Genomic DNA, 72,089 nt, shown 5'->3' on the forward strand with positions numbered 1-72,089 from the left:
TAAACCACGATCCACCACCTTAAATCCAAAAACTCATTTAAAGTGTGCTAATTATTGATTAATTATGATGCCAAAGGATCAATCTTCAATATAAAACTGATATTTGCTCCTTCTTGTAAATACGTTTCAAGCAATAAAGTGTCGAAACTGAAAACATTTCGACTATCCCAACTCTCGCTCAAATAGCTTACTATATTAATTACTGCTTCCGACATATTAACCACATTTCCGTGTTGATTTTAAACTCTCCAAAAAATAATAATTAGAATTTCATTTTCCGCTCGCTCGCAACTAAAAGTAATTACTGGAGAGCATCGCTACGTCGACAATTTGAAAATGAATCGATTGAATTCATCCGAAATGAATTTTCCATTTTAATTTATATCATTTTCTTGCGGAATGCTGGCTTTGTTACCATAAAGCCTGTCACGTCACACCGTCAAATATTAACTCAGCAATTCAATAAATTCAATTTTCGCATTCCATTCACCGACGAAAGAATTTAATATTTTCTTACTAAAGTGTTTTCTTAACATTTACCCTTTTTATCATCATATATACTTGGTACAAATGAACCGTTTATGCAGCTCCATAAATGTACAAATGTGTATATATTCGCAGCAGCAGCACTTCTACCTACATACAAAGATTTCCTACACATAACGAGAAATTATTCGAGATATCGCCCGGGCACAAAATAATTTATTACAGCTAGAAGGAAAAGCGAAAAAACACGATGTTAGAGTAGATAAAATGCGCAATTTCTTTTATAATTTAAATTTTTATTAAATATTCATTAACTGCAGTCGTAAAGTTAAAAAAGCGAATTTCTACACAAAATGAAACGTTCTTTTGTGAATTATATATACTATACGTTCACATTGAATACTTAAAATCGGATGTAAGCTCGGTATATTCGCCAGTACAACAGTCTGGGTAAATCCTTGTTAGCGAGTTTAATTAAGAAGGAAGCTAAATTAAAAGAAGAAGAAAAAAACGAACGGGTTCTTTATGACACACAGCGGTGAATTTTTCTTCTTTTTTTATTGTATATTCTTTCGTATGCAAATATGTTAATGATTACGACAGAAGTCAAGAGGCTGTGAGAATAAATTACTTAACGTTAAAAGTTTTGCAGTTGTTTTGAATAAAAATTCTTTAGCATCATTTACATCAAATTTATTTTTACTATAAGTCCTATTATTGGTAATACGCTCTGTGCATATTAAGTCTACCCTCTCCCGCTCCCCTATATCTGACATCGAAAACTTTTGTGTAAACCGTAAGATTAAGTGTGGTGGTGGTGTGTCTATATAGAATAAAAGTTCTTTATTTTGAAAAGCTCTCGACTCTAAATTACTTTCATGAGTTTTGACGCATAGCTAACAAATAAATTAGTCTAAAAGCTTTTTCGAATTTTATGTTTTATGTTCAACTGAAGAGAACCGTCAATAATTAAAAAGATTTTTTTCCCCTCTCTTTGATAGAAATAACTGACAAAAGTACATTACATGGAAAATACATGTTTGGCAACGTTTTTCTTTTTGTTACGCAACTGTAAGAGTTACAGTTTTAATTTTGCTATGACAGTGTGTTGGATTTCATCGAAACTAGACTCCGATTTTTGGGTGGGTCAGGTCCCTCAACTGGATCATGTTTTCAAAGATTTGAAACTATTTGTTATGACATTCAACTAAATTTGTTTGATCAACTAGCACTGTAACCCGGGCTTCGCGCGGGATACTGTGACACTCTCCACTGAATGTGGCGGAGACGTTTGTTTGCTACTTGTTTACGATTCGTGAGTCTGTTCATTTTAAGCCCCGTTCACTTTAAGCCTTATGAAGAAGCAGTGTTTCTCAAACTTATTTTACACTATAATTCGATTTTTTAAGAGAGTTTGTTTGGTAGAGAGAGTATTGACACTTCTAATCAAACTGATACTACCAGTCCTACTGGCACATCAAACCACACTGACACTCCCAACTGGCGTTTCTAATAATGCTGACACTCCTAACCACACTGACACTTCTAACCACACTGACACAATATCTTAAAAGCATTTCCGCTGTATAAATGACAATTAAAAGTGAACGTGGTCAGTCAATTTCTACTGCTGAGATTGTACATAAGTGCGGCATGGAACGACGTACTAGTTTACCATGAAAACTCATGTCGAAAGTGCGGTCGAAATTCAAAATGGAAAGAACGTAGCGTCATTTTCACACAATGAAGCGTTGAAATGTATTTTTCAGTTTACTTTTACATCGAATCGTTCACTTAAAATTCAAATTTTAGGCACACTTACGGCGTGAAGCGCCATCCTTGCTCTCATAGCTGAATGAAAACCATCATGAATTATCATGAAAACTACAACTGCGCCATATTCAGCTAAAATAAATTGTGGTGGAAACGTCAACAGGATCCATGTCCTATTTCGTGCGGTCTAGGAATTGGTGGAAGAACCGCAATAATGTTCAAATTGTTTAACTCTTTTATACGAAAGGAAAGGAGATTTAGGTCAATTCTGAAGCTTTTATCTACAGATTAACATCCTTGCTTCCATACGGTACGATAGTCATAAACAATGACCTAAAAGGCCAAGACACCACAATTTTGAAAATATCTTCAACAAAAATCATGTTCCAACATTACTACAAAACAATACGCAATCAATGTGCGTACAGAGAGCATATGCAATTTATGAGTGTTTTTCACGTAAAACCAATTCACCGAATCGAGTGACGCCGACGTCTTTACGCTGTGTTCATACCTTTTACGTAAATGCTTAACATAATTCTATTTGAAAATCCACATTAAACCCAATTCCTGTCGGAATTGCTATACTAACACTTAAAAAATCCCTATAACAGTGACCTCCTCAATTATCTTTAATTTGCTTCATATACTAGACACACCACCAGTTTCATACGACTACCCTAATATAATGTACACTTTTTTATTCAGAACTTGTCTTTGTTGAATATAATAAGGGTATATCGAGCTCGGTGTGTATGGTTAAGGAGAAGAATGACGAAAAAAAGGGACGTGAATATAAAAATAATATCACCCCGTACCGAAAAAAGAGACATATTAACCCAAAGTGTATGGTGGTGGCGAGAAAAACGACGATAATGGGTGTGCGAATTTTTTATTAGTTTGATGTTGTACAATATCAAGAGCCATCTGGAATATTCAAGTTTGTTTAATGTAATTTTTAGAAAGCTCTCTATGTTGAGTAATGAGTATATTACAAACCTATACATCAAAGGACGCGTCGTATTAAAAGGAAAAAAAAGAAAAAAAAATCTGAACAGAAAAAGTGTTGAAAAAGAAAATTTGATGAAAAATGATTTTTTTTTCTTCTGTAAAGTAAGCATAGTAATGCACGGATATTGTGTACAATAGCGCAAGGGTAGGCAGTTTTTCTATATTATATTTGTCTATTGATTTTATGGTCGCTCTTTGCCTCTCTGAACTATAACAATGTTTTTGTATCCGGCGCTAAGGGTTGGGAACGTGTAAAAAGCATAAAATGGTAATGTTACGTCTTCCGCGTCAATACGTTTCGGATACTTTTTGAACTTTGTAATAAAAATTTATTTTCGTTTAAATAATTTATGAGTCATTTGTTTTTATTTTGTTTGCTTTTAAGGACCCCTTTATGAAGCAGAAGCTGTAACCAAAATCAATCGTAACGATCGTAACATTGATCACAGTTATCCCAACCGTAAATTGATAGGCTACGATAGTCTACGAAAAAAATTGGCAATTTTTATTTTCGGACTACAATGTGCACCGGAACCTTTGATGGTCCATGTATACACAGTATAAAATGACTCCTTAATTTTATAGACTGTAATGACGGGGAAATCTTCTTTTGTTCGAACTTGCGGGAAGTGTCAAGTCAAATGAAGAAATTCTTTTGTGTAGGTGTATCGACCAGGAAACGATGTGGCAAGCCAAGCAACCTCGTAGACTCTGAACCATAATATTGGGACTCTACAGGGAAACGAAACGCAGAATAATTCATCGTGGAAAGTTAAGAACATGCATTAAACAATGATACGGTCTCTCACCTAATATTGTTTCTTCTCATTTTGCATTGGGTGATGAGAAATTCTAATGCTCAATCAAATGGCATCAAGTGTAGTATCATATCCCAGTTGGACGATTTTGATTTTGCTGACAATATTTGTATGTTAAAACGGAAAACAAGTTGGTTTAAAACTGTAGTCCGAAAAGCCAAAGTTACTTCGTGTATAAACGTCAGGAAACTTTACTCTTTCCGTCGATGGCACGCAAATAACGGAAGTTGATAGCTTCAAATACATAATAAGCACAATTCACGCCGTAAGTGTGCCAAAAAATTGAATTTTAAGTGAACGATTCGATGAAAAAGTGAACCGAAAAATACATTTCACCGCTTCATTGTATGAAAATGACGCTACGTTAGAAAGACCTCCGCACTTTCCATTTTGAATTTCGACCGCACTTACGACGTGAATATCAAAGATGGTGGTACTGATGCAGACGTTCAATCCCGAAGCGTGACATATACGTAGACCACGTAGACCCAGCGACGACATAGCGAAGGCTGCGCTAGATTGTAACAGAAATATATGATATCCAAAAATTGCGTGTGGGTGCACAACAATTTTAAATACTAATTCAACCGCACTCATTTTCATATTATTTTGACATGAATAATGAATGCGTTCAAGATAAATCGACTGGATTGACAGACAATGCTGTGAAACATAATGTAGATTATCTGGAAGCAAAATTGACTACTTCGGGTGAGATTTTCAACTCTTTCTTGTCAGTGTTGGTATACCTATTTATGCGTACGTGCAACGACTAAAATCGTGATCAATAATACCACTATTTCGCAACGACAATCGGCAATCAATATTGATTATACCAGTTGGTGAGTCGTCGAATTTCACATAATTCCTATTTACTTATTCCGGATACATTTTGCGAAGCAGCAAGTATTATGTCAAAATGTGTTAAAAATGTACTTGAAATTAATCATTCCTTGAATTAGACCATTGAATATAAATACTTCTAGCAGAACACATACTCCGTATTATTGCGAAAGCGTAAATGCTACCACCAGGATAATGTATATAGTGTAACGTTCCGTTCTTCTCACGTCGTTGAAATAGGAAATAATCGGTTCAGGTACCTACAGCAAAGATTTTATGTGCTATGGGAATATAAAGTTAAATGTATTAGCATTTATCGAACGTCAATGAGGTTGTTATAGACGTGGATCATTAAATTGATTTCACTCAGTAAATCGTTTCGTAAAAAGGGTGCAGGAGGAAGGAATATGTTGGCAGTTGGCCTCATCATTCCTCTAGCCAAACAATTTAAAATTCCATATTGTAACATACTGGTTTACTGAACAAGAAGTATCGGCAAAGTGTGTATTCAAGTGTATTGGAAGTAATAATCTATAATGTTTGCTTCTCTGAAGAAATATTTATTTCGCATTACCACACACTGCGGTAATATGTGGGATGGCAGAGCCAATCCTTTGCAATCGATTGCCTTATGTTACCTGGAATTCAGAGATATAGGTGGCTCAGTCGCCTCGGAAAATAAGAAAGATGAAGCTATAAGAACTAGGCCCTAAAGAGCTAGGACCTAAAGTTGATGGAATAATATGGAATTAGGAACTGACCTCTAATAACCACAAGAATGACATAAATCGAAAAAAAAATCGATAAAAATACGTGAAAGCTAAAGGTTCTAAGGCTGGGAAGACCATGGAACATCAGAAAGGTACTTAACACACTGATGGAATATGTATCGTGCAGTTAGTTATCACCATTTAAAACAGTTCTATCAAAACACTTTTTGCGTTAATTGAAAATATTTTACTGCAAAAATAGGGTTTATAATGACGAGTTGAGCAAATTTGGGTGTTGATGGACATCTACAACATCCTAGGCTAGTTTACTGACTCAGATTGAATTCTAAAATGTTGTTGACAGGCTAAATATTAATTTTTCCCGGAAAAAGTTTAGTTCTAAAGTTTTTCATGCTCAATCCCAATAGATAAAGAAAAAGTTGAACTAAAGTCTTATTACTAATTACAACAATGCAAAAGCTATTGTGTCTTTCTTCACATCTTAAAGGTTATGCTAATAAATTAGTCAATCTCTCAAAATCATCAAAAAACGACAAATAAATTTCGAAACCATTTTTCGTAAGTGTGTTCGAAAGACGAAAGTTTATTTTGGCGTGCTATTGTGGGAATACGATAACTCATGCTCGAGAAAAATAAGTTATTTTCGAATTGTGTGTTTATAATTTCGGAAAGAAATGTATTCCAACGAATCTATTTTTAGCGGTTCATCTGAAACGAAATGAAAAAAAAAATGTTTACGAACTGAGCTACATTCGAGATTAATTAATACCTTTACGCCATTGAAATTTATACTTGAATTTGCTTTAGTTGTTTTTCGGCTGGTCATGAGTGTAAAACTGTTCATAATTGGGTTTACAATTTTACCACGGCGCGTGTACGTAACTGTTCCACCCGGAAACAACTGTCATCGACAAAGAAAGGTGTTTTAGGGAGGCTTAAGATTGGTCTCCACTTACAAAAACCACTCCGTTTTGCCTCCGTTTACCTAGACCACGCCCGTTTTCTATTGTTTAAAGAGTTAACGGAGAGAAACCGGAGTGCTTTTTTCGTAAGTGGAGATCAGGAGTATTCCTAGTTTTCATTGACAGTTGCAGCAATTACGATTTGTGATATAAAATTCATTTGGCATTTGCGACATTGTCGCCATGAAAAATAGGATAAAAACGTGTTTTCAATAGCACAATTGCCGTGCTGAAAAGATCAACAACTTGATTTTACATGCTTTACGTTTGACTATCTGTGGTTTGTGTTCAGTTTCTTTTGACATTTTTTCGAGCTTTTCATACTATGACAAAATTGTTCGTTGTTAATAGGCCTTTATGTTGGAAAAAAGACTAGGAATTACCTTCATGGGTTAAAATTAGAAGAAATAACGAAAAAAGTTTTCTCATTTTGTGGATCATCTTCAGGTTACTTTACTGTCAGACGTAACGTACTTTTGTTTCGTTGAATGTTTCGTTCATTCATTCACTTTTATGGCATTTCTTAACTTCCTTTTTCGGATGGCATTTTAAAAATTTGCGTCACAAAGTGAAAGAATTATGAATTTAGTTCTTCCACATCTTCCACAGGTGACGCAATCTCTTTTTGATAGAATTTTTTCTTTACCAAATATATTTTTGATAAAATGTTTGCTTTGTAAGTACATATGGGGACTTGCGCCACATTTCCGTTATTAATGGGTTTGACTGATAAGGCCCATTTGCCAGTAGGTTTAAGTTAAAATCAAATACCATTACAATTAATTCCATTTGGGATGTTTCTAAAACCACGAAAGCGTAAATAAGGGGTTTCTGTTCCATTTTAATTACAAGAAATGAAGAAAACAAAAAAAAACGGAAGTCATTCACAATGTCCCTAACCTTATCATTTGTCTCTATATTACACTTTTGATGTTATGTTAGATTAAATCAACGTCCGATATCTATTTAATCTATGTGGCATTTCCTTTCCTGTTATATGAATTACACAGTCTACGACAATACACATCGCACAGCCCAGTATTATGTCTATCTATAACTAACGCATAAGAATTCACAAAACATACCCTTCCATTTATAGAATTTATCGCCTACAAGATGCCTACATAGCATACCGCATTATGTACGTTTCTCTATACAAAAGGGACACTCGAAGAAATAACCATAATAAATCTAGGATTGTCATTGCTTTGTAATAATTTGTATGCTGAACTAAAGAAAATGAGAAAATAGTTTCAGGAACATTATCATAGTCCGAAAATGGTTAGAGAAAAACCGGAAGATAAAGTGATTCCCTTGATGTATGTATTATACGGATAGTTTCAGATCTATGTATGTAGTAGTGTTCGTAATGCTGACTGCAGTGATCCAGTTTGAATTAATGGTTGTGACGACATTCCGATCCATTCAGTGAATGTGCTCTTAGATAATTTTTTAACTATTTGATATATACAGTTTTGTTCGAAGAAACGCCGAAATTTTTTTATATGTTGGCATCTAATGGTCTGAAAAGCAATAAAAATATTTCGAAAACTTTTTTATTATTCAGAAAAATGAAAACTGCGCCGCTGTTGTTTGTTGATTTGTTGTGACAACACACTCCAAGAAAAGGCAAAGGAACAGATTTTATTAAGTGCCATTTGGCCTCTTATTTTGTATGGAACGTTCGTAGCGCAGTGTCTCAAAATTTATTTATTTTTCAGTTGACAGTTGTCGTTACACTCGATATACGGGATGTACTGAATATACTCGAGTATAGGTTCGCAATCGTGAATACCCTTATCAAATGTATTCAAAGACTCGAATTTATACTCGGGTATATTGAGTATATACCGAGTACCGTCCAAAAACCCCTTACAGTGGAAGTGTGACGCAAGTCCACTTACAAAAAAAAACTGAGATCGGTGAGAGTGACGCTTACAGCTTCGATACGTAAAAATAAAGCTCTACGAGAAAAGTGTTACGCAGTCGTTGTAGTACAATTTTTTAAAATGGATGATATCGCTAGAGTTGACGCTTTCAGCTTCGTTACGCAAAAATTAAATTGTACACCCAATTAGTTGAAACAAGCTGACTTAGTTTTTCTCATCATCTGCCAAATAATTTTTACCAAAACAAATTTGACTGAAAACAACGAAAATTCTACCAAAAAAATCTGCGTCACACTTTCCTCGTATAGATTTTGTTGTGATATCACTCGTTTTGGAAGTTTTAAGTCAACAATTTGACGAAAATCGAAAATTTGATGAAATTTCAAAAAGCACAACGAAATTTCACAGAACTTGCTAAAATTTCACAAATTTTAACGAAATTCGAAAATTTGACGAAATTCCAACCCTGAAAGTGACCAAATATTTCCAGCTGACCAACATACCCTGAAAGTGACCAAATTTTTAGACCCGTACGAAGTACTGGGGTCTTATAGGTTTACGCATACGTTTGTAACACGTCGAATTGGACTCACTGAGTAACGGAAACCTATTGTGGTTGTCTAGAGATGCCAAATCAGTGAAAAAAAAATTGTCCGTCTGTCCGTCTGTCTGCACGATAACTTGAGTAAAACGCATCCGATTTTGAAAATTCTTTTTTTTCCCGTTTGGTAATGTCAAAAGACAGGCTAAGTTCGAAGATGAGTGATTTCAAATCGACCCCTCCCGAGCTGTGGCCCAATAAGTGCTTTACGGTTTTTCGAAGATATCTCCGGACATTTAAACGTTACACTTGTAAGTGATACTTCAAATAAAAGGTATTTACAATACCGATCGACAAAAAAGTTTATGGAAATCGGATGACCGACTCGTGAGTTAGACCCCTTGGTGTGAAACAGGCACAGGGCGGCAAGCAGTTTTTGCTTGTAGGTCGGCCACATTTGAACATATTTCGTCTGTTTTAGCTTTATTAGATAGGTATTGACCGTACCAATCAGGGAAAAAAGTTTTTGAAATTATGTTCTCCGGAGCGTGAGCTAGGTCTCTTGGAGTGAGCTCTTATCTGGCTACTCGGCCTTACAGTGAACGTGGAGTATTTTGTCAATATCTCGAGTAAATTTTGACCGAATTTCATGATTTTTTTTTGTTTGAAAGGTATTAACGAATGTAAAGCGTCGGTACTATTTCCGGTCTCCTAACAAAATGGCTGCCGGCGGCCATATTGGATTTTATTAAAAGTGAAATATCTTGGGAAAAATGGTACTTCGAGAGTTTCTGTTCACATGGAAATAATTTGTTATGTGTGTGGGGTGTTTCAGGCATTCCATATATGGACATCTATATAAATCTATATTCACCTATATTGAGCTATATACAGGCATATAGAGCTATATAATAGCATATTCATCTGTGAAATGTTTATTTATAGGAAAATATAGGTAAATATAGCGGTATATAGCTATTTAAATAGGAATTTATGAAATTTGACTTCGTACGGGGCTGTCTATATTGCCTCCGGCAATTTATTTGTATATGATAACAAGGCAAAGAGTGGATAATGCAAGTGATTTTAAAACGCGAATAGCTTTTCAGAAGAGAATGAAGTAATAGAAATGAAGAGTTTCACAGTAAAGTCTTTTGATACAAATAGGTGTTTCGTACGGGTCGGCGTTAGCTATGTTTCTAATTACATACAGTGTAGTTAATAAGGACCATTTTTACGAGAACGTTTACACTCGTATAAAATCTGGGTTATCCTTGTAAGAGTTAATTTTTCTAATTGTAAAGTAGGTAAAATTTTATCAGTGGGTTCCTTGCGTCACAAGTGGCATTCAATATTGTTAAAAACAGCATTAAGCTCCGTTGCATATGACACATTTGACGTTGTATCGAAATTTCATAATGTAAATTCATGTACGTTGTAACATATTAGTGCACAAAAGCAACAATATATAATCAATCTGCTGATTAATCTGCAGTGTTGCTCTCAACGTTTTTTTTTCGGATGAATTAATTAAAAGTTTAATTAACAATCACAAAATACTAGACCACATTCCATGTACTGGCAAACAAAAATTTTGCCTTCAAAAACTATTTTCTGTTGATTTTAACAGCAATATCCAATTTAAACAAATAAAACAAACAAAAGCTCTTTGATAACATTTGCACTTTAACATACCCTCAAATATCCCCATATATTTGCGAGCAACGTTAACTGTATCAACAGCTCTCTAGAGGTTATTCTTGATGAGTTCCCTAAGGGTAAAATATATTCTGGTTGGAAATGTTATTTATGTGTCAACTCTCCGAAAAAAAAACTTTTTTTATGTTCGCAGATACCCGTTTAATTGTGTGCATAGTCGAAATTGTGGTGGTGTTGTCGGTGGTAATAATTATGGTTATAGATTACGGTCTTTTTTTCTGTATAAAATATTGTTTCGGAAAGATATTGTGTAATGCGAACGAAAATCAGATATCATTTAACGTCATTCTCATTTTTTCCGTTTTGATGATAATTTTTTCAGAAACAGAAAAGAAGGAACTGCATAAATAAACAGGGAAATCACGTTCAATTTAGGGGTTGATATTAGGGACGTCTGGTGTTTTTAGTGGTTGTGTGAAAAGTGTACAAGAAAAATAATTTTTCTATTTAAATAAAAGAACGATACACTAATTTAACCCAAGCTTTAAAACAAAGAATTTCATTGACACCTTTCTTGGTCAGGCAAAACAAGAGGAGATTGACACGGCAGGCGCGTTAGCAATAGACTCGCATGTTCCTAAACTACATTTTTCGCAATATTTCCACACATTTCGTAGTTGAATGTAATTGCTATTACAATCGCCACAATCGTAGTAGTCCTTATTATATAAACGAAATTTATGGTAAAATTGTGAAATCATATAATAGTCAACTGTCAAATGTCGAACAATGTAGGAGCTAGCGGATCATACATTTTAATCAGTCAATTCGTGATTCTCGTCGAGTTAACAGCTGTTAAAACCGTTAAAACATTCTCTCTCAACTATCAAATATTGCTAGTGTGAAAATGGTAGTTGGGCAGAGTGAATTCGATCGGGACTAAAAATCTGAATGGAGTGATGTGTGTTGTTGCGCGAAACGCTGTGACCTATAAAATTTTCAGTTCTCATCGAAAAGGCTCACCCTCTATCAATTTACCAGACTCAAGTGATAATTGTAGGTAGATGGGCAGAGTCAATTAGATCGGGACCAAAAGTTTGGATAGTTTGAGTGTGTCGCTTTAACAGTCCTTTCATATTTTTCTAAAGTTACGGCACTCGGACAGACAGACGGACGGACATGGCTCAATCGTTTTAATTATCATACTGATGATAATTGCCCACTACTATATAGGCCGTTTTCGATTATTTCACTTACTTACACGATGGTGGGCAAAACCAAAAGACTCACGATTTACTTCACGTATGGTGCGAGTCTAATTACGCCACCTGAAAGGACCTGTTCCAGGTACTGTTTTAAAATTAAAGAGACGAATGACATTCTCCCGTGGTGAGAAAATAGAATTTTTCTCCCTCGAACTGTCACTTTGTTTATGTTTTCAAAATTTTCAAAGTTTCGTGGAGAAGAACGGTCAATCAAACCTCGAGCATATAAAAAAAATTGTGTTCACATCTGGGAGAGAATAGGAAATTTCATTTCGAGGGTGTTAAGAGACATTTCCTACTTTTTCCCCAAGTTCAACACAACGTTTTTCACAACAAAGTCTTCCGAAGTTTCAGCTAAGATAATAAAATGACTGTTTTCTCGTGGCGAGAATCTCGTCAGTGTTGTTAATAGTAATTTAGGTAACAAGCTGAGAAATTGAGTTGTTTCTGTCAGTAGATTTCCGTTAGCCGTGTGACAAAAACAACCCAATTTCTCAACATGCAACCTCTGTTGCATACAACATTTTCAGCAACCTGCTCCGTTTTCACCAACTCGGTCAAAAACACACCTTTTTGTTCCCAGTGACATAATATACTGTTATAGTCTGAGTAGGACGATATAAAATCAAAAATTACAGCTTTAAAACAAGCAATTCCATCTACACCGTTCTTGATCCATCTGTTTATCCATAGTCGGATAGAGTTCGAGCACCGAATTATTATTTTTTAGTATGAAAAGTTACACAACCGTAAAAGTTGGTAAATAAGACGAACAACCAGACACGCCATAAATTTATTAGCAAACTTTTTGAAACAAAGAATTCAACTTCCACAAATAATAAAATTTTCTGCTGGTCCAAGCATGACTTGACTTAGAGTTTCACATTGAAAAACTTAGCACATGCAAAATGCAACTTTTAATTTCAACAACAAATCGCTTCTCAAAGGAAAACTTTCCTAATAACGCATGAATTCCATTCAATTCGGTCGATAAGCTTTACTCACCGATATCTTTGGGATGTTGAAGTTTTCGGAACACAAAAAAAACTAAACTTTTCCGTTTTTATCATGAAAAAAAAAGTTAAAAGAAAGTAATTTTAAATCAATTACTTGGCTGCGCGATGTTATCCAAGAATTTCACTCAAACTGTACAGTCTCCAGTTTTTCAATGGTTTTAGAATTGTAAAATATAACTTTTCCCTAAACTAATTAAATATTTTTTTCGGCTCTAAAGAAATTCGTGTAACTCAAGAATTAAATCACTTTCAGAAGTTGCTTTCAACGTACTACACATAAAGTTTCGTTTCGAGTTTTCTATTGAAACTAATAACATCTTTAAAACGAAAGAGGTTTTTTCATCTTCGATTCGTTTTTACTTCTTTGCCATGAAAAAATTATTTGAGTTCCACTGGAAATGGTAAAAAGTATTTTCGCCTTTTCTGTAGAGACACGTTTGAGTTTCCAGTATGAAAGGTGAAGCTTCGTTCGAGTCATGTTTCAACATTAGAAGGTGCTTGAAAGGAAGTGAAATGTGAGAGTTTGTGTATATTATCGTAATATAACAAGTTGATTGAAATCAAAGAAAACAGAATAAATAACTTTCACGTTTTTGCGTTCAGTGTAAGAAATAAAACATTATTCGTTAAATGAAGTTTCGCTGTGAATAGCGGCCCACACCCTATGACCATGGGTATTTTTAAAAGTTTGTGGGTGAAGGGATATTCAAATTGAAGCTTGCATGATCACCTTCAGTGAATGTTGGCAGCAGCAAATTTCTTTTATCGTCTATACACGTTAAGCGTCAAAAGTGACATGAAAAATTTGATCGAAAGAGATTCTCAATGTTTCGTCATTTTTCGGCATTAGGACACATTATTTTCATGTCTTGGCCACAAATTCGGAATTTTTCTCGTAATTTGCCCTATCCATGAAAACCTGTATCTGTTGTGGATATTGTGGATGGTAGATCTAAATCATTTGTGGATGTCGCCTTCACTTCGTTCGGGTCACAAAAAATTTGGAGCATGGACTTGGGCTATTAGCAAAGAACGATTTTTAAAACGGATTCTAACTCACTCATTTTCATATTATTTTGACGTGAATAATGAATTCGCTCAAGGTAAATCGACCGATTTTGAAAAATCGGTCATACCTGGTATATATACATTCATTGCAAGAATGAACCATAAAGTCATGGCTATAAATTTATTTTTAACTATTTTAGCAATTTATTATAATTTTGTTAGACACTAAGCTACCGCTGGTACCGTAACCAAAATAAATTTATTCCGATCGTTCCAAATGTAATACGTTTTCCTTATCGATTTAATGGCTCCCCCACAAGAAATAAAATTATCATAATTTAACTGTTATACATTGTTACGAGTCACCTGACCTTTGGACACGAAGCCCAGAATTAAAGTCATATTTTTTCTGTACAGTCCGTAGCAAGACGTGGATTACAATCTTACAAAAAACGTACAAATAAAAGAACCAAATAGCAGCTGATTTTCATTCATAAAATGCGAGTCGAACGAACGAAAGTAATAATATAATAAAAGCGGAAAGTTATGTGGTCATGTTTGGTATGCTATTGAATAATTGAAATAATAAAACTGCTTGTAATTCGGCCTACACACGTTCCGCAAACTTCGATGTAAGCAAAGGTCCGAAACTAAAGTTTTGTGAAACGGTTTTGCCATGGTGTATACCAACCACTTCTATATTATATCAGAAATCAAACTACTTCACAACTACGTTGATAGAAGTGGTTACTGAATATCTTTGAAGCGATCCTAAAAAAGATTGAAACGAAAATATTCAAGTGTTAGTTTTCAAGAGTTTTCCTCTTCGTTTCAGCGCTCGTACATATATGAACATTGTACGTATAGTGCATATAAAAGCATATAGGGTAAAACATCTATATTCAGGCATTCAGCCAATTACGAGCTTATTAACAAAATATGACGTACTCATTACCATCTATACTTTAAAGTTTAATGGTTGTTTGTCTGTTTGTTTGTTGGTTTGTTTCTTTGTCTGTTGGTTTGTCTGTGTGTTGGTTTGTTTGTTTGTCTATTTGTTTGTCTGTTTGTTTGTCTGTTTGTTTGTCTGTTTGTTTGTCTGTTTGTTTGTCTGTTTGTTTGTCTGTTTGTTTGTCTGTTTGTTTGTCTGTTTGTTTGTCTGTTTGTTTGTCTGTTTGTTTGTCTGTCTGTTTGTTTGTCTGTCTGTTTGTCTGTTTGTTTGTCTGTGTGTTTGTCTGTTGGTGTGTCTGTTTGTTTGTCTGTTTGTTTGTCTGTCTGTCTGTCTGTTTGTTTGTCTGTTTGTTTGTCTGTTGGTGTGTTTGTTTGTCTGTTGGTATGTTTGTTTGTCTGTTGGTGTGTTTGTTTGTCTGTTGGTTTCTTTGTTTGTTGGTTTGTTTGTTTGTCTGTTTTTGTTTGTCTGTCTATGTTTGTTGGTTGGTTGGTTTGTTCGTTTGTCTTTAATGGGATCCCAGACTGACAGTACTACAGACTTAAAACGAAACTTGGCATCAAGATATTTTTTGGGGAAATTTTAATTTTAAGACGTGAACGGTTTTTTGATGCGTAAAAATGTTTTGTCATGAAAGTAAGAAATAATATTTCAATTACAAGCCTCCTGAACCAAAGAGCTTGGGAGCTCGTTTCAGAAATAGACACGAAATAGGCACGTATTTAGAAGTTTTACCCTACATATTGTCTAAGTGTATAAGCATCATGTCCATATAATACATGCAGAAACTTACATTTTTATTATAAAAAGTGTATGTATCGCAACAGACTCATATGCATATATTATTATGCCTGCTTGTTAGATCAGATATTTTGATGTTTATGTTTAAGAAAATTATGAAAAGAAAATTCCTAATGAATATCCATCAAGTGTTTGAACGATGGATTTTTTCATGAAATGACGTGCATTTTGGTAAAATGTAATGTGACCGATTTTTGGATGATATTTTAGATGAATCTTGTTTATTATATGAAGTACACTAAGTGGCTTGCTTATTTTGAGATGTGCAAAGTTTATAGTTGTGTTATTTTTGGTTAAGCATACAGAATGTAGAGTAGAGGGTGTTTTGTTCCATGTTGTAAGTATATGTGAGACTGCCTTTTTCCACTCCTACAACTGTTTACATTATAACATTGTTTAGAAGTAAATTATTTACTGAAATACGAAACCTCGATTGGCCTGTAGAAGCGACACAGTTTTTTTTCAGTAAACCAATGTATACGCTCTGATTGCTGGTGATATAACTTTAGTCAGGTAAAATATCCACGGAATGTCATATGAGTGAAGTTGGTACTAAAAATGGAGCGCTGACATTACTAATTTTTTGACAAAATGTAATAAAAATTCTACAGAAATCTACTACAGTCAAACGTTAGTTTCCAAACAGCAATTCCTACGACTTGTAACATTCAATTATGTAAAGGTATTTTCGTGAAAAATTTATTTTGACAAGTAAGATTACGATCCCGCCCAAAGCGGCCAGAAAACATCTCATTGCCGACTCGCTCATATGCCATATATGTCAAATGGTAGATATTGACATATCTATTGAAAATATTGAAATATTTAAAATAAGTTTGTCCTAAACTGAAATTACGACAAAACGAGAAATTATGAAGACCTTGAAACAAAAAGTTTTTTTCCACCCTGTACTATCGTGGGTACATTCGATAGAATTTTCGTATGTGAAAATAATTTGTAAATTCTAAAAATAAATCTTCAAATTATATAAATAAACTGAACAAGTATGTTGGTGTTAAATTGTGCATATTTTAGTATATAAACGTATGTAACACTGAATCATCATGCACGTTCCGAAATAATATACATATATACGATACATAGTGTGCAAACACAGTATAATTAGAAAATGTTCTTTGATCGATTTTATAATAACGTAAATATTGGCGGTAAACGATGTACGGAGATTTCCTAATTGCTTTCTATAATAATTTTTTGTGTGTGTCTTCTACGAACGGTTTTTAATAGAAAATCAATCGCTATGTCTACAATCAGTCAATTTATCGGTGCAAAAGTAACGTTCGCTTTGCAATTAAATTCTATAGCTTCAAGAACAAAATGTATCAACCAGTGAGAAAAATACGAAATTCACTCACTATATCCAGCGGGTATCCTTATGATTGATTTCCTCTTACGCCGTTTACACTCCGTTTAGCTAAACCACGCCTCTTTTTTATTGTTTAAAGAGTAAACGGAGCGTCAACGGAGTTAGAGGAAATTAAGCATGAATGTTATAACTTTAAGTGTCCATTCCACTCAACAAAAAGTACTCCGTGAGAGAGCAAACTGTCAAATAAACTCTCACACGGAGTACTTGTTTGGTAAGAGGAAACTAAGCATTATGCAAAAAGAATCCAGGTTGTAATGTCTACTTTCCTCTTAAGCTGCAATCGGACTTACTCCGTTTAGCTTTCCGTTTACTTTTTAACAATGGGAGGAGCTTCCATTGTTCGTTCGTAAACTGAGAGCTAAACGGCGTAAATCCGCTGGCAGCTTTACCAAAAAAGTACTCGCCTTCGGCTCTGTCTGGAAACTTCTCACACGCTAAAAAAGACTTTTGGTCCTAGATACGAAATGTACTATTTTTCAATTTTTTTCTTTGTTTATTTTACAGTTCACTCTCTAACGGCTCTCTCACGGAGTAATTTTTGTTGAGTGTAACGTTACAACCACGTTACCATATGTGTAACGTTTAAACTCAAGTACATTGAACGTTACAGCTCTATTTCTATAAATCGTTCAGTTTGCTGATACCATCATTTTTACATAAAGGTACAAGTACAAATAACGTTACTGGTGTCGTAAAACCTCGGTACAACTTCGGTACTGTAACGGGCCGTAATTTAAAAATTTTATAAAACTAATTGTTATTGTAACGTTGCGTCACAACGATAAAAATGACGTTATGCCGGATGCCTGATTTTATTTCCAGAAAGCCCGAGAAACCTTTGAATCACAAACAAGTAAACTGAATGAATGTGAAAAAATATCCGAGAAGACGAAATCAAATCTAATGAAATACAAGAAAATGATGTAATCTAAGTGTACATTCAAGAGCAGGCTTCACCCGCTTCACCTTTGAATTTTTATTATAAGGACGGGGGATATAGCATCACCAAGAAAATAAATTGAAGAAAAAAAAAACGGAAAAATGTAGATACGTATGAGGAAATAGTCGTCCTGAGATTGTATAGTGGGATTGAATATAGTTTGTACATATCTGAATTTATTAACGTGATTGCATGCTTACGTTATGGGATAGAGAGGCAACCTTTTTTATTTCCTATAAAGTTGTTCTACGAGAACATGATTGATAGCAAAGTTAGTGTGATGAAAAATCGTTTTGTACCCGAACATCGACAAAATTAATGTAACACGATATTTTATGTGCAAGATTTAACACACAAAAAATTCAAAGTTTTCAATTCGACAACGTTTACGGCTATTGCTCATTTTAAAGAGACCCTTTTTAGGTGCTAGAGAGAAGAGAATATAGTGAAAAATTAGTTGGTTCTGTTCACTGTATACATAATTATGAAACACTCTGGACACTACAACATTTTGCCTCTAACCTTAAAGAACTCATTCTCAACACATCGACAATTTTAGTTCGAAAACACACGATCAATTTTGTGTGGATGGCACGGGCCTAACACTATTCACGCTATTTCTCATTTTTTAAATGCTATTCGCAGCCCGTGATGGATGGGATCGACAATAATGCTGCGTTTTCCATTGTAATCTGTCATTAACAAATAAAACTGGATTTTCTCACATATCTGCTGGAAGAGTGGTTTATTAGGTATGACTCAGAACACTCGCAACAAATTATATAAGGTCGAAACTTCTTAGGCTGTCTGAAATTGAAGCTACATTTTGAATGGTTTTATATGCCATCGTGGGAGCTAAATCGCTACTCGGGCTGGAAAACTTGTTTAACTTCCACATGCCGATAAAATAGTATACCCTACTCGGGAAAAATGTTTATCTGATTCGTATGACTGTAGCCCTTGCCTTCGGCTTGAGCTACAAAGTTCACTGTAGCCAGTACCATTATACAATTATTACTAGAACTAGTATGGTCGAAGTATCTCTTTAATAAAAAATCAGCCTAACGTAAGGCCTTGGCAATATATTTTCACGCCTTGTCCCGAAAATCATTACTTTCACCCCGCAAATGAAGATAAATCAACTTTCGCGATCCTTGGTATGAAAACTTTTGTACGTAACTCGGGGAAAGTGTTTGCCTTCACACTTCCTATGTATAGTCGTAAAAAAACATTTTCACAACGCAGGGTTAAAGAAACATATAAGCTCGTGGGAAAAATCCCCTGCAGTCCCCTTTCAATCCCCCCAGTTTTTATAAATCCCACAAATCCCCCGACTCGAGGGCCTGAGATCAAAAAAACGTCATCGAAAACAAAACTTTAATCTAACTAAATTCAAGTTGTTTACGTTTACCATAAGTTCCCTAATGGCAGTGTACTCGTTTTCCATCGAATGTAAAACAACGCCGAATAAACCTTCCATTCCATCGATGGTCGGTTTATTCGGCGGTGCATTTCGATTTCTCAGTTGATGAAGAAGGTCAAAAACAAAGATTATTGCTAAATAAAGAACTGAACCAAGTTTTCGTATTTTTGCTCGAAACTTGACTGAAAGTAAAACCAATACAAGATTCTCAACGTTTTTACTGATCAGATTGTTTCACAAGAAAATCATTCTTTGCGAAACGGTTTACCCGTTCCCGATTGTAATCGTGATGCCCTAGCGGTTAAAGCACGAATGGTTAGATCATGAGTCACAGTAGCCCTCAAGTGAGAAAAAGTTTTTTTGAAGGATTAGCTCATATATAGTGGGACGGGCTTTCTGAGTCCTCTGAGGTCCCATCACTCCTAACAATACTCTTTTTTGGGTACCATTTCAAAATAACATTTTTTTTTAGCTTAATGACTGCCGTGAAAATCCATACAAAATTCTGAAACAAATCGAAATTCAAAAAATGGTTTTCTTGTCATACGAAAATTTCAAGAAAAAAGCATAGTCGGGATCATTTTTTGCTGATTTTCCGTGGTGTGGTGAGTCAAATGAAAACATCAGCTCGTAAAAACCGAACACTTTTCGACTATGGAATCCATAGTATGGATGGTGGTTTCTTGCAAAACGATTACACCTTTATCGATAGAGATTTCGGCTCGGTTAGCGTTAGAAACGCAAATGGTCGATCCTTAGATTTTTTGAAAATGTCAGCTCAAGATGAAGGTACAGCCAGAACATTATATGATCTAAAATAAACTCAGGACTAATGCTTTTTTCAAGAAATTACTTTTATCAATTTTTTTAAAGTTTCTTTAACTTCTTGAGTGTTTCTTCATTTCTTCTGCATTTTCAGTTCAATGCTGGTCTCAAATATCAATCCTTCTTAGTCGTCATTTTAAGAAATTTTATTTGAAATCCTCTGAGTTAAAAAAAAAAAAAATTGTAATAATTTAGGATTTTTTTAAAATTAAATTTAGGAAATTAAGGAAATTTATAGTGAAAACGCACCGTAAAATCTAATTTCAATTTTAGTTAAAAACTCAAACTTTACTTCTGAGCCGAACATTTTTTTCGCTACGGATACTCTGTCATTCTGACAGAAAAAGGTGCCTTTCTGGAAATGTCTAAAAATCCTTATTTCAGGACCTGAGGAAAAGTTTAAGTAATGTACTATTTTCCCCGAGGGTAGATTGTCTACCAAAAATAAATTTTCACCCCAATTTGTCATGACATTATGTAAATCTTAGCAAAAATATTATAATTTCCAAAAAAAATGTATATTTACCATTTTCGATCTACTAGCACTTTTCCACCAATTCCACTAATATTTTAATGTCATTCATTTCGAACTCCACGGCAAATTTACAATAATCACCACATTCTGTCCAACTTGTGAATCAGTATAACATTATAATTCAATTAACAGCCATTACATAATCTAATATTACAATATATACAAAAACGCATAAAGAAACATGTGTTTAATAATGAAAATAACGAAAATTAGAACGTATAACGAAGCGAAAAGCTCTCAACGAGTCCATTTAATGAACTTCTTATTTTAGCTCTGCAGAGCTCCAATACATTTAACAAAAAAAAAGTAAAAGAAAATATTATACCGGGTGTATTGTACATAGTATATATAGGTACGACAACAACCACTTTGCGGCGAAATAATACCAGTTTAACGCCAGAGTAAACAGAAAAAAAATTGTTTTTCTCAGCTTGGTAAAAAGTGAAAATGAATTTCGGTATAGTCCTTCTGTCTGTATATATGATAAAATGCACAAAATAAAGTTACTTCTTTACACGATTGAGTTTACACAATGTAAATTCTATAGTTACTTCATGTCAATAACGGAAAAAAAGCGTAACGTAAGTTCATTTGTATATTGAATCACATCGCCAGTTCCTTCAAATTAAAATTATATTTCTTATCACTTCACTTGTACGTTGAGCATGTTTTCATATAAAAGTAAAGTTGATCCAACGAATTCAAAGCGATTTTGTTGGAACAACCAAAATATAAACAATGTCGTGCATAAAATACAAAAAAGAAAAAAAAGAGAATTTTTTCAAAATAATCCAACACAAAAAAATCGTTTTTTTTCCTTTCTTTTTGACAAGTTTATTTTTAGAATTAAACCCCCCGGAATAACGTTTCAGTCAAAGATCCGTCTGGGACTAAAAGCCCAGAATTTCACTAGCAAACATCCATGAATTGTAAGATAGAGACGACTGTATATCCTATTTTAGCTGCATGTAACTTTATCTCGTTGAAAAGAGATTGCGTGCAGCTCAATAATATTTTGTATAGACGATGGGCTACCGATATATAATCTAACACATACCAAAGAGAGTGTTGGCGAGAAATACGTACATACGAGAGCCGAAAAACCAAAATTGTTCTATACTCTTATACACAACCGTGTACCATCAGTTGGAAAAGCAAAGTTTTTAGCCCCGTACGAAGTACAAAGGGGCTCATAGGATTACGATACCGTATGTAATTGATGGAATTCGAAGCAGACGGTAATGGCAAAGTGTTTGCCTATGTTCATAGATGACGAATCCGCAATAAAAATTTTGTCTGTCCGTCTGTCCGTCACGTCGATATCTTGAGTAAATCCAACACGATTTCAATTTTTTTTTCTGAAAGATAGTCGAAATAGTTCGAAGATGGGCATATTCGGGTCGACCCTTCGTGAGTTAGGGCCGCCTAAGTGTTTTAAGGTCTTTTGGGGATATCTATGGCAAAATACACGATGGAAACGTAAAAGACACAGCAAATGATAGGTATTGTCAATACCAATCCAGGAAAAAGTTTTTTTTTTTTAATCGGGTGAGTGGACCGTGAGTTAGGGCCATAAAGTGAAAGGCTACTCGGCCCTATGTGTATTTTGCATATGACAAGAGTAAATTTCATCCGTTTTTCGTAATTTTTGTTTTATTTGAAAGGTAATCGAACACCGAATAGAATGTTCTTGACAAAAATTTTAAACCGCTACTAGGGCCCTATATTTTTGTTACACTTGAAAGGAACGTCGCACGGGGCTTCGTAATCGCGCTGTACGCAATTTCTAAGATGTCCACATTTCATAATAATTTTGCTTTAACTACATTAACGGGTGCAATAGGCTTACGGTCAAAGTGGGGCGACAGACGCACTAGGGTCACATACGCAATAGATATACGGGTTCGTACGGGGCTCCGTCACAGCAAGCTGTTCTATGGCTCGTTTTTTTGGTGCGACTGGGAGAATTGGGTGCGACTGGGAAAAATATATATTTTTTCCGTGGCATTTTTCTTGCACTGGGAGAATTGGATATGGAAAATATAAACATCGAACGTTGCAAAAAAAAAACTAAGTTAAATGTTGTAGGTGCGCCCGCATGCAATTTTTTTCCGTTGATTATAGATATTCGCAGGATGAAAAGCTTTGCGAAAATGATTTGTTAATGACAAAGCTGATTTTTTTGTGTGTGAGAACTGCAAGAGCTTATTTTGATTATGTTAGGTAATAGTACCGGGCTCCAGAGTGAGAACATTCAAGGAAAGTCGATTTCAAATTACCAACAATTTTCTGTTTTATTATAAGCTGAACTGGGTGATGAAACTCTGAAAGTATATAAGTTTGGAATGATTTTCATTCAACGACGTGTCAGTATACATTCACAGAGAGCTCATGATTGATCAAAATGTTAAAAAATTATTGCAAAATGTACGAAAATTGGGTGGTGTGCGGGCCGACAGCCAACGGATAATTGAGTTTCACGAATGGAGTATGAAAACTGAGGGGTATATGCATGGAAGTAGGTTGATGAATACCGATTTGCACTGGAATTCACTTAACTAAATGCTCTACAACATTCTGCTTACGACAAAGTAACGGTCGCAAATACAACACTCTGAACGGTAGTACCAAAAAAATTGGATTTTTCGATCGAAGTTGGGGTGACGAGAAATATCGAATTTTGGTCCTAAGGCGCAAAATAGGTATTTCTGCAACGGCGCTGCGAAAAGTGAACCTTCTCTCTCATGCCTTATTTGGGTGACGTATGAAGGGTCTTTTTTTCATTGATTCACTAGTGGTGTTACTTTTCGTCACTAGTTACGTAAAGTAAACTACTTTTCGCCACTAGTGACGAAAACTAAAGTACTTTTCGTCACTATTGATAAATTGATAAAATTCGGAATAAATTGGCCATGAATGAATCAGATAACTGATGAAATAAATGGAAAAATTACAACACGAAAATATGCAGTCATGCAGAATGTCTGCTGGAACATTGACTATGTTTTGAGAATTTAGACACAGCCGAATTGAAAGTTTTAATTGCACAGACTCGTTTATTGCCACTAATTTATTTATAAAAAACAACTAATTATTACACAAAAGAACCGACACAAAATTAAATTTTCCGATTTAAATACTCACAGCTATGAATGATTACTTGAAAATCTGGGTTTCTATGATTACATCAGCTGAAAAAGTACGAGAAGAAGTTGATATTTTTGCACCGGTAGACATTCAAAACTTGAAAATTAAACCATTTTCTATATAATAATTGAAAATGGTTTGATTTTCAAGCATTGTTTAGCATGAAATGTTTCGTGTCATGTTTATTTGAGATACTTATACACGGTCATTTATTTAATTTAAATAAAAAAAAATTTGGCGAAGTTTTCATTTCGAAAGTAGTTTTCGTCACACGATGTAATTCTAACAACAACCTCTTTTCGAAACTTGTTGAATAAATTACTATGTCATTTGTGCGGTGGGATTTACCTTATTTTTTCCCTCAATATGACATTTTTCATTTCAACTGTCATTTTGTTTATGTTTTAAAAATTGGTGTGGTGAATGGATGTTTTGTGTTTTGTGAAAAGCGGTAAGTCACACCTCGCTCATTTGGAAATCGTTGTGTTTACCGAGGGCTGAAAATAGGAAATTCCGACTCGATCGAAATTGCATCGCTTGCTTCGCTCTGATCACAAACTTTGCTCTTGTTAGAATTTACTATTATCTCCCATCGGTAAACACACACATTTAGTACCTAAAACAGCATTTGTCAGTAAGGAAGGTAAGCGAATCCGGATGCATATAATGTTTATAACGTTGACCACAGACCGGTGAAGTAATTTCAGGCCCGGACTGGCTCAAAAAAGCCCCTCGGGGAAAAAATCAAAAGGCCCTTGCGTTCGCGCGACTTTTTCCAATTAGGCCCTCGATTCGTATGACTGATTAATATTGTGTAATTTCCACAGTGTAAGTGAATCACTTAGTTCCGCCACATCACATGGACAATTTAGACATTTTCCTAGGGCGCAGCGATTTGGCGGTGCAAATAGAGCTGTGCGGGCAGCCCAAAAATTTGGCCCGCCTGATGCCCACTCTCGCCCAATAGCACCAGGCACGGGCGGGTCTAAATTTTCCGGGCATGACATCGGGCAACTATATCTCGGGCGGGCATCGAAAATTAATCGGGCGTCGGGCTAGAGCGGGCTCAATAAATTTCTCAAAAACAACATATTGTTTGGATACAATTCATACAAAGAAGGAGCAAGCAAATTAAATTCGACGAAATCGATGAATCGATGAAATCGACCAATAGCGATAGAACATTGCATAATCGGCAGTTGTGTTTTAATTTGATTGTGTTGATTTGATAATATTGCATAAACAAGGCTTACTGAACAATTTTTGGTCGCCTCAAAAAAAAAAATGGGCGGTCGTCAGGCGGGCGCCAAAAACTTGAAAAGAAAATGGGCGGGCATCAGGCGGGCGTCAAAAAATTGTCAGGCATCGGGCGGGCGGGCATTTATTTCACTGGTTAACATCGGTCACGGGCGGTCACTTCGCTCGCTAGTGAAAGTACATAAATTTTGATTTGGAGAGGGCTTTCCGTTCATTTTTTTCAATTACCAATCGAAATTTTTCTACTGAGGCCTTTCACTCAATTTTTTTTTTCGATTTCCTACTGAGGCCTTTCTGTTAATTTTTCTTCGATTTCCAAACAAACTTTTCCTACTGAGGCATTTCTCTCAATTTTTCATCGATTTCCTACTGAGTCCTTTCTGTTAATTTTTTCTTAGATATCCTACTGAGGCCTTTCTGTTGATTTTTCTTCGATTTCAATCGAAATTTTCCTACTGAGACATTTCTAGAAAACAAACAGAAAGGCCTCAGTGGAAAAATTTTGATTGGGAAACAAAGAAAAAATTGAGAAAAATTTTTCAGTAAGAAAATTTTGATTGGAAATTGAAGAAAGAATTAACTGAAAGGCCTCAGTAGTAAAATTTCGATAGGAAATTAAAGATTTTGTCTATGTTCGTCATTTGTTTAAACAATAAATGGTTAAAATTCAAAAAAGGCCTCGTCGGGACTTCGCCTGACTAAGGCAAAAGGCCCTTCGGGAATCGCCCGAACGCCCAGTATGGCCAGTATGGCCTGAGTAATTTGATATCTCGTATCCATGAGTAATACAAAGTATCCGAGGGCTTCGGCCCGAGGTACTTTTACTCATCGTGATACGAGATATCAAATTAATTCACGTGTAAAGTATGGCGTTTTACTTTACGAGCGAAGGAAATGGTCTTCACTAGTGAAAGAAAGGCCACATTACCTCACTAGTAAAGTAAATTCAATATTCCTCATATGTGCTGCGAAAATTCACTTTCGCCGCACTTAAGAGTTAAATTAAACTACATAATTGTGCGGAAATCGTTGTTTTGACTCGTGTGTTTGACTCCAAACTCTTCAAAACAACTATTTTCCGCACAGGTATGTAATCTACTATTTTTAGATTACTTGCCAAAACTCAATACTAACCAACGCATAGTAGAGGTTCTTAGCATAAAAATAGTTCACTTTAAATAGCCTCAATACGAACAACACACACTCTACGGATAATAGCGGCAGAGTGAAATGACCCAAAATTATATCGGCTAAATTTTAAGTTTTAGGACAAAATGATGTATGGACGACTTGTTCATTATCAAAAATAAGGGGCACCTTCCATACATCACTTTTCGATTGGACCACGGGAACCACCCGGAACCACCTGGAACCACTTGCAAAAATCAAGCAAAATTTCGACTCTGCCGCTATTATCCGTAGAGTGTGTGTTGTTTGTATTGAGGCTATTTAGTTCACTTTATAGTAGAATGGTGCGCTTTGGACCAGTGATTAATATTGGTAGCCTGAGTCCAAAAAGATTAACACCCCTCAAAAAACCCCACCCCACCACTCACAACTCCTCACCAAAGATTTTAGTGTAAGGGTCACTTCAATGAATTATTGTGAAGCGTCTGTCAATGCTAAACTGTCGATATGGGGCTTAAACGAAAGGTAAAGGTTCATACTTTTTTTGTATGACCAAACGCTTTTCAATTTCTCCATTTTCCTCATCAATTTTCCGAGTTTTCCATGAAAATCTATGAAATCTCAAATATGAAGGGGTAGTGAATACGTTAAAAAACTTTTTGTGCCTATATCCTTTTGCAATTTGGTTATCCAATGACTTCTTCGCTAATTTGACGAAAAAATTTTAAATAATGTGCCATAGACTAGGATATACGCTCAGTTTTCCACCACCAGAAAATTTTATTTTATTTAGCAGTTCCGACAACACTATTACGCCAAACGTCAGGGACGCAACAAATCTTATATTCACCCGAAAGTCAGGTTCCGTAAAAGTTATGATCCGCGGTGAGAGTTTGTGTTCCTCTCAGTTTCTAGATACTTTGCTCCAAAAAACAATTATTTTTACTTTTTCTGGAACCTATATTCTGCACTCCGTTGCCACCGTTATTCCAACTGATTTTCGACCATATCCAACAGCTCCCTCAATTCCAGAAAAAATATATTTCAATTTACACCATTTTGTTGTTGGTGCTGTGCAATATGCATTTATGTGAAACAAATATCAGCGATAAATATCCAATAAAACGAGGGAGAAAATCAATTGATAAACAAATTTAAAATTTATTCAAATTGATATACATCAAACCTCCTCTCAAATCGGATATTACGTACGAATGTACCGATGTGTTGTATATTGAAACTAAATAAGTTACAACTATTGCATATTGTTAAAGTGGCATCATCGTGCTGTTGAGCTGCATATATGGCTAGATGCATTTTATACATTTATTTGAATTCCCATCGGACTGATTGCTTTTTTATAGTAATCTTGACAGAAATGTGCATACACTCATGTTCAAGCTCATATTCATCTATCGGTACTGTAAAATTCTAAATTTCACTTTGGAAATACACCAGATGCATTCGGAATATAATTTCGTTCACAATTTCACATATCTGCTGGTGAAACAAAAGCTTCCAAAGTATTTTTTTGTACATCATACGTATACGTATGCGAGTGTTATATATACACAATGCTACACAAGTGATCCCATTGATTCCTTTAACTTATGCCCTAATCCACTATTTCTTTTTATTATCTTTTTTTGGAGAACTGCAGACTGTTTTCGAAAACTAAAGCAATCAATGCAGCTTTTCTTGCCAAACTAAGGGGTTTGCCAACGCTTTGTTTTCCCAGATATCTTCTGTAGTTGGCGGAATGTTTATCGATTTTCGTTGGATTTTTATATTACACCCAGGGACGTGGAAATACAATTGAAATGGTTAGTTTCTGGGAAAGTATTTTTATTGAGTTTGTTGCTGTTTGTTGTTTTGTAATTTTTGTCAAATGGTGGCTTTTTGTGTGTGTTCACATTTCATCGGAGAATATGGTTCGGGGTGAGACGCTTTTAATGTATATTGTGTATGCTGTGCAGCGTTTCGCGTTTGTTTTAATGAAATTTTTGGTACGAAAGAAAATTTTGGGATCGACTTGAATTAATGCAACGAAATGTTTCGATTCATTTTATACTTTAAGATGCAGCTTAAACAGTTGAAAGCTCACGAAGTAAATTGGGTTGAATCGGAAGTAAAGACTAGTTAATTAAAGGGAATATCCCGTACAATCATTTACGTAGGATCTACCGTAAGCTGCAATCTACCGTTAAATTTACGTCAAAATGAAAATGTTCAAAACAGGAAGGAATCTACTATTTTCCATCGGTGAACTGAACCCGTATTGTACACATAGTGTGCAACAGCAATGCCAGTGGTTTACTGTATTGATAATGCATGTGTTTAATCAATATAAATTCAAGTCGGTTAGGTTATTATTGCATAAGCTGCTTTTCATAAATGTGTAATTCGCTTCTAAACCTCTATCTACACGAAAAACCCACTATTTATGTAAGCCAAGGCAAATACATTAAGTCTGCAATGCCAACAATTAATTCTATCACAGGTCATTAGAACCACCCAATATCCCGAACATTGTATCGACCTCAAATAAACGAAATCGATCTTATGATAAATAACGATCCCATAAATGGTGGACCAACATTGTTGGTATTGATATTGGGAAGCGAAAATGACTGTACTGAGCATGTATGCATCGCTGTAGTATTGAAAAATGTAGCGTCAAACATTCCTAAATTGCTTGAACGAATGTTTCAATTAACGTTGAATCGAATTAACGCCATTTTATGAATTCAGATGCATCCTAAATATATTCATTTGGGTAATTATTAGCAGTTGTATGGGTTGCATAAGTATTGTGAGGGATTCTTTCGAAAACAGCCTACCGAAATCGGACCGATTTTTTAGTGTAATCATTTTTATGTGCGCTTTAGACACGAATTGAACTCTAGAATCCAAAACCACTTTCAATTCTGGTCACTGTATCGTCAGTGACAGAAAAATGAAAAGTTAAATTTTCTTGGAAGAAGTTATGCTTGATTTCCACTTACGAAAAAAGCACTCCGTTTACACGTTAAACGATAGAAAGGGAGAGTGGTTTAGCTAAACGGAGGCAAAACGGAGTGGTTTCTTTTGTAAGTGTAAATCAAGCCTTACATACGGAAAGAGTTTTAAATTAGCTGTGAATCAGTTGTACAGGAAAAGAGTGACAAAGAGTTACAAAAATTCTGAGATGACAGATGATTCCTCTGGCACTTCGTAACTTCCATCAGATTTTTTGATGGATTTGGGTTATTTTCGATATAAGTGAGGTGTTCCAAGGTTGGTTCCTAACTTTTTGTGACGAGAGATGATTCCTCTGGCACTTCCTAACTTCCATCGGATTTTTCGATGGATCTGGGTTACTTTCGATATACGTGAGGTGTTCCAAGGTTGGCTCCTAAATTTTGAGATGAGAGATGATTCATCTGGCACTTCCTAACTTCCATAGGATTTTTCTATGGATCTGGGTTACTTTCGATATAAGTGAGGTGTTCCAAGGTTGGTTCCTAAATTTTGGGATGAGAGATGCATCATCTGGCACTTACTAACTTCCATCGGATTTTTCGATGGATTCGGGTTATTTTCGATATAAGTGAGATTAGTTCCTAAATTTTTAATTGCAGATTCGTATAGAGTATCTTCTGAAACGTCGGGAAAACACTTTTTCGGAAAAAGTATGTTCGCCACTTTTTGACGCAAAATTTTTTTTCTAGATTTTTTTGGCCTAATTTTTACTTTGACAATTTTTGCGTACAAGCGCAGAATGCGTCACCTACAGCGTTATCAGTTGTTTTGGAAGTATGACCAGGGACTTGCGTCACTTTTACTCTTTGAGTGTTTTTGACTGATATTGTATACGATGAAACAGTTGGTATTGGTAAAAAATGAATCGGTTGTGACGTTCTCATCTATTACATTGAAACTATGTTTAAAATAGCCCAATACACACACGGTGTGTACTTCTCTCTGGCTTCGCTCTCGGTGTATTGGGCTATGTTAAAATATATTATGAAAGTGGTTTCGGATTTAATGGTTCAATTCGTGTCTGAGGCTCATAAAAATGATTCCACTAAAAAGTCGGTCCAACTTCGGTAAGCTGTTTTTTCAAAATAATCCCTCTGTATGTACGTTCAAAAACACACAGCTCGTAAAAAAATTAAAATATTAAAACAGCTATCCGCATAAATCATTAACTGAAGGAATAAAATTTCCGTTTCAAGCTTTATTGACCATATTTTCACGTTATAAAACGGAGAAGAAAATATATTGCCCGCATTTTAGCATAAGAGCCTGCTGCTTAGACCGAAATAAATATTGTACACAACACAGACACACACACAAAATATGAAAATTATAAGCTTTTTCGGTGGTGGTAATTACTTTCAACTGAAAAATTGTGATAAGATACAACGTTGAAATTAATTAAAACATTTCCAAATTACCATTTGTCTATAAATTTTTAATTTAACGACCAACTTGATAATATTATAATTAATTTTACGTGTAATTTTATTTTTATGCTTTTTTCCCTTTTTTTTCTAATAAAAATTATAGTAATGCTGATTTATATGACAGGTGGTGCGGAACACAAGTCGTAGAAAACAAAAAAGAAAACCTAGAAATTTATATATTATCCTCGTCCCCCCTTTGTGTAAGTATTTCGTTTATTCTCTACGTACACACAGTTCAAAGCGTCAAAAGAAAAATATCTCATTTTCTGTTAGAACATTTTTTTTCCACTCTTTGTCTTTCTTAACGTTTTTTTATTCCCTTTTTTCCGTCATCGAAGCAATATGAAAACTACCTCATTTCCTTTATCTTTCTTTTATTTTCATTTGAAGTCTTGATGGCACCACGATACGATGTATCCACACTTTTCATCATGTGTGTCGTCGTCACCTTTATTATAGTTTGCAACATTTCGATCGTGTGGAATGTATGTGAAGCCTTATATGTTAACCGGAAATGGCATATTCAATCTTTTCCTCCTGTATAAATGCAATCCAAATGTAAAATGTTAACATCAGGATACAACCATGTAATGTGTTTGATGTGAAAACCTTTCGTCGAATGTTATGGCACATGTAAGGTTTGCAATTATTTATTATTTTTTTAATGGTTACCTGCTTTCGAATATATTTTATTAATGTGAAATGTGAAGATGTATTTTGAAAAAGGGATTTGAGCGAACTTTGGAGAAGATGTTCTGCTTTTTCTGTAAAATCTCCGTAACTGTATGCAACGTTTGAAGCATTTTGTGCTGATTCATCCAAAAATTGGCATTCTAGTGAAATACCAAGAAAATCAAATCGACAAGAAAAATCAGAAGTCGTCTGTAAATATAAACACAAGGCGGGATCCATAAGTGCGCGCATCATAGCTTATTGCCTATATAAGTCTTATACCTTGAAACTTCGCAGTGCGCCTCTATAAATCGCTTCATTTATTTAGACTGCTTCATTTAAACTGCTTCATAAACTGTCTCTCATTTTAATTGCTTACAACAATATTAACAACCGGTACGAAGTCAAATTTAATAAATTTCTTTATAAATAGCTATATACCGTTATATTTAACTATATTAACCTATAAAAATGAACATTTAACAGCTAAATATAGCTTCATATAGCTCAACGTAGTTGTATATAGCTTCATGTAGTTGTATATAGCATAATGTAGTTGTATATAGCCTGATGTAGTTGTATATAGCTCAACGTAGTTCTATATAGCTTTATGTTTCTATATAGCTCAAAGTAGTTGTATATAGCTTCATGTACTTGTATATAGCTCAACGTAGTTGTATATATCTTCATGTAGTTCTATATAGCTTCATGTAGTTGTATAAAGCTTGATGTAGTTACATACATGTAGTTACCTATATACATAAGTCAATGTAGTTGTATATAGCTTCATGTAGTTGTATATAGCCTGATGTAGTTTTGTACAGCTTTATATAGCTGTATATAAGTCAATGTAGTTGTATATAGCTTCATTCAGTTGTATATAGCTCAACGTAGTTGTATATATCTTCATGTAGTTCTATATAGCTTCATGTAGTTGTATATAGCCTGATGTAGTTTTGTACAGCTTTATATAGCTGTATATAAGTCAATGTAGTTGTATATAGAGCACTGCGCCGTTCAGCCGATGGACAGTTGGCGGCTAAAACGTAGCCGACACCCTTCGGCGGCCGGCTAGTATGATATTTATGGCGGCTAGCCGGCTCAGTCGGCTGAATAACAAAATTTAAATACAGTAGAAGAAAAGTGAATACCGTTAGGTTTACTGATTTGGGACTAGTTTTGGATTTCAAATGATTCCACACAAAATTTGTTTAACCAAAAAAGGACTAATATTTCATATTCGGAATTTTTGGTAGGCACGCGATCGCCAGCTGAAATGAAATTGATCTAGGTCCTCTTTTGTTAAACACATTTTGTGTGGAATCATTTGGAATCCACAATGAGTCCCAAATCAAAATACCTGACGATATTCACTTTTGTTCTCCTGTATTGCTACAATCGAATCAAATCTCATAGAAGTACGCAAGTCAGAAGTGAGTTACAGATATATTTGTTTCATATGGCTTAGACGAAACCACTTCCATTCAAAAAAGGAATCAAACATTCAACAAACGCTTTAGCTGTTTAAGCTGATCTCACTCGTACTACAACTACAACACGCGCACGTTTTACCATTTCACATGTAGTACATTCATGACTTTATTGTACTGCCCTCTACCAGTCCACAGGTGCGTACACAATTTTGTAAGCCAACGAAAAAAATTGCTGCAAAATTCTCCCAAACTGTATTAAAACCAAAACTTTCACAAGCCATCTTCCGCCGCCGATTTTTAACACGGCTGAGGCGACTGAGAGGGGTATCGGCGGCGGTTCCGGCTGATGTGCTTTTTCGGCGGCGGTCTCGGCGTGGCTGAACGGCGCAGTGCTCTAGTTGTATATAGCTCAACGTAGTTTTATATATCTTCATGTAGTTCTATATAGCTTCATGTAGTTGTACATAGCCTGATGTAGTTTTGTACAGCTTTATATAGCTGTATATAAGTCAATGTAGTTGTATATAGCTTCATTTAGTTGTATATAGCTCAACGTAGTTGTATATAGCTTCATGTAGTTGTATATAGCTCAACGTAGTTGTATATAGCTTTATGTAGTTGTATATAGCTTCATGTAGTTGTATATATCTCAACGTAGTTGTATATAGCTCAACGTAGTTGTATATAGCTTCATGTAGTTGTATATAGCTTTATGTAGCTGTATGTAGCTTAATGTAGATGTATATAAGTCAATGTAGTTGTATATAGCTCAATATAGATGTAAATAGTTCTATATGAACGTCAATAAATGGGATGCCTGTTTCAGATGAATTTCCGATATTAACAATTAAACACTGAGTAGTTTAATTATGAACTTATTTGTATTAGACAATGTAACAGAATGAAAATACTACAAGAAAATTTAGTTTCGAGGCACACTAAAGTTCAAACGTTGCATTCTGTATTTGTGTAAATTACCTTCTCAAACAGTCTAAATGACACTACGCACTCACATCACCAATTACTTCTCTGTTGACAGAAACTCTCTAATTACCATTTTTACCAAGATACATCACTTTTACTAAAATCAAATATGGCCATGGCCATTTTATTAGGAAACCGGTAATAGTATTGCCGCTTTGCAGTCGTCAATACCTTTCAAATAATAATAACAAACATGAAAATCAGTCAAAGTTTACTCGAGATATAGTATCTTCGTACCTTCCTATAGTACGGCAGAGAAACCAGATATGTACTCACTCCGAGGGACCTACACCTACCTCATGATCCGGTTAAACAAATTTCTTTTTTTTCTGATTGCTTTGGTCATTCGATTTCTATCAATTTGTTTTCGATTTGGTCAATATCTTTCTTTAGATATATCAATTACAAGTATAGCATTTAAATGTTCGGAAATATCTTCGAAATAGCCTCCCTTTTGACATTTTGCCAAACTGAAAAAAAAGGATTTTCAAATCGGATGCGCTTTACTCAAATTAGAGAACTGACAGGCGAACTTTTTTCTTTCGATATGGCATCGAACAACCAAAAACCTGGACTTTTTTTTCAGTGCTGAAAGCAAATTTAAATCGTTCATAACTCGCTCAAAATTCTAGTGAGTCCATTCCACTTAAAAGTTATATTGGGGGTGTGGAACACATATTTACACACGATCTTATGCATATTTATCGAGTTATTAATGGTTTAAATCTGCTAGCAACACTAAAAAACATAGCTAACGCCGACCCGTACGAAACACCTATTCGTATCAAAAGCCTTTACTGTGAAACTCTTCATTTCTTTTACTTCATTCTCTACTGAAAAGCTATTCGCCATTATCTTTCATTGCCTTGTTAGCATATACAAATAAATTGCCGGAGGCAATGTAGACAGCCCCGTTCGAAGTCAACTTTCATAAATTCCTATTTAAACAGCTATATACCGCTATATTTACCTATATTTTCCTATAAATAAACATTTCACAGATGAATATGCTATTATATAGCTCTATATGACTGTATATAGCTCAATATAGGTGAATATAGATATATATATAGATGTCCATATATGGAATGCCTGAAACACCCCACACACATAACAAATTATTTCCATGTTAACAGAAACTCTCTAAGTACCATTTTTCCCAAGGTATATCACTTTTATTAAAATCCAATATGGCCACCGGCAGCCATTTTGTTAGGAGACCGGAAATTTTACCGACGCTTTACATTCGTTAATACCTTTCAAACAAAAAAATTCATGAAATTCGGTCAAAATTTACTCGAGATATTGACAAAATACTCCACGTTCACTGTACGGCCGAGTAGCCAGATAAGAGCTCACTCCAAGAGACCTAGCTCACGCTCCGGAGGACATAATTTCAAAAACTTTTTTTTCCCTGTATGGTACGGTCAATACCTATCTAATAAAGCTAAAACAGACTAAATATGTTCAAATGTGGCCGATCTACAAGCAAAAACTGCTTGCCGCCCTGTGCCTGTTTCACACCAAGGGTTCTAACTCACGAGTCGGTCATCCGATTTCCATAAACTTTTTTTTTGTCGACCGGTATTGTAAATACCTTTTATTTGACGTATCACAAGTGTAACGTTTAAATGTCCGGAGATATCTTCGAAAAACCGTAAAGCACTTATTGGGCCACAGCTCGGGAGGGGTCGATCCAAAATCACTCATCTTCGAACTTAGCCTGTCTTTTGACATTACCAAACGGGAAAAAAAAGAATTTTCAAAGTCGGATGCGTTTTACTCAAGTTATCGTGCAGACAGACAGACGGACAGACGGACATTTTTTTTTTCACTGATTTGGCATCTCTAGACAACCACAATAGGTTTCCCCTTACTCAGGGAGTCCAATTCGACGTGTTAAAACGTATGCGTAAACCTATAAGACCCCAGTACTTCGTACGGGTCTAAAAATGGACGTAATTGTTCCTCTTGTTCATAAGTATTAGGAAACCACTGTTAAGCTTGAAAAACTCACAGATCGACCGAACTTTTCTTTAAGACAACCTTCATGTAATACCTGTAGTTTCATAAAAATCATAGTCGCATTATGTGTTCTAAACCTATAATCCCGAGGAATTTTAATTCCCATTGATATCAAGCAATGATACCAACTTTTGAGAAAAAAGAACCTCCGTTGAATATTAAGTTCCTTCTTTCAATGATGCATGTGAAATAATCCGAAAAGAAATTTTCCTTCAAATAAAACAGTATTATATCTCATCACAATGGTGGTACGAAAATCCTTTTGATGCTATACATTCTGCCCGGCATACTACAAACGAGAAGGGACTAAATATTCCAGTGGAGCATTTTCAATTGTTTATTTGGTTGAAAATAATTGAAGAATTGATTAAAATCTTGCCCTTGCAGTCGAATTATTGATGAGATTTATACAGTCGGGAAGACGTTACAGTTCCATTTTGTTTTTATTGGAGGAAAAATTTTCATTTCGTCAGAAGAACTTTATTTGAATTTAGATTTTTAAAGCGAACAGAATATCATTATTATCATGTTCGGGGGTATGACAAAGGAAATCATAACGGCAGAAGATGTCTTTGTTTGGAGATTTTCAATTGCTGGATCATTAGAATAATTTTGAATATAAATTTAATAAAACACTCAACTTAAGATTTATATTTTCCCGCTGTTATTGATATTTGATAATATTTATTTGGAAGAGAAGAATATTTAAAGTTTATTGTTATTCATGAGTAAGATTCTATTCTATAACATAACGGAAAGGCGTTACAGGAGAATATTTATAAAAAAAACGCCAATTGCAAACAGCTCGAGGTGTGCTTCAAGTTAACGGGTGATAAGGTTTGAAGCCGTTTACTTTAAAAACACCGTTAAGTCATATGTAGCAGAGATATAAAAGACATGACATATTATAGGATAGGCATAAGCTAAACGAACCTATGTTGGTAACACTGATTGTGAGCTACTTGCGCGTTAAAATTGAAAGAGAAGTCTACAGCAGTGTTAGGCAACGTTACACCAAAGTATATAAACACTGAAGGTATCGCAGACCCTCAAGGAATAGGGATGCCGACTTTCGGGTGAATATAAGATTTATTATGTAAGGTCAGTAAAACCAAGTACATGACAACTTCATTGTCTGAGGGCAGATCAACGAACCATACGCTGGAGGTGAATGGAAAACACTTCGAGACTGTCGACAGCTTTACATACCTTGGGTCGCTGGTCAATAGTGATAATAGCATCGGAGAGGAAATACGTAGAAGGGTAACGCTTGGTAACAGGAGTTACTACAGTCTTCAAAAACTCATCCGATCAAAAACACTCAATCGCAACCCTTAGTGCGAATTGTACAGATCGCTGATTCGACCGGTTGTAGCATATGGATAGGAGCTTGGTGCATGACACAAAGTGACGAACAGACACTTTTGGTTTTTGAAAGGAGAATTCTTTGATCAATTTTTGGAGGTGTCAATGAGAACGACAACTGGAGAAGAAGATACAACCATGAGCTGTATCAGCTTTACAAGGAGCCTGATATAGTCATATTCATCAAAATCAATCGATTAAGATGGCTCGGTCATGTACAAAGAATGAACGAGGAACGTGTACCACTGAAACTGCCAAATACAAATCCCGATCGAAGACACAGACCAGGAAGACCAAGAGCGAGATGGAAAGATGCAATTGAGTCTGATCTAAAAGTACTAAGAGTGAGCGACTGGAGAACGTTGGTTGTAGGTTGTAGTGCCCGCCTAAGTAAGTAAGTAAGTATATTACTCCTTTGACTGAAAACCTAGGGTTTTTAGATTACACTTTAACATGTAAAGGGTGGTAACACTTGTAAAGTTTTTGCCAAAATTGTGACTTTTCTGTCAAAATGTATGGAAATATTGATTGTGTGTGTGTCAATCATATTGTGTGGCAGGGCTATTAATCTTAAACTAATTAAAAATTAACAAAAACCGACAAAAACTATGTGGGTCGTATTAGAGAAACATCATGGCTGCCCGATTCTTGTCAACGGTCTTATATATAAGGAGAGAAGTTGCTCAGTCTATTATAAATAGATCATTTTCAAATAGCGGTTGATTCTCACATTACCTGAAATTAATGTCAAACTAGCAACGCGTTGCAAACAAGCAATGCGTTGCAAACTAGTCAAAATTAAAATTTCAAATACATTTTTCGAACTTTGAGGTTGAGCTGGATGAAAATGACAGTTTATTTGACGTTGCAAATGACATTGATAGTGATTTAAATCGCCTACGGCTCGAGCTATAAACGTTACATTTACCAAAATAAAAAGTTCCAAATCTACTACTTTCAGCTAGTATTCCTTGTTAAATTTCATAGTTAAATGAAGCTACGCTAGATGACGCTAGATTGTCCCCATACAACACTAGCTCAAAATCAGTGTTACCAACACAGGTTTTTTTGTCCGACGAATATTCGACTTTGTCGTATATATCACTCTTTCATATTCATGATATCAGACTGCTGTCGCGCTCCCTGACAAATTTAGGAGTCAGTAATCGTGGTTAACCAAATAATTCATACCGAATTCGTACCATAACGTTTGCAGCAGGGACTAACCTAAGGAACATCGTGGGTGGGAATTTTCCCACCCGCGCCTTTTGAATTCCCATCCACGAATTCAATTTTGACCACACTATAAATTTTTACAAAAACGTAAAAAGTACTTTGATTTTATTCCAAGTTTTCGATTAGTTTTAGTTTAGTTTTCGTTTAGTTCGTGACAAGTTGGTTTTAGCGTAACAGTCAGGAGGTAGACAGATCCATACCACTTAAATTCCAAGTCGTTGATTGATGATTTGATTAAGAATTCCTGTGTACAAGACTGTCGACCACTCGCCGACTCTAGACAACACGATATTAAAGTTAATATCAGTTAGAAATTACAAAAATCGACAGTGGCAGCGAAACCATGTCCTCAGTATTGACAAGAAAATTAACCATCTGAACAAATTGATCAAAGCTCAATTTAAATTCTTCAATAAGGAAAGGTGGAACGACCGACTTTCACAGTTGAAAAATTACTCTAACCAACTGTGGAAAATTACTAGGCTGGTTAGCAATTGCAAAAGCAGTCTTCATTCCTTAAGGATACATCAGGTGCTAGCAACTACAGACCAATTAGCCTGCCAAACTCCATCAGCAAAATCTTAGCTAATCATATCCAACAAGCTCTAAATAAGAAAAACTCTACAGGATTGTTCACATTTGACATAGAGAAGGCCTCTGATAGTGCATGGCATAAGAGTCTAATACACAAAATGTTCCTTCGAAAGTTTCCTTTCTATCTTATTAAAATTGTTCAATCATTTCCACAAAAACGGTCTTTGTACCAAATTGTCAGAAATCTAGGATATCTAGCTCATATCCTAGCAGTAGTCCCATAAGGAAGCGTGCTGAGTGCTACCCTTTATTACATATTCACTTCAGATTTGATTGTAACGTAAGTCACGTTCTTTGTGAAAAGATGATTACTGCAAATCTGTTTTGCCAAATGGCAAAATTATCAAGAAATTGCATGCCATTGGTAAGATCTCAAATTATTCTGCAAAATAGGAAATCAAATTAAATGACAACAAAACAAACGCGGGCTTTTTCACCAGAAGAAGGGCTCAGAAGTGGAAGGAAAATGTGTTTCAAATCTCCCTAGGAAAAATTCGACTTTTTTTAATCATTGTTTTTGGCGCCTCTAAGTAAGAATTAGGAAGTCATTTTTGCGCCTTTTCGTCGAAATCCCACCCACGGGAAAATCCTTACGTTAGTCCCTGGTTTGCAGCTACATTTTTAGGATAGATCACCGGATACATTCTCATAGAAGGATATAGAAGTGTAGGAGAATGTAGGTTGAGCCTTAACACAACATTGAAGTACACCCTGAATTTATGCATTATGTGATTCAAAATAAACGTACTCCATCGAAATAAATCTATTTTATGTTGAACCTACTACCATCTCTATGGATATACGTAAATAAATTGCATGATGATTACGGTTGGAGATATGCCATTAGTGCGCACAGAATGAAGAGATATGAACGTTCCAACCGATTTATCGTATAGCACCATATTATATACATCGAAACGCGAAGCTTTTTTTTAATTCAGCAGGAACACCTTTAATTATATTCTGACTGGAAATAAAAATCCATGACAGGATAATTTGCATAAAGCACAATTTAAAGTAATTGCTTTAGTTCAAGCGTTAAATTGAAAGCTGATTGTATTTGCAGATTACTGCGAACATCAGTGCAATTTATATTTTCTTCGTTTGATATATCGTGTACATTCGCAGGGGATTACCGTTGACGTTGGTATGATCTTATACAAGGACTTAAAAATTCGTAAGTTAAAATGAGCATACTTAATGGCGAGATCGCGATGGAAAATTCGACATCGAATCATTCGCGTATGTATCTTACAAGCAAAAACGGAGTATTTATCTGATTGACATTTACTAGCACTGATTCCCTGCAAAATGTCCAACAAAACAAAATTAACTGATTTAAGAAGCTTCTCACACTTCATGCCAGATTTCTTGTGTATATGATCTTCATACATCATGTTCATTATACAGTACTTGTCAACGTAGCCACCACTTAAGTTTGCGTTAAATTATCTTTAACTTCAATCGATTGACATGTCTGACAGCTGAGATCGTGACTGACGTAGTTAGTGCGAAAGCTGTCATCGGATTATGTTATTTTCTTACAAGGTTCAACATGGGCGAGGTTACATGCATGTTGGTACTGGCGTGACACACTACACCTATTTTGATGATAAGTAATCGTTGCCATATTGATGTGATGAATTATAATACGTCAAGTCGACAAAGGTGGTGTGTTTTTGCACATCTAATAAATTGGCCGTATCAAAACTCTCTTTAGCAAACAAATTTCGTTTTGACGCTGTCAAAATTCTTTTTATGCCAAATACTGCGAAAGTTTGTATTTTCGGTCCTCAAATGGTGACCGAAAGTAAAAAAATTCAGGCCTTGGGCCGAAAGTAAATGTCACTGTCATCATTTTACTTTCGCCCCGTGGGCTTGCGTATTTGCGGGCCGAAAGTAAATGTCACTGTCATCATTTTACTTTCGGTCCTCATATGTCTCGAAAACACATGTTCACTTGATTGAAAGTACGCATTGAGTGTAGTGTTGTGTTGACGATAGCCAAATGTTTTGTGAGCAAGTGAATGTATGTTTACAGTAATTTCATTTGTTAAATTGTTTTTATTTTTATACCAGGGGGCTGCCGCCCACTGGACCCCCGCGCTTTTCGGCATTTTGGTGTTTCTACAGCAAATTTTGTTGATAACTCAACAGTTTAATTAAAATTATGTTTTGTTTCGGACCGAAAATACAAATCTTCCGCAGTATTTGGCATAAAAAATAGTATGCATCACTCGGGGCAAAAGTAAAAAAATTCAAATCGTGTGATTGCCGCCCTTGCCTGCGGCGCGGGCTGCAAACTTCACACGTTTGAATTTTTTTACTTTCGCCCCTTGTTATGCAAAATACTATTGTTTGTAGATGCATGAACTAATGACTAATTTCTAATTTTACATGTAAAACGCAAACGCTACGTTGTATTTTTACCACCTTAATGAATATAGTTAGGTTGCTGGAAAGGGTATTGGCCGTCTGCGTTACCTTGACATTTTTAAAGGCTTTGACCCAGGGTTTCTTTTTCCATATGGGAAATCTGTGTATTTTTAGTCCAAAATCAATGTGAGAATTCGAATTCGGTTAGTTGGGTCGTGAGGTCTCTTGTCCCCGGTGAAAATTTAGGTCTCAGTGAGACCGTAAAATGAGCATGATCAACGGTCTCGTTTCAGTCTCATTATGTTTTCAGTCTCATTTCATTCTCAATATTTCATTTCTTTGATGATTGTTGAACTTTGGCTGAACGAGACTGACCGAGTGGTCTCTTTTTCAATATTTTACGAGACTTTTGAGACCGACCGAGTGGTCTTTTTTGGAATTTTTATTGTGAGGCAGTATGAGACTGAATATTTTTGAATATTTTACGAGAATACAAGAGACCGAACGAGTAGTCTTTTCGGATTATTTTTCGTTGGACTTTAGGAGACTGACCGAGTGGTCTCGTTTTGAATATTTTACGAGAATGTAAGAGATTGACAGAGTGGTCTTTCTTGGATTATTTTTCGTTGGACTTTGGGAGACTGACCGAGTGGTCTCGCTTTGAATATTTTACGAGAATGTAAAAGAGACTGAACGAGTGGTCTTTCTCGTATTATTTTTCGTTGGACTTTGGGAGACTGACCGAGTAGCCTCGTTTTGAATATTTTACAAGAATGTAAGAGACTGACAGAGTGGTCTTTCTTGGATTATTTTTCGTTGGACTTAAGGACGTGTATGTAGATATATTCAATTTAGCAACACGCGTAAGGTGGCTGGCAGTCCAATCCAAAAGTTAGCATCATTCGGCGCGGTTAGTACTTGGAGTGGTGACCAGAAAATACATCACGAAATAAAAAAAAGGTAAAAAAATCAAATAATACTAAAACTTCTATCATTTCAGCGAATTATAAGAAAAAATAAAAAACTGTGCCATCTGTGAATACAGGAAGAAACTACAGCTTAATGACAATGAAATATCTCACAGATAGAAAATGGATATGAGAGTTCTCAGGAGATATCGAAAAGAAAGTGAGAGTTCTCAGATGGCCTCAAAAGGAACTCGAAAAAATAAAATAAAATGAGACTTCTCGAAGAACCTCGAAAAGACCTAAAAAGATCTAGAAAAAACTGAAAGAGACTTCTCAAAGAGTCTCAAAAATATTTTGAGTATCGAACATAATCAAATCGAAAAAAGAGACCTCTCAGTCGGTCTCGTAAACTATTTTGAAAAGAGACCACTCAGTCGGTCTCGCAAATTATTTAAAAAAGAGACCACTCGGTCAATCTCGTAAAATACAGCAGAAGAGACCATTCAGTCGGTCTCGTGAAATATAGAAGAAGATACCACTCAGTCGGTCTCGTAAAATACAGAAGAAGAGACCACTCGGTCAGTCTCATAAAATACAGAAGAAGAGACCACTCGGTCAGTCTCATCAAATACAGAGGACGAGACCACTCGGTCAGTCTCGTTAAATACAGAAGAAGAGACCACTCGGTCAGTCTCGTAAAATATAGAATAAGAGACCACTCGATCGGTCTCTTAAAATACAGGAGAAGAGATCACTCGATCGGTCTCTTAAAATACAGAAAAAGAGACCACTCGGTCAGTCTCATACAGTCTAATTAAACATTTAAAACGAGACTTCTCATCAGTTTCACAATCATCATCATCATCACATCATCAATATGAGAAGAAACCAGTCTCAAAGGTTCGAAAAGAGACGTCTCATCTCCATACAAAAAAAAACGGTCTCAAAAGGGGTCTCACATTCACTTTTTTTTACTCGGGGTAGTGAGCGCAAATACGTATACTCGGCCGTATAGATCATTGTCAATATCGTTTGAGATGTCAAATGAGCTGTCATTTTCACAAAGCTAACCAAAATGTTACAAAAATTTATATGGAGCTGTCATTGTTTGAGGTTAGCTTTGTGAAATTGACAACTCATTTGACACTATTTTGAGAGAAGAACAGTTATTTGACACTGATCTATTGTGAATGTGATGTTTTTTGTTTGAAAGGCATCGAAAACCACATAGCCTAAATACTGGTATTAGTGCCTAACAAAATGGCCGACTGCCGTCATTTTAAATTTTAGTTAAAAACGATATAACTCATTAGGGGCCATTCACAAATTACGCACTCACCTAAGGGGAGATGGGGGAACAGAGATTAGACCATTTTATATGAAAAACGCGTGCGAAACGGAGGGGAGGGGGTCAAAAATTAACCATCCACCGCGTTCGTAATTTATGGATGGCCCGTTATAGTGATTGGTTATGTGTGTGTGTTGTTTCAAGCATCCCATTTATGGACATCCATATACAATACACATACATCTATATTGAGTTATATGCAGATTTATAAATCTATTTCGAGCTATATTTCGTTGTAAAATGTTCACTTATCATCCGCAATAGCTCCAACGCTGGCCATAAAAGTCTATGAATTTTCGAGGTCACATTTTAAATTTAAAAAAGAAATTTCTCTAGAGCTTAGATTTATCACAAGTAAACTTTGACTGATTTTCATGATTGTTGTTTTTATTTAAAAGGTAATGAAAGCCGAAAAGCAGTGGTGTTGTTTTCAGTAATACTTAGAGAGTAGCTGTCAAGAGTGTAGTGCATGGTTCCGTGTTGGGTATGTAAACTTGTATAACTTTATGCAGCTATATAGAGCTATATACAGCTACATTGATACCTAAATATAGCTAAGCTGCTCATGTAGGAATTTATAAAATTTGACATCGTACGGTGCTGGCAACATTGCTGTAGTGGAATAGTGAAAAGATTGATTTAATAGGGAAGATTTGAAGGTACATGTACACTATTCGTACGGATCCTTCCTTACATTTTTAATTAGCAACCCACCATCCCGATTCTTATCCGCAAAATCGATCCACTAATGTAAAATGTATTACATTTTATCAGTAATCCAATTGTATGACACACTACTATTATATGTAACACCTAAGACCTACATCATCCTCGATAAAGATATATGCAAATACTCCTATCTATAGTTTGAATGCGGCACTACCCACATACGATGGATATGATTATGGTGCACAGCCACAGAGACGTTCACAATTTATGCAATGCACATGTCTTCCTATGCACCATGATGTTAAAGAGTGCATTTATTCCAAAAAAGATAGATGCTTTTACTAAATTCGGTGTGGCTTAACTACTAGACCGCAAAACTTATGCATGGAAAAATTCAACATTCTATTAAAAAAAAAATTAATAAAAAAAATGTTACGGAAAGTATATAAACTATACAGGATACACACAGCCAATTTTTTTTCAAAATATTTATTTCTCAATCGGATTTGGCTTGGTACGTACATATTTTCGAAATTACTTTTCCTGATAACATTACAAAAATTGAATTGGTTTTCCAATTTTATGTTTAAATAATTGAATTAGGGAATATGTTTAGCTTTGAGTTCCGTATTTTTGTTGGGTTGTCCTATTTATTTTTACGATTATTTTTTCATTTGTGAAGTACGTTTGATGGAACGAATAAAAAAGACAATTCGAAAATTGGTATGTATTCCCACCGAGGATGCAATACACATCGTGTGTCTAAAAAAGCATTTATCACCGAAGTTGCGTACAGTGCTTTTCAATGAATATAAATTCTAGGAATGGCCGAATGTCACCGTGGAGGACATGACGATTTTTAAAAACGGATTTAAACAAACTCATTTTCATATTAATTTGACAGACATTTAACATTTATTGAAACAATAAAAGGTGCTTCTCGGGAAGGGATTTCGGTAAAACCGGTAATACCGGGATCCCGAATACCGGTTTTACCAGCTTGAATACCGGTTTTTACAGGAAAAGTTGTCGAAAACAACGTAATTTTGCCTTTACAGTTTGGTAGAAGTACCTGGAGCACAATATTTCGGTGCATAAGAGCACCCTGTGCTAATTTCAAATGAAGTCACTCAAAATCTTAGGATGTCTAAAAATTTGCGTTGTGATATTGAACTTTCATTTTGAACTTTAATTTCGTCTTTTTTCAAGAACTAACTTATTGTCATAATTTTAACTCAGTCTAAACCTAACCTCCGATTAAACTAAACTAAATGTTGATTGTACTGAATGGTTCTAACTCTAATCAGAATATGATTAGCCAAATCGAGTCTCACGACTTTAAAAAAAAAAACGAACTCCTGGTCTACTCGACCTGTGCAAATATCTGCTGGTCTAGTCGACTGGCTGTTGCTAATCATTTCTCTTTCAGATGGGCCATTAAGTGCATCCAGTCAGTCAAATTAAACAACGCAAACGAACTTAACATTCGCCGCTGTACTCCTCAACCACGTTATAAGCATATCGTCATTATTAATGAATTTATTTAAATTATTTTAATTGTTATTTGCAAATTGTCAATTTTATTATACCGAAAGTAGTCAGGGGGCCTATGCCATTGATGAAATAAATAAATAAAAAAAAAATAATAAAAAAAAATTTAAACTTCAACTATTCCTTCCTAGAAATTCTACACTAAAAAGATTTGATCTCTAATCTCCAATTATCATGACGAAGAGTTCTTCTGAAGAGATATACTTCTATGGTGCTGTCTTTTACAAAACGTAGATCCATTTCTAGCTTTCACTAAAATTTTTCCTTACAGAGGCGTTGACATAAAAGTGATCCACTGTTTCCAGTACACAGTTTCTTTTTATCTAAAAATTTCACAAGTATAAAAGCACACTATAAATATCGTCCCGAATACATAGCTGCGGAATGTAGTAGATTATTATGGACTTTTGGAAAAGTCGAAACCATTGACAACCAAGCGTTTCTAGAGCAGCGATACAAAATGGAACTGTGTCAGATAAAGCCCTTTTTTATTGAAAATTAATGAGATAAACTCTCTCGTTTTTTTTTTAAAGAAAAAATGAAAACTCAGACCCAATTTGAATTTGTGTAGCTGCTTGAGAGATGTTTTGATTTCATTGAATGTCGATCAATTGTGTAATAGCTTCTGGAGATAAAATCCACAAATCTTAAGTTTGAGAAGAGGTTCAAGGAATTGAAACAACACGAAAATATAACAGAATGAAGGTCCGCTTCTACTTCATGACTGTATTTAAAGGTGTCCTAATGGAAGTAATTTTTCAAACTGTACGAAGTATTCAAAACAGTGATCTGCATTAAAACCAATCTGAAATGATCCTACACATTAAAGCTAATACACAGTTGGTGAAAAATGCATGCAAAATACATGAAAAATGATGTTCGTCCCACAAGTTGCAAAATGCGTGAAAAATGTGTTTAAGAGGTTCCAAGCGTACGCTGAAATTGTAGCCTACATTTGTGCGTTTCGAAATTTTTGATCGCTGATATCTTTTTACGAGAGCCCTTTTTAAAAAATGTACGACCACATTTTTGAGTAAAAATATGTCAGCTTTGAATAAAAAATAAAATTGTCTGTGAAAGTTCCATGTGCTTTGAGAAAAGTGTACCTTTGATGGAAATTTGGGGCATCGGTACAGTTTTCTCAAAGCACATGAAACTTTCACAGACAATTTTATTTTTTATTCAAAGCCGACATATTTTTACTCAAAAATGTGGTCGTACATTTTTTAAAAAGGGCTATCGTAAAACGATATCAGCGATCAAAAATTTTGAAACGCACAAATGTATGCTACAATTTCAGCGTACGCACGGAACCTCTTAATCGCATTCCAAAGTTAACAATATACATTTTATTGGAATACAAACTATGCGCTATTGGTACCTTTGGCGATTACCAATAGCGCTGAGTTTGGATCCTAATAAAATGTAAATTGTTAACTTTGGACTGCGAAACACATTTTTCACGCATTATGCAACATCATTTTTCATGCATTTTGCATGCATTTTGCATGCATTTTTAACCAACTGCCTTTAAATTCGACTGTATTTGAGATTTATGGAGAAAAATAAATTCAATGAAAAACCGGTAATACCGGTATTACAGTGTCCGGTATTGCCAAAAGCCTTCCCTATAGCACTTGTAACAAAGATTGCTCAAATACACATCGTATCACTAAAGTCATTCTTTGAACGAAAATCAAATCTCGAATTTTCAGCTTGTTCACCTTCAGAAAACAAGTCATCGATGTTGACAGTCAAATGTGTATTCCCAGTTATTTGCTAATGGATGTTCAAATTTTGGGCCATTATCATAACCTGGAAACACTTTATTGACTGGAAACATCAATGACTTTTAAAACTCCAACAAAATATAGATTTTCTTCTTTTTAACTGCAAACATGCTGCTCTATTATATGAAAGGTCTGTGTGGAGATCCCGAAAAAGTATATCTATTTTTGCGACCATTGCTGCCGGCACAGTATTCTCGATGCATTAATCGTAATTCACTCATTTGTAATCTCTCCGTAATCCGACAGACCGTTTTACAATTCTAGTTGCATAAATATCTATTATATCCACCATCATCATCCATATACTCCGAAAATTATTATTGATGATGATAGCAGAAAGAATTGATATTTAAAAAATAATTGAAATTCGGTATCGATGCGGTACCGACAATGTTCATTTAATCTTTTCGAACAAAAACAAAACCACCTCTTCAGCTTGCTCTTTTGCCAAATTGTTTCGGTGATGATGAGTTTAGTGTGGAAAATCGTTTTCTTATTTTAGAAAAATAGATTTAAATTTTCAAGTGAAAGAAAGATTTTTTATTCACTGTGCACCAGCGGGAAATGAGTCATTACTTCATTGACATGAGCGTTAATACTCATTTCCCGAGAGCTTAGTGAGTAAAACGGGTTACATAACTACTTAAAACTTTGCCTGCGACTCGGACTGCAACCCTTACTCTTGGCAAAATAAAATTGCCAAACTAGGACGTAATCTGCTATTAAGCTTGCACAAAATGACAATATATCTTTTTATAATGTTACAAACTAAAGCTTACTTCTAATATCCTTACACATACCTTTTCCCAAACGATACACATTCATCCCAAGCGCTCGAACACACACATACACAAAAGACACATCCAAACAAAAATCTAAGACATTAGTGACATATGCTGTAAGATAAACTGCCTTGCCCAGGGATTAAAATCACTGTGAAATATAACATCTGATAAAAACCGTCGTATTAAGGCGGAAATATATATTCGGAAAAGATTCCCACAAGACCATATAAAGTATATATTGGGAAAACGATTTTTTTTGCGATTGCAAGAAAAAGCGGAAAAGAATTTTCTTTTTTTATTTCTTTGGCATTTTCGGTAAATCGTGATATTGAGTAATAAAAGTTTTTTTTACTCGTGTGTTCGTTTAAAATGCATTCGCGAACATTCACACATACATCAGCGGACGACTTATTGATTAAAGTTTGCTATTCAATTGAATCGTTGGCTAGAATCTGAAGGGATATTTGACTTTAGGTTCCCAAATGGAAAGACTTAGAGCTCGTTTATAAAAGAAGAGTTAAGATTCCAAAAATCCAAGAAAGAAAATGGACATGTGGTCCCTTCGATTCACTGCATTTTCATTTAAATGGAAGGTATTCTGGAACATCTCGCCTTATCCAAAAAGAGGATAAACGATTGATAAATGTTATTTCCTTGACTGAAAGTCAGGGTCTTACGCCAGAAAATACATTAAAATGTTTGTCCCAAGAGTCGTATGAAATAGTATTTTACACTCGCAGAATTTTGAAAACAGATACATTTTCTGTTTCGTGGTTTACAGGTTTTTTGTGAATGTTGCATGCACTTTTATATGGAGAAATCAGAAACTCAAGTAAAACACAGAAACAGAAAATGTGTCGGTTTTCAAAATTCCGTGTGTGTTCATGACTAGGGATGAAAAGAATAGTTTTCATCTTTTTATTCCGAGTGAGTAATTCCACAGCACTGCTTCTAGAGTGAACATACAAAATATTCGGAGACTGAGGAAATCACAACAGGCACTGGTATTTTTGTACACGCGCACCATATCAGTTGTTTTGGAAGTATACACAGGGGACATGTGTCACTTTTTAGACCCGTACGAAGTACTGGGGTCTTATAGGTTTACGCATACGTTTGTAACACGTCGAATTGGACTCCCTGAGTAAGTGGAAACATATTGTGATTGTACATAGATGCCAAATCAGCGAAAAAAACATAGCTAACGCCGACCCGTACGAAACACCTATGCGTATCAAAAGCCTTTAATATGAAACTCATCATCTCTCTTCCTTCATTCTCTTCTCTGCTGAAAAGCCATGAGCCCTAAAATCACTTACATTGCCCATTCTTTGCCTTGTTATCAGGCATAAAGAAATTGCCGGAGGCAATGTCGACAGCCCCGTACGAAGTCAAATTTAATAAATTTCTATATGAATCGTTATATAGCGCCTTATTTATCAATATTTTACTATAAATGATGACTTTACAGCTAAATATGCTATTATATAGGGGGCCATCCATAAAGGACGTCCGCACTATGGGGGTGAGGGGGGGTTCGCCAAAGTGTGACCGCCATACATTTGTGTAGTGGAAAAGTGCGGACAAGGGGGGAGGGGGGTCTAAAATTCCAGAAAAATCGCGGACATCATTTATGGACGGCCCCTAGCTCAAAATAGCTATAAATGCCTATATATACCTAAATAGATAATGGACCGACAAATTTTTTTTTTTTTTGAAATCGGATCACCGACTCGTGAGTTAGAGCCCTTGGTGTGAGCCAGGTACAGGGCGGTAAGCAATTTTTGCTTGTAGGTCAGCCAAATTTGAATGGATTTCGACCGTAAAAAAAAGGGAAAAAAAGTTTATGAAATTCGGTTTTCCACAGCGCGAGCTAGGTCTCTTGGAGTGAGCTGATATCCGGCTCCTCGGCCGTACAGTGAACGTGTTGTATTTTGTCAATATCTCGAGCAAACTTTGACCGAATTTCATGATTTTTTTTTTGTTTGAAAGGTAAAATAATGATAATAAATAGTAAAAGTGGAAAATGGTACTTAGACAGTTTCGGTTAACAGAGAAGTAATTGGTTTTATGTGTGAGGTTGCAGGCATCCCATATGTGGAAACTATATACAGCTATATTTGGGTATATATAGGCATATACAGCTATTTTTAGCTATATAATGACATATTTATCTGTAAAGTCATCATTTATAGTAAAATATAGGTAAATATGGCGCTATATAGCGGTTCATATAGGAATTTATTAAATTTGACTTCGTACGGGGCTGTCGACAAAGAACATGCAATGTAAGTGATTTTAGGGCTCATGGATTTTCAGCAGAGCAGAAAGTGAAAGGAGAGGAGATGATGAGTTTCACATTAAAGGTTTTTGATACGCATAGGTGTTTCGTACGGGTCGGCGTTAGCTATGTTTACTATTTTAGGGTTTTTTGACTGCTATATGAGTATGGGGGTTCAACAGTTAAGAGCGTACAAGGGTTTAGCCTCAGACAAGAACCAAAATTGCGCGAAAAATAGGGCATGTTTAAGAAAATAATTCTCAGGATGGCTATATCAAAACCGTTTCTTATGTCACGAACAACAAATTATGTTTTTAATTTTTTTTAAATGAGTTTTATTTTTAAGAAGTTAAACAAAAACAATTTTGTTTCTATCACGGCGGCCATTTTGTTTTCACTATATTTCTATGATGGGTGTCTTCGATGTTCGATTTTCTATTGATTTTGAAGACACAACACGAGTTTCATTTCAATTAAAAGAGATGACGCTATAGTATTTGGTTTTTGTCCAAAGCTAAGCCCTTGTACGCTCTTAAGAAGAAGGCGAAACTTTTCTGTAAAAGAGAGAACATGAGCGAAGAGGAGTTGCCATCTCCTTTGTCCATATATTTTGGATAGATGGCTGTTAATGGTGTTGTCAGCTTGCACCTAAAGCAGAGAAATGATAACAGATGGCGCAGCGTCGTCTGTTATCATTTTTCTGGAATGAAGTGCCAATGTAACATCATTTGGTGTTCCATTATTTAAATTTGAAACAAGATAATTTCATAAATTCATTTAATTTCATGCAGTCAGATATTAGACTGCATTGTCGGAGCCGTTCGTCATGAACATTCCACCAAAAAAAAAGGTAAAAACGAATTTTGCTGTACATGGTTTAACATAATAGAAACTCATTAACCCGTTTAGCGTTATGTATATCTACGCCATTAAACATCTACATAACCAGTCATTTAATTCGTGTTATTACAGCGTTCAATATGCAAATAATTTAATTAAAACTTAATTTCGAATATCACATCGAACAATTTTGTAAAGGTTCGCTCCATAAAAAATAACGACTGCCAGAACGGTGTACACACTAATACAAAATGCCAGTCCCAGTATGGCAAAAAGTATTATCCTATTAAAATATCGTATATAGTGTGTGTGTGTTGCCAGGGTACATTAAATAATGGTGAACACGGTATGTACCACGCCACAATCAAATGACTTGGTGGAATACTAAATTTGTGAAAATTAAAGAAAAACTGATTATGAACTGTGTGTAAATGCAAATCGCTTATAATTTGAGTTAATAAAAGTTAGTTTCGGAAAAGGAATTTTCTTCTGATTCTTCGTCTTCTCTCTTTTAAAAAACAATTTTTCTTTCAATGATGAGCTGAGCAAAGAAGTAGCTATAGTTAATTGACTTTTTGTAATAGCGTGAAACTGGGTATTCAAATCAAGCCACTAGAACATCGTGCTAAATATTCCAAATCACGCAAATAAAGAAAATGGAAAAATTATACAACAACGTATATGGGACGTTCCATGGTTGGTTACATTTCATTTTCGACAAATTTATACAGCTGTCAAAATTGCAAAATTTGCCTTAAAATCAAAAACTTTGTACTTTGTACATGCCAGATATGATTTGTTGATGCGAAAAAACGGTTTTAAAAATGTTTCTTCATCAAAAAATGCCGGATGGTTGCGTTGCGTTACATATTCTGTGACATTTTAGCATATGCCAGAGATACGACAACTTTTCTCCTATTGGGTCCCTATTTTCAATAATGATAAATGAATCTTCTTGGAAAATGACGTCAAACCAAAAGCTGATTTGCGACGGAAGATTTTGCACTTTTTCATGCATCATACATCTTACCAAAACGCTGAATTTGAGCTACAACTCAAAGTTTACACTACATCGTATTCTCGATATGCTGAATTGCTGTATGAAGTCACTGGAAAGGTACGTTGGCAAAATTGAAAAAAAAAATCAATTTTGCCGATGCGAAATTGACAGCCCAGTTGATTTTATGAATTTTTAGAGTTAGCTTACCAGAAAAATTTGGTGTTGTTGTGGAGTTGTTGATTCAACATTTTTTTGGGCGGGAACGGAACTTATAAACCGGAAATACTTAAAAAAATATCAATTTGTTCGACAAAATATGAAACACGGGTCTCATTATTTTAGCTTTTATTGTGAGAAATTTTTGTGTTTTCGACATTCCTAGGCATGTTCGATAAATCGATTATTTTCTGAGAATCGATTATCGATATTTTTAAAATTACAATATCAATCGAATGTTTTATCGATAATTGATAATAAGTTATCAATATTCAATTATCAATAATTTATATATTTAATTATCGATAATCGATATTCGATCATCGATAATTAATAAACAAATTAATAACGATTGTTGATAATAATCAAATTAATATCGTGTAATGATTAACAAGTGTGTACTTCGCTGCCAGAGCGGTAAGTTTGCAAGTTTTCTTTTACAATTAAAGGATATACTCAATACCATATCGTTTTTGTCATTGTTTTTCGCATGTTTACATGCAAATTACGGCGGACCGATGGGCCTAGTATTCTGAGTCGCATTTGATGTTATCTTCCAAAGCCAAAAAAATATTTTAAGCTACGATGGATTATTCTTGGAGATATTGAAAAATGGCAAACTTAACGTGGAATGTCCCATATATCTATCGCGTCGGTTGTGTGTGTATATTATATATTATATATTTTAACATGTTTCGCAACCATAAATCAAGATAATGATTTGCATAATACTTTATAGTTGCTGATAACATATATTTGTGATTTACATCGATTTTGTGTTAACACTGTTATTACTTTCTAAACTATAAGTTGAAAAATGTTATGTAGTTGCTTGGAATGTCGAATTGTGAAAAAATATAGCTATTTTCATCTTAAATTATGAATTGAGAGCTCCCAATTAATTATAGCAGAAAATTCGCGTCACAATTTTGCAATATGTTAGTGAACAATGGAACTTCGTCCAGCTACAGACAGTTCCACCACGATTTCTTTATTTGCGGATAAATTAACTCCGAATAAATCCGAACAATGTTAATCGCGGATTTCATAGGTATGTATGTGTGGGGTGGGATCCAAATTTCAATCTTTAGTATCTGGAGATGTAGTGATTGTAGGGGCTTTTGATTGTTAATATTTAAATATGCCTGAGCACTTGCAACGATCACAACTAATTTCTGAAGATTTAAAGACTAAGTCTCTCGGAACGGGTTGAATTCGGGTCACGCATTGTCTCGAACGCTGCATACTATTACTCACTAAAAGATTTAAATCAAGGTGCATCTTTCCATCTGTGTAGTGATTCTGACTCAAATACGTTACCCGTTGTGGAAAATGTATGCACAATGGGAAGCCACAAACGTTTACTACAATTCATACGATATTTGATTATTTGTCGAGCTCTCTACAAGGCGTTCGAGACAATCTTGCGTGACCAGAATTGAAGCCGTTCCGAGTCCTATGACAGACTGGTAAAATTTGATTTGTGATCCAGTTCACATTGTTATTAGTTAACTTAGTAAAAGCTTTGCCCATTAGAATTCCTTTAGAGACTAGTAGCAGCAAGCGCTCAATATGACATTGTAAATCTCGAGATTTTTTTTATGACGAAGATGAGGTAGAAAATTAGAGAAAAAAAACAATCCGTGTTCCAGGTCACGATTCTGGGACGCGATTAGCTACATATAGTTCTTAGATCATACGTAAATAAATGGCTTCACAACTTTGACCTATCACAAAACAGATGGCCCAGGTTTCTAAGCAATTTTGTAGTTTATAAGAAAGAAAGGATGGCGTTTATAGCAAACTTTCGTGCAACTGCACATCTGATTCGATTAATATAACATTACCTCCGCCCATATACCTTTCGACGTACTTTAATTCTGTATATAATCCCACGATTGATACCACCTCTGAAGTTGTTTATGATCCGTTTGAACACCAGTCAGTTACAATCAGTCAGTCTGAAGAAACGGATGTGATATTCACTCCTGGGCAAGTTGAGGCAGCACTGAAAGGGTTTGATGTGAATAAAGCTTCCAGTCCGGACAACATCCCCATGATGTTCTTCATGCGGCTGTCATTGTCACTGAGCCTGCCGCTTTGCATTTTGTTCAATAAGTCCATGAATGAGAGTAAGTTCCCTTCGAGATGGAAGATTGGGCTCGTTTCCCCGGTGTTTAGGAAGGTGACAAAAATTGTGTCGCTAATTACAGGCCAGTGACCATTTTGTGTGCGATGTCGAAATTGTTTGAAAGGCTGGTTTTCAATAAGCTTTTCGATGCTGTAAAGGCGAACATTCATCATTCCCAGCACGGATTTTTCGCTAAGAGGTCGACCCAAACGAATCTTATGGAATATGTATCGGATGTTGCCGATGCAATAGTAGGAGGTGGCCAGGTCGATACGGTTTACACCGATTTTGCTAAAGCATTTGATAAGGTTGATCACGGTATCCTGTTGGACAAGTTGAGGTCCCATGGATTCCCGGACAAGATTGTGCAATGGTTCTCGACATATCTTCGTGACCGATCTCAATTTGTCATCATCGGTGCATCCAAATCTGATAGAATTAATCCGACGTCCGGCGTTCCTCAGGGATCGATACTGGGCCCATTACTTTTTATTCTCTTCATCAACGATTTGTTGTTATCACTCTCATCATGCTCGGCATTCGCAGATGATCTTAAAGTTTATAAGTCCGTAAGGAACGAGTACGATTGTTTATTACTCCAAAATGATATCAATAAGATCGTAGATTGGTGTAGAGTTAATAACATGCATCTCAATGTGGGCAAATGTGCGGTAATGTCAACGTCTTATAGACCGAACAAATTACTATTCCAATACAACGTTGGTAAGGACGTACTAAAGAGGGTTGATAAGATAAAAGACCTGGGTGTGATCATTGACGATAAATTATCATTTGTAGAACACATAAGTGACATAACCCGCAAATCGTATAAAATGCTTGGATTTTTATTCCGCTGTGGCAAATACTTTTCAAGTCAATTGAGCATGGGTCTGCTTTTCTCGTCACTCGTTTTAAGTCGGCTTGAATACTGCTCCACAGTTTGGAATCCCCTCTACGCTAATCACAGTGATCAGATCGAAAGAGTGCAAAAAAAGTTTACGAGATTGTTTTATTATAAATTTCAAATTGCTAATCCACGTCCTGAATACCATGTGCGACTAAAACGCTTAAAAATGCACTCTCTTGAATCTAGACGTCTGGAGAATGACGAGATCATGCTTTATAAATTAGGCCACAATCTTGTTGATACGCCACTCTGCCAGAAACTCTCTTTTCACAACCCCACGAGACAAACGAGACAGAAATCCATGTTCTGCCTGCCAATGATGACCACAAACTATCAAAGGAATGCGCCGGTAAATAGAATCCAACTGAACCACGATATCTATTTTGGGGATCTCAACGTTGTTGGTTCGAATCTACGTGCTTACAATAATTTGGTCAGGAATTTTTTTGATTGGTGACCATTTCGCAGACGGACCTGCTATCATTTGGTTATTCTAACCTGTTCTGGTTTTGTTTTAAATTCTGCTACTGTATATTTTCATTATTACTAGTGTCAAAAAATTTTAACGTAAATTTAAATTTGATCTTTAATTATGTAAATTATGTTTTTATTCATTGTAATCTGACTGACTTGTTATTGGGCTACGGCCTGTTAGTTGGTCATTAAACGTGAAAAAATAAAATAAAAAAATAAAAATAAATAAGACTTCAGAATAGAAAAAATGTCTTGACACTAAAAAATGAAAAACAGATCATCTGCTATTTAATGTGTGAAAACTTCGTTGGTAAAATATTTGAGATCAGAATAACCATAATAACCATATCACTAATTTCATACGTATAACGACAATACACACGGACTTCACGTCCGTATTCTTTAAATTTTAAATCTCGCTTCCCTCTACGTTACTATAGTACTATAGTACACGAATGGATATCATTTGTTCATAGTAGTGAAAAACACAGATTAAATGGTTACGGTGGAAGATAACAAGATGTGTGTATATATATGCGGTATACGTATCTGTGGTACTGAAAAAGACCGAAAATAATTAACTTAATTTAGCTACTCTCGAATTTATACTCTGTGTTTGTTACATTTATTTATAAAGGACCAACATTTCAACGAAATCCTATTATAATTTTCTCTTCTTCTTCTTCTTTTTTTGCAAACGCATTACATTCAAAAGTTCCACTAGGAGTTGTATGTTTTATACGAATGTATATATATCTTCCTATGGGATGATATTTCAAATGCGAAAAAAGGAAAGAAAAGTACTTATTACACTAAAGGCAATAAATAAAAGAATGTTGGTTTTGTATTTGGGGGTAGAGATAATTTCTTTTTTCTCATCCCATTAATTTCGGATTACCATTCCAAATTAATGACTCGAATAATTAGCCCTGAATATATAAATATATACACTCCCAAAAATTGAAACGGGTGAGTTGAGCTGTTTGGTATTTTCTTTTCAATTACTATTTGTTTTTGATACAGTCATCATTATGTGAATCTGCTTGCATTCCCAACTATATTCCAATAAATTCGATGTGTAACTTTTCTATGAGTGTGGTATTGATTTGTACTGTGGTGGTAGGGAATGTAGTGCATTGTATGTCTAAAGTTTAACGAACGGTCACCCGCAACATGATCGTGATGTATATGCGCTTATGCTGAGTTGTGGTTCACCAAATAGTACATAGGCAACGCACTCCAAGAGATTTTATTAACTGTCATTTGGCTTTTTACTTCGTATGGAACGTATGGACTTTACCAACATTTCTGTTCTTTTGCCTTTGAAGTGCGTTGATGAAGGACAATTTAAAATTCGGTTCAAATTTCAAATAATTACGAGGATGGTATTCAATGGTCGGATTGGTAACAAAGATGGTATTCAATGGTTAGGATTGGTAACAAAGCCGGTATTCAATGGTCGCATTGCTAACACAGCCAATATTCAATGGTAGGATTGGTAACAAAGCTGGTATTCAATGGTAGTTTTGGTAGCAAAGCTGGTATTCAATGGTAGGATATTTAATGGTAGGATTGGTAACAAAGCCTGTATTCAATGGTCGGATTTGTAACAAAGCCAATATTCAAAGGTCTGATTGGTAACAAAGCCGGTATTCAATGGTCGGATTGGTAACAAAGCCAATATTCAATGGTCTGATTGGTTACAAAGCTGGTATTCAATGGTACGATGGTTAACAAAGCAGGTATTCAATGGTCGAATTGGTAACGAAGCTGGTATTAAATGGTCGAATTGGTAACAAAGTATGTATTCAATGGTCGGATTGGTAACAAAGCTGGTAAATCGTACCTCAATATTAGGCGAAGTCGGACTCATTACCAGAGTAAATCAATTTTCCATCATGACCAAAAATTATGACTGAATCGGTTCAGATCATCAATTGTTTAAACGTTTACCGAAAATCGAAATGAACGTTAAGTTAGCATCATCGATATAATAGAGAACTTTAGCAAATCACACAATAATGACAAAACCAATAATTTCCAACAATAACGAAAACGATATTGACACGGAAAAATTTTATCATTGTGAATGAGGCGGGATGGGTAAATAAGTAAATATGTTCACAAATCATGGTGTGTTATGTTTAAAATTTTTGAATTCGATTGATTTGACATTTTCAAATGAAAGTCACACAAAAGCTTTTCATGTGAAAGTGATAAATTTATATGAATCTCTCGATAGACCAGCGTTGACAATAAGTGAAGTTCGAATTTTAATGAATAAATTCTAGTTTTGGTCTTCAGAAGTTGTCAAGGATTTACTTTGAATTAGCACCTCCAACTTGGAAGAACTTATAAATGTAAAATTGAATCCTTGTGAAATAAAATCGCTGATTTAGCCTATCTGTTTAATCAATGGGAATTTTTGAAGAAAAAAAAAGAAAGACAAACGAGAGGAAATTGGGAGAGAAGTGAAATATAAGCGTGACGCATTGCCACAGTATAATATAGAAAATATAAGGCAGGCAGAGTCGATTTTATCAGCACCAGTCTTCAGTTTAAGAACGTGTGCTGAGAAAATCCTGTTGAGGTAGAAACAACGATTTATGCACAACTGAAATAGACAAACGCCCAAATGAATCAAGACTCGAATTTATGCTCCAGTAGATCCAGTAATCCAGTATAGCTCCAGCAATCCAGTATTTTTTAGTATATTCGAGTACATCCACTATATCGTGCATAAATGTGTTGACAGAATCGTCAGATCGTTGATTGTTTATTTAATTTAGAATTTTTGTCTACAACGTGTATCTCTGAACATATATAGCTTTATTGAAATCTGTAGACTAGAACATTCTGAAGCTAGTGGAAAGGAAATGGAAAAATTAGCTTGCCTTTTGACGACGCAATTTAGAGAACAAGTTGTGCTGTGGTGAGCATAATCTCACAAACAGCGCGTGGAGCACATTTTGAAATTCATTCACTGCTTTTCAGAAAAAAAAAATTTCGAGTAACTCCCTTTACCATCCAAATAGACACGTTGTACACAAAAATTCTAAATTCTAAATTAAATAAGATTGTCCACATAACAGATTTTTATGTTAGTACACCCGCTACTCGTAAAATCACGGCAGAGTAAAAGTAACCCAGGCAGGAGCGCTTGTTTGACTAGGGACCTGAATAATCTAGTAGCCGTATGTTTTTTGCGAATTAAATTTTTCAACTTATGTCAGTGTTCATATGAGTTCATTTTCATACAGTGTATTAGGTCCCTCATTTGACGTTTCAATAATGAACCGCTCCTGCCATGTTTACTTTTACTCTGCCGTGGTAAAATTCACCAGCAGTACCAAGCACAGCAAATGAGGTATCAATGGAAAGCTTAGATAATGTACGTTACAACTAGCATATTAGGTTCACATTAAGCGTCATCAGTCCAGCCCAGACCTGTCAAAAGTTCACACAGATTTTGAAAATTTTTGTTGTACATTTTTTCCAACATCTATCAATGAATCTAATCATACTAGGCATGCCCCGAAAGTACTTGAACTCAGCTTTCCAATGAGCCCACTCTTACCCGGAACGATTGTTTATAGCGGCCAAAAAATTAGGTTAAAAAACACCATTTTTCCATCTTCGGATATCTTCAACCAGGAACCAAGTGAAGCTCGAGACTGTCTGATGCCTGTTTTGAGGTCTACTGGCAAAGACCTTTCAAACCATATTCATCCCAGACGATATAATAGCACTTTTTCACTGCTATTATTTCACCTTTTAAGAAAGTTGTCCGGTGCACAAATTATATTTTTCTACTTCAATTTAATTTCTGTTAAAGTACTTCAGAAGAATTTTGAATTCTGCCACCACATAACACACCATGATTTGTGAACATATTTACCCATCTGGCCTCATTCACAATAATAAAATTTTTCCGTGTCAATATCGTTTTCGTTATTGTTGGAAATTATTGGTTTTGTCGTTATTGTGTGATTTGCTAAAGTTCTCTAATATAGGGTAGATATATCACTAAAATGACCGCTGGCGTGACGATCGACGGTTCGGTTTTGTGTGCAAACTAATGACAACCAACTTTACTTCTAAGGGAATTCCCCGTATTTAGTTCATTTACATTCATTTCAAAGAATTGGACGCACTCACTTATTCATTACTATGTGAAATTGTGAAGTTAGTTTCAATTAGTTTGCACACTCTTCCCCACCATTCCTCACGTTTCCGTCATCAGTTTCACCAAACGAAGAGATCTATTGGTACACACATTGAATGTTTGTGTGGAAAGAATGTATGAATGTATGTGTAACGTAACTTACGTTCTAAGAAAGCGCGCGGAATAAAGCCATACCAATATTTCAAAATCCTAATGTCCTCTTCCTTTTTGAATGTACCTTTTAATGTCCCTTCGCTTTATTTTGTGTTTTGATTAAAAATTGTTGTCGTTGTGTGTGTTCCAAATTTTCGTTCTTCGTGTGCATACCAACCTAGCCTATATTATATGGATGGTTAGCATAGAGAATTCATCTATCTCAATCTTATGTTGCAATGCATTCCGCACTGCATATTCCATTATTTTCACATTATTTACATGTTAGTTTAATTATCTTGTTTCTACAACTAATCCTAAATTGAATAATAAAATTTCATTTCGTATGCATGAGCCATTCCCTGCAATATGGACCATGATGAATTTATTGTCGGACATTATAAGAGATTAACAAAGTTTATGACTATGTGTCATATACCACTTAGATACTGGTGATATTCCCTAAAGCCGGAGAAAATTTAACTCCCAAACGAAAATGATGATGAAACGACGTCGTCGGGGACGGAACAAAAGATCATTAAATGGACAACTAACCGAACATTGAGTTTGGTGGATGTACAGTGGCTGCATCAGGCTTTCCACTAAAACAAAACGTGCTCCTGAAACTATGCAAGTCACTATCTGTCCTTTCCAGTGCTGAGTTGTTGAATAGCAATGTTGCGAAGGCAAAAATTGGATCAGATCAATTTTACCAAGTTAGATATTAGTGTGGGAATACATAACCGAATCAGATGTGCGGTAGCTTGAAAGTTCGATACCAACGCCATCTTCATATTAATAACCAAAAATTCTATAGAAAATGGCGCCATCTGTTTTGAGATAGACACAATATTTTATGAAAGACAAGTAAATAACAAGGTAGATATAATGTCGAGGTAATACCATTCAGACACGAGGCGCACATAAATTCGATGTTAATGACAACCTTTTTTTTTAAATGTTGATTGAAATCTAAGATTTACTTTCACAAAATGTTTTCGCTATCTCAAAACAGATGGCCATGCATATTTGGATACTTGCATGTGTAATTGGACAACCGTTCACTTTAGGCAGTTTGGTTGCTTTTCGGCTGCAGAAAGCAAGACTGCCAAGATTGCTATTTAGGATTTAAGATGTGAGATTTGCAATTCTACAATTTTTAAAGCTTTTAGATGTGGGAGGCCTGGTACATTATACATCCTTATCCATGCGACGAACGGCTAACATTCAATGTAATACCCAATTAAGATAGCTGGTTAGGAAATTTGTATATTCTTGTTTTCCGTACGAGAGACACTTTCATTTCGATTAGACAAAATGATTATCGGAGCGTTGCATTGTCATTGTATGAGGCTGTGTATACGTTTTCACATGAACATTAATCTTCAATTTCTGATTCATATCGGTCATTATGTTAGAGTAGTCGAACATAAATAACGAAAAATCGGATGAGTCAATGCTAAAAAATCACATTCAACGACGTCTTTCGGTTTGTCATTTGGCTTCACTTAGGTAGATATAGTTGGGGAGGTAATATCGGTAATATTAGTTCGATGCTAATAACCAAGGTAAATATAATGTCATATATAACCGAATCAGATGTGCGTTGGCACGAAATTTCGGTACAAACGTCATCTCCCCTTCGTTAAACGAAAAAAAAATGGAATAGAAGTTCGGGCCATCGGTTGTGAGATAACAATAGTACATTTGAGGACCGAAAATACAAACTTTCGCAGTATTTGGCATAAAATAGTACATTACAAGCTGGTTTGGACATTTTTATTTTGCCAAGTGTGAGGAACACAAAGCATGTACGGTATTTTACTCGTTAAGCCCTACGGAAGTAAGTTTTCCTGCAAGCACCCGTGACGGAAAACGTCTTTCCGCGGGGTGTAGCGAGTAAAAATATTTTGTGAAACACATGTAAATCATATTTAACCATTTTAAAATAAGATGTCATTAACATCGAATTTATGTGCGCCTCGTGTCTGAATGGTATTAGCTCCACATTTAGGGAAAGGAAACCGGACGGCTTTTGGCGATTCCGGTTTTCGGTAATACCGGACACTGTAATATCGGTATTACCGGTTTTTTTGTTTAAAAATCCAAAATTTAATAATGCACAATTTTCTGATTTTCTGACGGAGAAATGCTAGTTGCATTTTGGGGACTTTGGGACGTATCAGAGTTGATGATTTTTATTTATTGTAAATATTTGTTTTTGAAAAGATCGTTCTTTACTGGTTGCAGCCTTTTTTCGCTTTTAAATAAAAAAAAATTGATTTTCTGATTTTATTAATCAAATTTAGATTCTTGGATTTCAAAAAAAAATGTCTAAAATTTAGTTTAACTTATTGTTGTTGCTTCTTATGAATTTTGTAAATTTATTTTTTGTTTTGAAAGAAACTACGTAATGAACATAAATGATCGATTATGTCGTCATTTAATCTTGATCGTAGTTTACTGCAAAAGTAACCAGCAGCCGATAACGCTCGCTCACACTCAACGTCGTATTTCCGACCAATTCCAAACACTTTTCTCATGTTAATGACTTTCGGATGCGTATTATACCAAGATTCGGAATTCTTCCCGTGAAGAATGAGATTGATATATCTTCTATTCCTTAGTGACGTCCACTCGTCAAACATCGTACAAAATCTTTCGCTTTTCGCTACCAAACCCTTTATAACTTGCTTCTGATGTTGACGAACTTTTTTAGAGTAGTCGATTGTCAACTTTTTGAATGATTTGGCAGTCTTCGGAAGAATGTAGCCCCGAGCATTCAACGATTCGCGCAGTTCTTCTGATTTTTCGAAAACGTTGAACGTCAGACCGTCTTTCGCCACCAACGTAGCTACAACTTCATCCAATGACTTTTTGCTTCTTTAAGAATTAAAACGTTCTCCAATTTACTTGGTTCCATTATAACGACTACGACAATTAGGTTAGAGACAAAATCGTGCTTTATTTATGGTCTTCTTTAATTGTATTGTACGTAATGCAGACACAAATTTTGCTTATAGCTAGCAATTTTGATTTTGAAACCAAATATGCTTGAATTTTCGTATCATTTCATGTGAATATCTATCGATTTTTGAAAATTTATTTTTTCAGTAAAAACCGGTATCGTTAGCTCTGAAACCGGCAATCGGGATCCCGGTATTACCGGTACTACCGAAATCGTTTATACCGAAATCCTTTCCCTATCCACATTATATCGCATCGAACAAATTCATGTCTAAATTTCACTGACATTCACTGTAAGCAATACAAAGAATAAATGAAAACAAATAAGTAAATCAATATGTTACAATTGAATGAATACGTTTAATACCAAATGGTCCATCCTGAGAATTAGAATTTTGAACAAAAATTACAAAATTTCGTAGTTATTTGTTCCACAATTATTATTATGGCAATTAACAACTGCCGGAGTAACAGGAACGTCCGTCACAGCCGTAACCAGGTGGTGCGCCTCGTATATGTTGACAGGTTACAGTTTCGTCAGTCCAACACCAGTTGCCACTATTTCCAGAACAATAGCTCCAACATGAATGCGGATAAAGATTGGTACCACAAAATACGCCACCAGTCGGATTTCCGCTGAACGCAGAAGATGCTAAGGTCAGGATGATTATAACGAGTTTTAATGCCAGCACTACAAGAAAAGAAATAAATAAACTTCGAGCTGATTGAACTGAGCTGAAGCATATAACGTGGTGTCAATTTTTCCATTCACATGAAAACAATGACCCTACGTCAATACATTTTCTGTCAAAATTTTATTTTCGCTCGATGTGTAAACCACTCCTAGCTCGTCTGTTTTTCCTGGGCCCTAAACACAGCGACAGACGTACGTAAAGAATTTCTTAGGTTACAAACGTCAAACTTGACAGTAGAGAGTAGAAGGAACAATCGAAATTCGACGTCACTGCGTGGGTAGGGTCTATTTAAAATAAAAATTTATTACGCCTTGTCCCGAAACAAGGACCGACAAATTTATTTGACTCTTTCCAGAGCCGTCACAGAGTTACGATTCACGAACTAAGACTACATACACTTTACACATAGATTACTCACTCTTGAATTTGTACTAGTCGTCAATCAAATAACAATAAATGAATGGAAATATTTTGATTTTAAATTGCCTTTTATACCTACAGCAAGAGTAAACAAAAACAAAAGCTCAGCCCTTAGCCGGACCCGTACGAAGAAAGATGCGTATGCCCTATTTATCTATATATTACTAAAGCATTGCCAAATGTTTAGTTGTCCATAAAAGTTATCCATTCAAACTTCTATTTATTTCAATCATAGGTAGACATAGGTAGACAAACAACTTTGTTAGAGACGCGTAAGTTTATTAGTTTACTTCGTACGGGTCTAAAAATTTTAATGTAAAATTTAAAAAATCGAATAGTGTTCACAACTATAATTTTTTACGCGTCCCTGAAAATTAGCATAAGATTTCTATCTCAACATAATTTATGATAACGCAGTTGTTTGTATGATGTGTTTATTACAGTTTATGACGCCAACATTTTTGGCTATTGACTTCCGCGTTCCGTATTTTTACATTAATCCGGAGATATAGCCGAAGAAGTGATAGTTTCGAGGCTAATTTTTGAGGTTTTTCGCATTATATTGACGGACAAGAATGATTCAAGCAGAAAATGAAAGATATTAATGTGCAGCAAGTAGCAGTGACATTTCAGCGTGAATTTGCCTCAGCTGTTTTTCAGCTGGACCACAGATACAAATAAGACGGTTTATACTTGTGGTTTATACTTGACGAGTTTAACTAGATTTTTGTAAAGTTTTTTTTAAGTTTTTTTTTTTTAAATAAATCAACTGTTTAGGGCGCCAGAGATCAGTTCCTATAAGTTGATCACTCTTCATCACAGAAATTGATTGCTACATCTTTCCAGTTCTAGAACAACGGATTCGACGGATTTTTAAACCAACTTCAGATTTTCAGGAAATGCGGAAAGATCACATGGATGTATGTTTTGTGTTGTAATTCGTATTTTTTGCGCTTGTATGTGTGCTATATTTCCGAAATTTCGTTCTTCGTGTCTCATTATCCACAGTATATTATATCGATGATTACAGCATAAGAATGAAATGTCAGTATTAGGTGTATCATAATTCGTCTAAGATTTGTATACACCCATAGAACTGATCATAGATGCGATCAGTGCTGTGGGTGTATACAAATCTTAGACGAATTATTATCATTTGATCGCAACGTTAAAAAACTTGGCAATAAATGCCCTTTCAAATGATGATACTCCGCTACTGACTATTCGCTAAACATTAGACGCCCATGTAGTTTTCGATTTCAGCTAGAGGTATTTTTAGTGATTCCAAACGTCCTGAGTAAGGACGCAACGGTTTGATCTACTCAAGATTTCAACAATAGGAAAGAGAAAATGAAAGTTTTTGTGGAGTTCCATCTGGAACCGAAGTTGAGGACTGAAATCGTTAAATTGATTTGTTTTGGTTTTCTGACGTTTTCAGGTTTACGGATTATTCACGTTTTCAGGTTTCGGATTTTCAGATGGATCGGTTCTAGAGGTGGTCGCCGGTCTATATTTTTCGGCGGCGGCTGTAAATTTTTTTTAAAGTATCGGCGGCGGCTTGAATCGGCTGAGCCGATTTTCCGAAACTCGGCGGCGGCGTATGTCAAAATATTTATCGGCGGCGGCGGCGCATTCGGCGCAAAAAACGGCGCTTAACGGAAAATTGTTGTAGAAAAAATTTGTTCTAAAATCTTACATTTATTTTAGTTAATAGTGTGTTCTTTATAAGAGAGTACAATTATAGCTTAAAGGAAAAAACACAAAATGTCGATGTACGTTTGAGTCGATCACGTTTTACGTGTGGGTCGCAAATGCTACGTCTCGTACGTAGTATGTACATCGAAATCGTAAAATTCTACGTCTACATCGTACAATAAACGGCTGAGTGAACCATTGGTTTTGTCCTCACTCAACTACAATGTACAAAACCAATGGTTCACTCAGTCGTTTATTGTACGATTTAGACGTAAAATTTCACGACTTCGATGTACATACTACGTAGGAGATGTAGTATTTGCGACTCACACGTAAATCGTGATCGAATCAGACGTACATTGACATTTTCCGTTTTTTCCGTGTTGACTTTAACTCTAGTATTGCCTCAAATTGGCAGTGTGTAGCGATCCAAGTCATAGATTTGAGCCGAGTGATGAGATCCAAACTGTCTATTTCGTATTGAAGAATGTTGCTTAATAAAGAAGTCTGAGACTACTGTTTCGTCAAAATAGGATCCTAAAATCGTTTTGCCGATAGAAAAAGATTGAAGAATCGATTGTCGTTTGTACCATTGAGACAGTATGTAGTAGGGGGGTTGAAAAAGCACTTTGTTGGACTTTTTTGGGAATTCTGAAAGGCTATGGCCAGAAACTAAGATTGACAAAAACAAGGCATCAGAACAGTCGGAGCGTTTGCTGCGACTTAGCCCCGTACTACCCGTAATCCCATTTCGTCCGTAACCATAATACTTCCGTAGCCGTAATACGCCCGGAACCCTAATACCTCTACAACCCTCTAATGCGTCTGTTACCAAAATACAAGTCAAGTTGGGCATTGTCAAATTTACTGAAAGTGTTCATTTTTAAAATTGCGCATAGCGCAATTACGAAAGCCCGTACGAAGTACCTCTCAAATAAAGCCAACAATTTACGACAATATTTTAGAAACCCAAAATTTTTTATGTGGGATATCTTGGCACAACTCCCTTTTTTCAATTGAGTTGAGATGGATTGAGTTGAGTTGAGAAATCTTTTGTTATCTCAACTCAACTCAGTAAAATTCTTTTGTTACCACAACTCAACTCAACAAATGAATTGAGTTGAGTTGCGATGAATTGTGTTGAGTTGAGATGAATTGAGTTGGGCTCTATCTCAACTCAACTCAATTCGGCCTAATAAAATTCTTTTATTAAAAAAATTATACAGATAAACTATTAGACGATGCGAGAAAAAAAAAACTCTTAAGTTACCGACACCGTTCCGGCGCCCGGCTCGCATTGCGGCCCTCCGCTTCGCTCCGGGGCAATGGGCCGGATCGCTCGGCGTGTTAAAACGCTATTTACGTACAATGAAATTTCGTAAAAGAATTACTTCCCTACGGTTGGCATAGCGTTTTAACACGCCGAGCTATCCGGCCCATTGTCCCGGAGCGACGATGTCGGTAACTTAGGAGTTAATTTTTTTTTCTCTCGCATCGTCTAATAGTTAGTCTGTGTAACTCATTGCGCATAAAAAGCGTTTTAACACGCCGAGCGATCCGGCCCATTGCCCCGGAGCGAAGCGGAGGGCCGCAATGCGAGCCGGGCGCCGGAACGGTGTCGGTAACTTAGGAGTTAATTTTTTTTCTCTCGCATCGTCTAATAGTTAGTCTGTGTATTTTGTTTTATAAACAAATTTTACTAGACCGAATTGAGTTGAGTTGAGTTGAGATAGAGCCCAACTCAATTCATCTCAACTCAGCACAATTCATGGTAACTCAACTCAATTCATCTCAACTCAACTCAATTCATCTCAACTCAAGGGGAAATATTGAGTTGTGCCAGAATATCCCACATAAATTTTTTGCCAACTTTCCATTGGGTATTCAATTACCTCTCAAATAAAACAAAAATTAGCAAAATCGGATGATATTTACTCGATTTATGTGCAAAAAACACTTAGGGCCGACTAGCGGCCTTAGTCCAAGGGCCCAAATTTAAAACTTTTTTCGCCACGTTCTTTTCGGTATTCAATTACCTCTCAAATAAAACAAAAATTAGCAAAATCGGATGATATTTACTCGATTTATGTGCAAAAAACACTTAGGGCCGAGTAGCGGCCTTAGTCCAACGACCCAAATTTAAAACTTTTTTTGCCACCATTCTATTCGGCATTCAATTATCTCTCAAATGAAACAAAAACTAGCAAAATCGGATGAGATTTACTCGATTTATGTGCAAAAAACACTTAGGGCCGAGTAGCGGCCTTAGTCCAAGGGACCAAATTTGAAACTTTTTTCGCCACGTTCTTTTCGGTATTCAATTACCTCTCAAATAAAACAAAAATTAGCAAAATTGGATGATATTTACTCGATTTATGGGCAAAAAACACTTAGGGCCGACTAGCGGCCTTAGTCCAAGGGCCCAAATTTGAAATTTTTTTCGACACGTTCTTTTCGGTATTCAATTACCTCTCAAATAAAACAAAAATTAGCAAAATCGGATGATATTTATTCGATTTATGTGCAAAAAACACTTAGGGCCGAGTAGCGGCCTTAGTCCAAGGACCCAAATTTAAAACTTTTTTCGCCACCATTCTATTCGGCATTCAATTATCTCTCAAATGAAACAAAAACGAGCAAAATCGGATGAGATTTACTCGATCTATGTGCAAAAAACACTTAGGGCCGAGTAGCGGCCTTAGTCCAAGGGACCAAATTTGAAACGTTTTTCGCCACGTTCTTTTCGGTATTCAATTACCTCTCAAATAAAACAAAAATTAGCAAAATCGGATGATATTTACTCGATGTATGTGCAAAAAACACTTAGGGCCGACTAGCGGCCTTAGTCCAACGACCCAAATTTAAAACTTTTTTTTGCCACGTTCTTTTCGGTATTCAATTACCTCTCAAATAAAACAAAAATTAGCAAAATCGGATGATATTTACTCGATTTATGTGCAAAAAACACTTAGGGCCGAGTAGCGGCCTTAGTCCAACGACCCAAATTTAAAACTTTTTTTGCCACCATTCTATTCGGCATTCAATTATCTCTCAAATGAAACAAAAACTAGCAAAATTGGATGATATTTACTCGATTTATGGGCAAAAAACACTTAGGGCCGACTAGCGGCCTTAGTCCAAGGGCCCAAATTTGAAATTTTTTTCGACACGTTCTTTTCGGTATTCAATTACCTCTCAAATAAAACAAAAATTAGCAAAATCGGATGATATTTATTCGATTTATGTGCAAAAAACACTTAGGGCCGAGTAGCGGCCTTAGTCCAAGGACCCAAATTTAAAACTTTTTTCGCCACCATTCTATTCGGCATTCAATTATCTCTCAAATGAAACAAAAACGAGCAAAATCGGATGATATTTACTCGATTTATGTGCAAAAAACACTTAGGGCCGATTAGCGGCCTTAGTCCAACGACCCAAATTTAAAACTTTTTTTGCCACCATTCTATTCGGCATTCAATTATCTCTCAAATGAAACAAAAACTAGCAAAATCGGATGATATTTACTCGATGTATGTGCAAAAAACACTTAGGGCCGACTAGCGGCCTTAGTCCAACGACCCAAATTTAAAACTTTTTTTGCCACGTTCTTTTCGGTATTCAATTACCTCTCAAATAAAACAAAAATTAGCAAAATCGGATGATATTTACTCGATTTATGTGCAAAAAACACTTAGGGCCGATTAGCGGCCTTAGTCCAACGACCCAAATTTAAAACTTTTTTTGCCACCATTCTATTCGGCATTCAATTATCTCTCAAATGAAACAAAAACTAGCAAAATCGGATGAGATTTACTCGATTTATGTGCAAAAAACACTTAGGGCCGAGTAGCGGCCTTAGTCCAAGGGACCAAATTTGAAACTTTTTTCGCCACGTTCTTTTCGGTATTCAATTACCTCTCAAATAAAACAAAAATTAGCAAAATTGGATGATATTTACTCGATTTATGGGCAAAAAACACTTAGGGCCGACTAGCGGCCTTAGTCCAAGGGCCCAAATTTAAAACTTTTTTCGCCACCATTCTATTCGGCATTCAATTATCTCTCAAATGAAACAAAAACTAGCAAAATCGGATGAGATTTACTCGATTTATGTGGAAAAAACACTTAGGGCCGAGTACCTGCCTTAGTCCAAGGGCCCAAATTTGAAACTTTTTTCGACACGTTCTTTTCGGTATTCAATTACCTCTCAAATAAAACAAAAATTAGCAAAATCGGATGATATTTACTCGATTTATGTGCAAAAAACACTTAGGGCCGAGTAGCAGCCTTAGTCCAACGACCCAAATTTAAAACTTTTTTTGCCACCATTCTATTCGGCATTCAATTATCTCTCAAATGAAACAAAAACTAGCAAAATCGGATGAGATTTACTCGATTTATGTGCAAAAAACACTTAGAGCCGAGTAGCGGTCTTAGTCCAAAAGACCAAATTTGAAACTTTTTCCGCCACGTTCTTTTCGGTATTCAATTATCTTTCAAACGAAACAAAAACTAGCAAAATCGGATGAGATTTACTCGATTTATGTGCAAAAAACACTTAGGGCCGAGTACCGGCCATAGTCCGAGGGCCCAAATTTGAAACTTTTTTCACCACGTTCTTTTCGGTATTCAATTACCTTCCATAAAAAACTAAATCTAGCAAAATCGGATGAGATTTACTCGATTTATGTGCAAAAAACACTTAGGGCCGAGTAACGACCTTTGAGCCCGTCCAACAAGCCCGCGTTGCATCTTACCCAAAAAAAATATTGACAACTTTGTTCTACTTGTCAATACCTTTCATTTGATGTATCACAAGCAGCTATTGCGTGCGAATTTCGATAGATATCGTCGAAAGACTGAAAAACACCTATAGGGCCCTAGCTCTGGAAGGGCCGACCCTACCATGCCCATTTTCGAACTTGACCTTACTTTTGTCGATACCAATCGGGGAAAAAAAGAATTTTGAAAAAAGGTTGTGATTTACTCAAGCTAGAGGGGTCGCGGACAGACGGACATTTTTTTATTGCGGATTCGTTATCTATGAACATAGACAAATGCTTTGCCCTTACCGTCTGCTTCCAATTCAACATGTTACAAAGGGCATATTAATCTTATAAGCCCCCAGTACTTCGTACGGGGCTAAAAATAAGATCGACCGCTTTTTGTGTTTAGCGCAAAATCAAAAAGTGAAAAAGGAGGCAAATGTAGACTTTTCAAAATCAAAGTTAAATGACGTTGTGCTAATTTTCGCTTTTTGAAATTTTTCGAGGAGTGCAACCTCAGCATATATTGTGTGTGAATCGGGCGTAGTCACAGTTCACAGCATTTTATTAATAATAAAAAAACAGCTTTTGAAAACGTGCTCAATTGTTTTGTGTCAATCTTAGTTTATGGCCATGGCCTTTCAGAATTCCTATTATTACACAAAAAAGTCGATACAAAAAATACTAAGAAAACATGAAAAGTAAACTCAAAAACATTATAAAACATTTTTGGAAATTTTGATAATTTTTGGAGAAATGTTTTATGTTAGAAATGTGGTTTGGTTTTAAATGAAGTCG

At 35.5% G+C, this 72,089-nt stretch overlaps 1 long non-coding RNA gene across 1 annotated transcript; it reads right to left on the minus strand.

Moving 5' to 3' along the window:
• Positions 1–23,566: 23,566 nt before the first annotated feature.
• Positions 23,567–41,492, minus strand: LOC119071608. Its single transcript, XR_005086691.1, has 3 exons — positions 41,482–41,492; positions 24,475–24,478; positions 23,567–23,656 (listed from the first exon to the last, which is right to left on the minus strand). It is a non-coding gene; the product is annotated as an uncharacterized LOC119071608 (long non-coding RNA).
• Between the last annotated feature and the right edge of the window lie 30,597 nt (positions 41,493–72,089).

This window comes from Bradysia coprophila, assembly GCF_014529535.1.
Source record: "Bradysia coprophila strain Holo2 chromosome IV unlocalized genomic scaffold, BU_Bcop_v1 contig_5, whole genome shotgun sequence".
Taxonomy (NCBI): Eukaryota; Metazoa; Arthropoda; class Insecta; order Diptera; family Sciaridae; genus Bradysia; species Bradysia coprophila.